This window comes from Lepisma saccharinum, chromosome 12 (genome assembly GCF_977018435.1).
Source record: "Lepisma saccharinum chromosome 12, izLepSacc3.1, whole genome shotgun sequence".
NCBI classification, from domain to species: Eukaryota; Metazoa; Arthropoda; class Insecta; order Zygentoma; family Lepismatidae; genus Lepisma; species Lepisma saccharinum.
In genome coordinates, this window is record NC_139240.1 from 20516605 (window position 1) to 20588693 (window position 72089).

The window sequence follows — 72089 nt, forward strand, 5'->3', positions numbered from 1 at the left end:
TTTTACAGTAGCCTATGATCACTGGCGTGCCCAAGAGGGGGTTGGTGCGGGTCATAACCCCCCCCCCTTTGGCCATGTATTCCTAAAAAATAGGACATCAATATCAGGAAAAGGTGGCAAAATGAACATAGACTACTAAAGAAGTACACGTAACCTCTCCCTTTCGAAAATCCTCGGCACGCCACTGCCTATGATCGTGATTTTAATTTTTCGAAGACGAAGGGAAAATTGGGATGAGAAGGGAAATTTTTTTACCTTCAATAGGGAAATTGTGTTTTGTTTGTGACAACACTGACGCAGTCTGTATGCATCCATAATACTTCTATATTCCTTGTGTATCCATAACCACATGCACCAAGTAAACAAATATACAGCACGTAATGTAATTTTAGATTACATTATGACTGTTGATAATTTACACAAAGTTGGCCCCTTTGGTTTATTTGACTTTTTCCCCCCTTACTAGCAAGTACCATCAATACGATGGGACCAAACCAAACATTTGTTCTTGTGGAGGGATTCCCCGGAATTCCAAAGTGATTCGTCCATCAGTTGTGACCTGCCCGTTGGACCTAACTACAACTTTCACTTCTAAAAATAGCGGGTAAGAGGCAAAGAGAAAAAGTATACTGTCTATTATAGGTTCGTTGCTATTTAGTACGTGTTTAGTACTGTACTTCCAGCGAATGCAGTAAGTGATGGGTACGGAAACTATTTGAGTGGAAATGTAATATTATCGACGATCATGAATTCGAGTGGTAACAGTTTCATAGATCGGAGACACATTAAAATAGAATATTTTGTGTTTCGCATGGGTCGTACTTTCCAATTGTGTATTGCGGAACATAGTTCAAGGCGCCATTATGGGTTTTACACGAAAACAAACTCAATTTGGCAACAGTTTCATAAATCGGAGACACGGTTCTTCAATTTTACACAAGAAACTACTTACGGAAATTAGTTTCTCCAAGGTTTACAACGTTCGTCGAGGTATTTTCTTTCATCGTGGGATGTATTTTGTTACGTTCCCCGGATTATTCTCAATGGAACAACTTACTTTTATTCCTCAACGGCGAGCCTGAGACTTATCAGCCTACTATGAAGCCCTCAGGTTGTGGGAAATTCAGATAAGGATATGCTTACGTAAACCATAATAACTCGCACAGAAAATATATTTAGAAGTCAGTTAATGTTAATATATTACACTTGCACTCGCAATTAAACTCCTTATTAGAAACAAAATTGTATTAAGATCATAATTGTTCTTCACTACACAAATTACCACATTCACATTTCCAAAATCACTTCCATAATTCCTGCAACATCCATAATAATATCTCGCACCTCACAACCCCAATCAAATGTTTTAAGGTTAGTCCATAACTATAACAGACTACCCAATGGAAGAAAACCAATTACATCATAATAGACCATTAACATATTAAACATATCAAACACTTAAAATGATACAATAAGTGGGTGCGTATCAATTTGACCGGGAAATGGCGTATTTTTCAAGAGAAATATCTCACTGACGTAAATTTGCTTTTGCTTTCATTTGCTTGCCTTAGGACAATCAGATGCTGTGTACGTTTGATGACATAAGCCCCTGTCAGTGTTTCAACCCCCCTTTTTTTACTATGCTTGCCTAACATAACCAAACCTAACCTAACCTTATCGGAAATGCTTTGTGGGCTATCCGTGAATGGTTCGTTGGGCTATCGGTCAGCTACCGTGCGTAATGTATAATTTCCACCGGTGACGAACACGATAGTAGGTATTTTTCGGTGCAGAAGGTTGAAACACTGCATACCCACAACATGAGTCAAGATGTGCCTGCCATATTGTGTGTTCCGGAAGCAAAGAAAGGAATAAGATAGTACTCAGAATGTGAAAAATTGGGTAAATATGTGATATAGCTTGGATGGATTTCTTCAAATTTACAGGAGAAAGTACTTACTGAAATGAGTTTCTTTAGCATTCTGGACGTTCTTCCAGGTATTTTCTTTCACGGTAAGTAAAAACTTCGTAGTTCAATGCTGCCGAACAAGAATTAATTACTTTTTATGTAAGAAACTTGCATTGCCTGCCATATTATGCCGTTGTTTCCATTGTGTGCGTGCAGATGGCGAGAGCGTTGAAAGTCATGCGATCTCTGCAGGGTTTCCAAACGTGCCCACGTAAGTTAAAACCTGCAATTTCAGAGTATTTTCAATGCCTTCTTTTTACGAAAATTTCTATTTTTAACTATGTTCGCCGTGCTTCCTTTTTTCGATGAATTTAGGGGTGAAATGAGTGCTAATGGAACCTAACCTAACCTTGTGTGAATGGTTTGTGGGGCTATCCGTGGATGGTTTGTGGGATAGTCCCATGAAGCATTTTTGATAAGGTTAGGTTAGGTTTGGTTACGTTAGGCAAGCATAGTAAAAAAAGGGGGGGTTGAAACACTGACAGGGGCTTAGGTCAACAAACGTATGCATCATCGGATTGTCGTAAGGCAAGCAAATGAAAGCAATGGCAATTTTGCGTCAGTGAGATATTTCTCTTGAAAAATACGTCATTTCCTGGTCAAATATATTCCACAGTGAAAGAAAATACCTTGACGAACGTTGTAAACCTTGGAGAAACTCATTTCCGTAAGTAGATTCTTTTGTAAAATTGAAGAAATGTGTCTCCGATGTATGAAAATGTTACCATTCTGGTAATAAAACAATGCTTGTGGTGCATATATATAACAACGGTGAAATTATTTGCAGGGCATTTTACTTCAAAGTAGAAACATTGAAATGTTGACATATAAATTTGGTATCGTAAAACACAATTCCAGCGCTGGAATGACATTGTATGAACGGCAGATTACATAATTTGGCTCCAGAAAGATCGGATTTCGAGTTTTAGAAACCATTATTTCACAAGAAATTTATTTCATGAAAATGTAACATGCGGTAAGCAAAAGTAATGAATGACGAGAATGGTGAATGATACGTTACATGTATTTTTATAAATAACCGAGACCGTTAGAATCGAATCATTTAAGAAATTGGTGAAGATATAAACATTATTTAATATTGAAAAAAAGAGAACGTTTACCCACTGTACCCCCTCGAGAATTACGTCGATTATTTTTAATCGACAGATTTCAATGTTTTAAGTAATGTAAAAGTTGTTCCAGCAGGTAACAGTTTGTTATATCGGAGACACATTAAAATCGGATATTTTGTGTTTCGGATGGTTCGTACTTACCAATTGTGTATTGCGGAACGTAGTTCAAGGTGCCATTATGCTTTTTACACGAAAACTAACACAATTTTTCACATACAGTGTTTTTTTTTTTTTATTCCTTTCTTCGCTTCTGTAACACACAATATGGCGCACATTTTGACTCACGTTATGCTTATGCAGAGTTTCCAACCTTCTTCACCGAAAAATACCTACTATCGTGTTAGTCACCAGTCGAAATTGTACATTGTGCACGGGTAGCTGACTGATAGCCCCACGAACCATTCATGGAAAGCCCCACAAACCATTCACAGATAGCCCCACAAACCATTATGCATGGTAGCTGATGGATAGCCCCACGAACCATTTCCGATAAGGTTTGGTTAGGCAAGCATAGTGAAAAAAAAGGGGTTGAAAGCACTGACAGGGGCTTACATCATCAAACGTATGCAGCATGCAATTCTAGCGAAAGCAATGGCAATTGTGCGTCAGTGAGATATTTATCTTGAAAAATACATGATTTCCCAGTCAAATATATTCCACGATGAAAGAAAATACCTCGACGAATGTTGGAAAGCTTGGAGAAACTCTTTTCCGTAAGTAGTTTCTTCTGTAAAAATGAAGAAATGTGTCTCCGATATAACGAACTGTTACCCATAACAATCATAACCTAACTATGTAAAATTATAACTGCTGTTCTGGAAAATCATTTTGGGTGCTATATTCACTTGCGTAAAGCCTTCGGGCTATTCTGCTTCACAGTAAAGTAACATGCTAAGGTAACAGATGTACTTTACTTCACAATAACACATTTCCGAGACATAAAATCAACTGAAAACGTTCATAAACAACAAAAATCTTCATAAACCATGAGTGTACCAACTTAAGAAGCTGGAGTGTGGAGTCTAAATTACCTCACCTTTTCCATGTTTTTCTTCGTAGGCTGCTCAGTCTAACTTCAAAATAACCGGTGGTGTCTTTTGAAGCCCAAGTTCCTTTTGTTTTATTGCGATTTCATCATGCTACGGATGCAATTTTTACATGGTGTGATTTCGATGTACATCTGTTAACACATACTGCGGAGTTTTAGTGATTATTTCCGGGTTTGTTCAATATATGCTTTCGTGGTTAGGTTAGGTTTCGTTCCCTTAGCATTAAAATAAAGTCCCTAATTGCATTCTACTAGGGTTCCAATTTACTTTTACTTAATTCCCATGCTTCTACGATGTTTACTGTCGCTTGTCGACGGAGAATATCTTGTTCATGAGAAGTGCGTAAGGTAATTTTCAAGTTTTTTTTTTTTCAACATAAATAACTTTTTTGAGTCCAAACAGTGCTCATTACTTTAAGGAAGATTCAAATTTCGTGTGACAATGATTTCCAAAATTCTACGATAATTAGTCTTTGTGCTGGAGAAATCATAAAACAATCTGAACCGTTACCGTTGTTAGGTTAGTCGAAATGTTTGGTCTCACTCTCAAAATAAATATTTATTTTTGCACTTGTGATGATACTAACCTTAGGCAGATGATGCTTAATGTTTCTTTCTAAATGGTAGAAAATTGAATTCCCAGGTAGGCCTGCGTTCTCAGGGATATTCCACGAAAAGTGGCTACTCCATGTAAATAACAAAATGAGTTAATATGGAAATTATTATTGTTTTTAATTGCATTAAGGTTTAGATGTTTGTGAATGCATATAATTTCCACATTTCACGATAAAATTTGCTACATTTTGAAAGTAGAGGAATTTACAGGATTCTTGGTGTTAAACCTGATGGTAAGAGACCAGTAGGTAGACCAAGACGAAGATAGAGGGATAATGTTGAGATGGACCTAAAGGAAATTGGTAGGGATGGAAAAGAGTATATAGGTCTTGCTCAGGATAGGGACAGATGGACGGCCTGTGTTGCTGCAGCCATGAACGTTCGCGTTTAAGAAGGCTAGAGAGTTAGTTAGTTAGTTACATTTTTAAAGTGTCATACATGTAATGCACTTTTTTAACCCGGTATCTGTTGCGCTTGCTGTAGTCACATCGCAGGTGAGCGCGACGGTCACCCTTGCTTTTCAGGCGTATTTCTCCGTATTTTAATTTTTTAAATTTTATTTTTTGTTCTTGTATTGATCTGTTTATTATAATCCTTCTTATTTATTACATTTTTGTTTCAAAATGTGTTTTTTTGTTTTGTTTTCAAACTGCGTAGTATACATCGTCGAAGCCAACAAGTCTCGGCGTTAACAAAAAGTGCATGTTCCTCTGAGGTAGTTCCAACTGATCTCCAGAAATCTGATATGATATAAAATCGCTGCGACACTTTATGAATTTGTATTAACACGACAAGAACATATAGGTCCAAAAGCTCACTAGAAACAGGATAGACCTATTGACTAAATATTGCACAAATGTAAGGAAAAATATATATAACGTAATCGGTTGCATGTGAGCTCTGCGCTCACTCTGACACTATTTCCAAACAATGGTCTCTCTGCTGTTTACGTCATCTCATAAAAATGTGATCAGGTCGCTCGTGAAACTCTAAAAGTTAACTAGAGAGCACCACAGGCCAATATTTTAAATACTGTTAAAATGGCACTTCACTAAAATTGAAAGTGAGCATAGCACTCACCCACGACCGATCGTGGGTTAGTGCTTTTCGTACATTCAGCTTATGCCACCATACTCAAGTTTTTTTTTTCATTTTTAGCAGACACCACAAAGTACTTCATAATTCTATAAAATCAGTTCATTATGAATATTTTAATCCAGTCTTATGTCTAAAACGTTAAATTTTTGTGTCTAAAATGCCACACATGTAACGCTCTCATGTTTTTCCTATTTGTTCATAAAAATAAAATATTTCATGTCACTTGTTACAAGAAATGTAGCTGTGAAAAATATGTACAAAAATAATTCTCCTCAAAAATCTAATAAATATACTGCAGGTAATGTAAATTTTTGAGTTTGGAAAAGCTATTTTAATTAATTATTTATGTATTCTGTACCTAACAGGCTCTTCAAATGCCATTGAACTGTTGGTAATTTTGTAGATGGTTGCCAATTGCTTACAGAGACAGAACCATGAGGCGCATCATACTCAGTGATGAAGATGGCTCCCTCTTCAACCAGCCATTGATGCCAGAGTTGTACGACATCATAACAAAATGCAAAAGTGAAATAAACAAAATGCTTGCAGATCAGGTTTGCACTTCTTCTCTCTTATACAATCTACCATTTATATTAACCCTTTCCATATGAGCGACATGCATAACCTGACGTTGCACTATACTGTGTATGCTTTTAGAAGGAACATGAGTTCAGCCAATACGCAACCAGTGCTTTGCGCTGCCATACTAACTGCTAGCAGAAAGGAAAAATGGAATACGCAGTGTCCAATGTTCAACTATTTTTTTTATTTATGTAATGCATACTAGGGATGGCCAGATCCGGATCCGGTTGGTTCTTTCGGATCCGGATCCGTTTTGCCATCCACATGCGCTTCTTTCGAAAGTAAGAATGTGTTTATAACATATTGTTACCTGCTAATATACATACTCGTATATATATAATATACATACATACACATGTGTATATATAGTGTGTGTGCACGCGTGCGCAATTTGTAATTAATTAATACACTTACAAGGGGTCAAATGCCCACTTAAATTTGTCCTCATCTTGACATTTGAGTGGGTTTTGCCACGTGAAACCCTTTTTTAGCTGAAACAAAAAAAAAACACGTATTTCTTCCTTTGGGCCAGTTTATACACACACCTGCCAAGTATCATGGAAATCGGAGGGGGGCACAGGGGTCAGATCTTTACTTCAATTTGTTCTCATCTTGACATTTGACGGGGTTTTGCCCCCTAAAGCCGTTTTTTTAGCTGAAACAAAAAAAATGCATATTTCTTCTATTGGGCCCCACTATACACCTGCCAAGTTTCATGGAAATCGGAGGGGGACACTTGGATAACCACACTTGTTAGTCTTACACTTTGTAATTATATAACACTGAATATATTATAATGTTTTATTTTAATTTTTAAAACTGTAACTGTAGAAAAATTGTATAATTTTTGTATAACATTTCTATCTTGTTATAGGTGTTAAAGGTTTCATCCTGGAATGGAATGTCTCACATTTATGTGTGTTTCCATTTTCAATACATTCAAATGAAAAATCACAAAATCACCTCTGATATTTTATGTTAAACAAGTAAGATTATTTTTGTGCACGAGTGTGTTAGCCGATGCGTAGCAAAGTATTTTAGGAACAACACTTGAAAAAAATTATTGTAGGACTAACTAATGAAAAATTTCTTTGTAATCGAAGATCATAATACCTTTTAAGGTGTGGTAATATTATTATGGGATTGAGATACGAAACTCTCGGATCCGGATCCAGATCCGAAACTTTCGGATCCGTTTGGCCATCCCTAATGCATACACAGTATATATGAGTATAGTGAATATTTCTACTCAGGATTATAATATCATATCACTGCAGCATATAAGAACTCAGATTTGCAATGTTGGAGAACGCCCATGACAATGAAGGGTCATTGTGTATATTGAGACGAATTTAACACTTGTTGTTTTACCAAGACACAACAACTCAGCTGTGCTCTCATGGTGGAAACAGAAAAAACAGATGGCAGAAAAAAACAAAACAAAGTGCTCCCCTGTGCTTAGCACCATGCCATGAAGTCATATAAGGGGTGTGGGCGTAACGCCAGACACTTTGGTGATCCAGTTGTGAGTGGGGGTGATGTGATCAGCATCATGCCCCTGACCGCCTTTAGCCCCCAGGGTTTCCCCCAGGCACTCAGTGATTCGACGCTGGGTGGGCGCTGGGCCCGCTTCCAACGTTAGAAAAGTTCCCGGATTTGAACTGGCCGGGGATCGAACCCGGGACCTTTAGCATGGTAGTCAGATGCGTTACCGACCGAGCCACCACGAAAGGGTAATTGTAATTGTCTGGGTGTGTTGAGACGTGTTGCTTTCCAGTGTTTCTTCAAGAAACGATAACTCCTGCTGCAGGCAACGGAAATTTATGGGACTTTTGCAGTCAGGTTCAAAATGTCTTGTTCCATCTTATGGTGAATCTTAAAGTGGCGAATTTTATGAAAACTGCTTGCACGCAAGAAAAATACGCAACACAGCATTTAAGTTGCACACAGCAGTTTCTAACTGTACAACGTTGCACTCTCATAGGCTGGTCACCACGGACAGAATCTGTGTGGCCCTGCCCGGTAACAGCCCGTGATGGCCAGTCCCTACCTACCGACTGCCAGTCATTGTAGATTTTCTATGACTGTGTTATGGTACTCATTTGTAGCCCTCCAATTTCCTCACAATGTAGTATTATTTATAGCAATTATTTTATTTGTTAGGTTTTTATGTTTTGTTTCTCAACGTGATGGCTGACCAAAAGTCCCAGACACAGGCCAAAATCTCAGGAGCCAAATTGCTATGATATCCCCGGGAGAATTTGAACCTGTGTACATCCCAAAGCATATGCCTTAGACTGCACGCCCACTTTGGGGGACACCCATCATAGAAATAAGATGCGCGATGTCACTATAAAATTTTATTGTCGATGAATGACGGGCTACTGTTGCACTGCAAATTGTGTTTACATGTGCACCTCTTTCAAATTCCAACCCATAGATGTCACATTTTCTTCATTGCCGAATTAAACTTCTACTCATGCAGAATTAAGCTGCGCATTATACGGAGCGATCCATTGAAGTGTAGACCTCTTTGTCGGTGTTTGCGGTATCAGCATGCAAGATGCTCGCAACCGTATGTCGCCACTGTAGATTATCTGTGAATCAAGCATGCAAGTTTCCGTAACTAGTTTAAAGACCAATTTATGAAAGAAGGTGCTGAAACTGGCTGCCTTCGTTGTCCACACATTTTTGACACCTCCTCATGAAGTTACCCATAACTCGCTGCAGTTCCCGTGGATTAATGTTGGGAATTTCTTGCAGATGTTACGTTTCAGTTCTTCCAGGGTGTGTTGATTTGACTTGTATATGGCATTTTTTAATCTACCCCAGAGATAAATATCACATGGAACTTATGGACCCAGGAATCTTGTTTCAAATCACCTTTGAACTTCACGTGCCAATTGAGTTAACACATATGTATCATAAATAAATACACGCTGTGCGTTAGAAAACATTTGCTGAGCCATAACACACTTTTGCGGTTGAATACACTAGAAAAAACACAATACGTAAGAAGCACCCTGTCACTTGTCTGTCTCGTCTCTACTTTCAGCTTACGTTAGTAAGTGTCTTAATCAAGATGTATGAAAAATGTGTACACATCGAAGATGACTAGTTTGAACACATCCTTTTATAAATTTTGGAAGTAAATCACTTTTTAAAATAATTACGAAAGCTGTTGTGTTCTTGGTTCATTGACACTCTACGATGCCAACAACAGCCATGGGTGCCTCGCCTGATGATAGCGCAAAAACTGATGTGGCGGTCTACACCTCTATGGATCACATTTTGTTATGTATTGAAAATTTGTTTTCAGCAACTTTTATTACAATGCTTAATGTCTTTTGCTTTGAAAATAATTATTTCAGAGAAAAAAAATCATAAATGTAAGGAAATTTATACAAAATGTAAAGTATTATATATCAGAGAATGTAGTACGTGTTGTAGATTTCAGAAAGAATTGTTAAATAATGACACTCTTAGCAATGTATTTTGTATGATTTTTTTTTAAAAAAACAGCCAGACAACTAGTAAAACTAGGTATTTTCATGCTCATCTGGTTAGGTTAAAAATGCCTTATTTTGTTTCTTTCCTTGGTTGTTTTGTACTGTACTTGTTACCTGTAAGTATATGGTACAGTGTAGGTTCATAACCTCAGCAGCCAAGTATATGAAGTGAATGAGTCATGGTTTTTAATAATATATAAGCAAGAAAAAAAAACTTTTTTTACCATTATTTAATCTCTACATAGTGCAAGATGGGGAATACAACTTCAGTCTTTAGGACATGTACTGTACATGTACCTAAACAATTCATAAAACCAAACATTCATTTGTAAAATTCAAGTACTTGAAAGTTCCCAAAGTACTTTGGGTTCTGCTTGACTAGAGTAATTTGTCAGAATTTTTTTGAGGGAGGGGCCAACCAAACATTCAAAATTATATCAAGTTACTCAATTAACTATTGAGTAAGGGCAAATGAACATTGAAAATTTTATGAACATAATGCCAAATATGAAATTAATATCATGTTATTCCTCTTGTAATTTACAGTACTTGCAAGCATTTAAACACATGTTTTATCTCTTTTCTTTTTTTTTGTAATAAACACATGTCTGATGAAGAGAGTGTGTTTTCTCCCGAATAATTGCATCAAGAAAATGTGTAAATTCTTGTAACAATCGTAAACTACACAAGAAATAATTGTACAATGCATTTAATGTAACATACACATACAAGAATTACAGTGTAACCTCGATTTTACGTTCCCAGATTTTACATTTTCGAGCATTAAGTTTTTTCAGCTTGTTCCCCTGAAAAACATAAAATCGAGGTTCCACTGTATTTTCATGGTAATTTATAAATATTCTTCCTAACCTTCATGAGGAGAGTAGGCTTTTTATTATAGGGTTAGATAAATAAGGGGTGTCCAGTCACCATGGTGCCTGAAAATTTTCACCTGGTGCCGGAATTTTGAAGTTCACATATGGAAATTTTCTTTACCTTTTTTTAAAAGAAAAACTAGAAGTACACCATATGTTTTTTTTCATGTTTGTATTTTTTCTGTATCATGTGTATTATTAAATCAGAATAATAAACATGCCATATCAATTTTTGCACTGTTGATGGGTGAAATTTAAAACCTAGAGCAATATGATAGAGTCTGCCATATATTAGAATGTATTGCATAGTTATTCATGCTGTTACCAGTAGAGCCCTCTTTAGGAAAGCCGCTGCAGTCCAAGAAGTACTTTTAATCCAATCTCATATTAATTAATAAATTAAATGTTTTAGAATCACATTTTGAAATGTGTAATTTTATCTTATTTGGATTCATGGCTTGCATAGCCCATATTAAAATAAGAGATCATGTTTCATAAGGATTATTGTTTAATTCTAGCTCTCATCTCTTACTTAAATTTTTCGTGCATAATCTTTCCATTCTATAATGTTATGTTAATATTTTATTTTTTTCCCTAGTCTGCTGGGTTTTGGATACGGTTCATAGTTACATTCAAGTCCTGTGCTACGAAAGGTGGATACGTTTTCCCAGATGCCCGTCGCAAAGCAAATGCCGACGAGGTTTTCATACGATTAGTGAAAATACTGACAGGAAAAAAGTAAGTACCAGCATGGTAGTAATTTTTAAAATGTATCTTAAGATCTATTGTGTTTCTGCCACATGATGTTTAAACAATGTATAAATGAAAAATAAATATGCTGACCAAGGCAGTAATTTATTTTATTATAAACATAAACTAAACGTAACGTTTCAACCTTCTAGCAAGGTCTTCTTCAGACTCTGTAAGTACAAAAGTTTATGTTTTTAATAAAATAAATTACTGCCTTGGTCAGCATATTTATTTTTTCATAATCATGGAAACAAGGCCTAATGTTTCAGTCTTGATGAAGTGTTCATTCTTTATTTTCCATTTTTCATTGACTGTATTTTGTTTTTACCCTTGTGTATTATACAGGGTGCCTACCAGTCTGCATATCCTTTAAAAGTCAAAGAATTTACTTTTTGTGGAAAAAAAAAAACATTTGTTTTTGTAGCAGTGCACTTGATGTATATTTTTGAACAAAGAAAAGGAGAAGCAAGTAATTTTTAATTTGTTGTGAAGGAACTATGCTTCAGTTTGATATAATCAGTAGTTATGATACAAATTGCATTAAATACTCTAGGACAGTGGTTCTCAAACTGTGGTACGCATAACCCCAGGGGGACACGAAAGACTTGAAGGGGGTATGCGATCAGCTCAGAAGAGAAATGTCGAGAATACCCACACGCAGTAGCGGATGCTGCCTATTTGCGCACTCGCATGTGCACACCTAAATAAATGTTCAATGTAATTGATTTTTATTATATTTATCTATTGAAAGCCATTTCTTCAAAACAGCAAATGTTCCCAGGCCACACAACCGTCCATTTACTTCCTTACGTCAGCTTTTCTATCTTTGTAACTCGCGTCGAATGGGCCAGCATGAACAGTTGAACACAATTGGGAAGTGTACACAGCTGCTCATCGAAATGGCACTGTGTTCGACGGTGTGTAGAGGAAGCAGAAAGGCTCTTATGGCTTGGATCAAGGGCTTTTAGACTCGCTTCGCACAAAGAAATGTGACATACGAGGGGCGATCAGGTTGCTCCGACCCTAACATAGAAGGAATGATGTCACGATTGATTTTTTATTTTGTTATTGTTTAGTGATCCTTAATATGCTTTCAATCTGAATTGCAAGTCTGAGTAGCGTACAGTTTTCTTTTTACAGGGGTTTAACTGAGTGAAGTTGTGTCAAATGTGCCAGAATGGAGAAAACTGAGGTGAGAGCGGTGATCAAATATTTTGTGAAGAAGAAGTGGACGGTATCCAAAATTCATGAGGACTTGGTGGATACATTAGGGGACACTGCTCCTTCATACAGTATGGTGAAGAGATGGTGTCATGAGTTTCATTGTGGGAGAGAGTCGTATGAGGAGGAACATGCAGGTGGAGCACCAAAAACTGTCATGACGACCGAAAACATTATCAAAGTCCACGATATCGTGCTGAAGGATCGTCGAGTCACTGTCCGTCATGTTGCTGAGATGTGTGGCCTGTCATATGGCACTGTGCAACACATAATTACCCAGGAATTGCAAATGAAAAAAAATGCTGCAAGATGGGTCCCTCGAAACCTCACCCCAGATCAGAAGCGCACCCGAGTGCTCATCAGTCAAGAACTTCTTGACAAGTTTCGTGCTGATATAGACGATTTCCTTGCCCGATTTGTAACTATGGATGAAACATGGGTCCATCACTTCGACCCAGAAACAAAATCACAAAACATAGAGTGGAAACACCTACATTCTCCACCAACGAAGAAGTTCTAGGTGCAAACGTCAGCCTAGAAGGTAATGGCCTCAATTTTCTCGGACTGCAAGTGTGTCCTTCTTCTGGACTATCTACAAAGAGGCCAAACCATCACTGGCACATACTACAGTGACCTAATCAAGAAATTACGTGATTCAATCACGAAAAAGAGGCGTGGGATGTTGACTCGCGGTGTGCTTCTTCACCAGGACAATGCACCTGTCCACACCTCATGCATTGCGAGGGCCGCTGCCCAACCCAACCTATTCCCCAGATTTGGCCCCCAGTGATTTCCATTTGTTCAAACATTTGAAGAATGACATTCGTGGGCAAAAATTTTCTGATGATTCTGACGTGATAAGGGCTGTGGACTCATGGTTGGTGGACCAGTCTAAAGAATTTTTTTTGCAAGGTATCCACGCGTTGTAGCACCGATGGGAGAAGTGCATTGGAGTTGCAGGGGAGTATGTTGAAAAATAAAATAAAAATTGAAACCCTATTGCTGCTCTTTCTATGTTAGGGTCAGAGCAACCTGATCGCCCCTCGTAGTAGCTACGGACATGCGCTGTTCCCTCTTCGTCATGTAGTGTTGCAATCTTTCCACTCCTTGCTGTGTGAGGGAATTCAGAACAACCCATGCATCATTGCAAATTGAGGAATTTTTTCCTCAGCAAGGGAAATTTTGATCTCACCTCACGTGGTTCTGAGCAAAGCATTGAAATCCGAATGAGGGGAGGGTGGGAAAGTACTGGGAGAGGGCATGGCATGGCGTGTAGTGACGAGCGTATTCAACCATGCAAGGCTTCATGCGATGAGTGGAATACGTTGATACAGGTGCAGTGCTGGAGAAATAGTTTTATAAAATGTCAGCGGTTTGAATTTAAAACATTCACAATGTCGCACAATGTTGTAGGAATTGGTGCATTTATACACTCTGACTTCAATTTGGAAGTTCAATGAAAATTTCAAATAATCAGAGATAAATCTTTTATTTTTGTCACAGAACAGTCAATCCAATTCTTTATTCAGTGCATACGAGAATCTATAACTTGTACTATTATGTCACTGATTTGAGATAATTTTTGTGAAGGTGCTGGCAAGAACTAGTTGCATTTGATTAGGGTTTCAAGGATCCTCATTACAATGACTAAAGTGACTAAGTACATTAAAAATGGTAATTAACTGAAGTGTAGGATGAAATGTTTATGTGGCATTAAACTTGGGTTTCTGATGGGATATATTTACATTGAAGATAGATAATATACATTATTAAAACATGGCAATTACACAAAATTCTGGCAATATTATTATCCTTTACAAACCATAGCAGTTTATCGGTGTAGCGTTGAGAGTGATTTTATCAGGTCGTCGAATGCTGAATTTTCTACAGGTCACGAAAGAGACCAAACAACACATCTTCTCTCGTGATCGATTAAAAAAATTACTAGGGTATTTTGATTTTGTAATAAACCTTATTTTTTAAAATTTTCATGAAATACAGTATAACTCTGCTATCATCTCATTATTAGGGAAAGGTGCATCATAACTTGCATTGCAAATGTGATCAGCAGAAACGGGCAGGAATAATTGAGTGGGAATAACAACACTCCTTCTGGATGCGAGATCAAGGTGAACACCCATAGACCCAGACCACGAGCCGCCACTGCCCACACGACAACGTTCTTGCTGCAGGTGTGCAGGCTTCACTGTTTCATACTTCATATCTTTAACACTCAACAGGAAAAGAAGATTAATTTTGTCACTGACACTCTCATCTTTGTCTCATGTTTTTTTAAAATAAAATACTCGTTCGAAATCTATAATAGACTAAATTTGGAGCCAAATCTCCACTTTAATGTTTAAGTGCACAACCAGACATCAAGGAACTCTGCTAGCACATCCTTCTCGCTAGAAACTCGGAGAATTTACAATAAAAATTCCAAAATTGTGCTTCACAGTTTGTTTACGAACTTATTTTTGTTCTTTACCCTTTTATCAACAACTCTGGGGAAAATATATGAAAATTAAAGTTTTTTTATGTACTTCTTATCATACAAGTATTTCACATGTTTTTTTATTTTTTTTAACTAATCATAAAGATTGAAAGCATAGGAACATCCAATAAAATATTAAACATAGGATTCTCATGTTTATTTGTTTATCATCTTTCCACATACAACCAGAATGCCATTTTGCTCTATTTCACATACATGCGTCGAACACAGCAAAAATGTCCCACCAATCAGGCAGCCAAAAAATTTCCCCAAGACTCATTATTCGGAGAAAACCTATGGGGGGGAGGGGTACATTAGACGTTTAATTATGACTGGGCTAGGATTTTGATGACCTTTAAATTGCCAAAAAATGCATTTATGACCTAATACATGCAAGAAAATTCCCTATAAACTTAGAAAAATGACCTAAAAATTCTGAAAAATTTAAAACAAATATATAAACTACCAAGAGAAGTTCAAATTACTAATTAACGTTACAGTATCTATCACATGTTAATTGTGTATGGTAGTAGAAGTAAGAAAGTTCATTTTTTGTCATCTTTTACACTTTAAGTACCGAGTTGCAGTACACAACGAAAATCATATGAAAATTTTCAAAAGTGATTAATTGTCGGTTTTCGGACAAGAGAGCCTTGTGCACGGAAAAAATTCTCTCGACTTCCCTTTCAATTCCATAGATTGCAAATTGCTTCCCTGACAAAATGTCCCAATACAGAGCACAAAACTTTGTACCCCTTGTTTTTTTAACAATAATCCATCTGGCAACAATATATCTACTGATAGAGGAGGAAATTACATTGTTGAGCTGAATTGTTACACAACAGCTTGTATCAACAATACTGCACAGAATTTCTTTGTTTTTTCAAACACAGTCATTCAGAACTGCGCTGAAGGCAATAAGACGAGAGTCGTAAACCTCTCTCCTTCAAGGGGTTACATTTGCATGTAAAATGCCCCTTCTTTCACCAAAATGTAGAAAAATGCATAAAATGACTTTTAAAAGGCCGAAAAATGACTTAAATGGTTTAAAAAATTGGTCCAATCTTGATGAAATTTAACTATGGTGCAGGCACAAATATTTTAGAAACAAATCTTAATATTCAGATTTTTAAAATTTGTCAAAAAACCGTTATCATCAATTTTGTGAAACAACTTTTTCTTAGTATTGGGTAGTCCTACAAATACAATGTCTTGCTCACACGGGCTCATTACAGGCGAGGGTGGAAGTGGACCCACCCCTCTTCCTTTCCTTTGACGTCTAAAATGGGGCAACCAGTTCAGGTTATATTCTTGAAAACGAACAAAAACCATATAATAAGTTAAAAAAAAAAAGTGACCCTTCCCCCTTTTCCCAGCTCATTCTCTGCCACTGGTGTGCACAGCAATGTTGATAATTGCAGAATTCAGGTCTTTTTTTTATGCTGTTGTCTGCATAGGAAATATTAACCGTATTATTGTCTGTTGCATGGTAAAGCGTAAAGCAAGGTCATTTCTTTCATGTTTACACTGCTGTTAAAAGTTCCATCTTCGTCAGTTGCGTTATCTTTAAAATGCTGGGATTTTTCTCTTCCGCCACCTGTTGCTCGAACTTCCAGCCAGTCTCCTTGTTTTTAGGATGCAGCTGGCACCTGTGTTTTGTCTAGTGTCTGCAAAGCACTTGCTTGCCGATAACAGCAATGACTCATCCAGGAGGACAGGAAAAGTTGTTGTTTTGAATCTCGCAAAGCTGTTTTGATTTGACGATAACGAAATTCGATCTCCAGAATGGAAAACAAGACTTAAAATAACTTCATGTTCTGCACCTTCTAATAAGCAAAACTGTAAATTTAATACGCATTCGCTTTTCTTCAGAACCATTGTAAAAAAAAAGTGCTCAATATAATAATTGTCGCTGAGACTCATTAAAAAGACATTATTCAAGGGGAAAACTTTTGGAGTAGTGGGGGTTTGACATCGAGAATACTCCTAAATCCAACATTAAATCATCGATTAACGATCTACCATTTTGATATGTGAAAATGCGCAGTTTCATAAAGCTTGTTTTCAGTTCATTTTATGCTGATGGGCTATTCTGGACTAAATATGCAGTTTAAAGTGAAATTCAATTCCAAACCCGAATGATTATTGACTGGGACTGTTTAATGACGTGTCCTAGAATATGCATTGGGTGAAAACAGATCGCAAGTTGCGCGTTTCCTTTTTCACACTGGTTTATAATGCAAGTCAAGGAAGGAGTTTGGACTGCTCCCTTGAAAGGGGTAGGGGGGAAGGTGAATGAAGTTGGTTGAAGCAAAGAAAACGTGACTTTTTTTTACGATGTATTTTACACAGCTGAACCAGAACGAAAATTATAGCTCCTTTTTTTTTTTTTTGTCTGGTGCCTAAAATGCTTCCGCCCAGAGAATGGACTTGGGAAATTCTATTTTTGTCTTTTCTGTCGCAAGTCAGGGAGGGTCACGTGAGCCGCTGAACCAATCGGCTTTGATCAGTTGCCTTGGTGAGGGGAAGTTCTCGTGGTATTCTGCGTTGCCAAGTGTATGCCTGACAGCAAAAGTTCGGGGTTAGTGTATGGTTTGTTTGTGCTTTTTTTTTGTATCTGTGATTTTTATACTGAATTACATGTATCGCAAATACATGAGCGAAATCGGAAGAAAAAAAAAACGTTGTCGGGCATGGTATTCCTCTGCGTGGCCAGGCTCGTGAATTAGTATGTGCAGTGCGAGATTATTTTGAAAAAGAAAGAGAAAATAATGGCCCTTTGCTTCCCTTTAAAAAAGTGATTGGGAGAACAGCAGCGGCTCTGGGAATTAGCAGAACTTCCGTGATGTCCATCGGGAAGGAAAAATCCTGCTTAATGGAGACAGACGTGGCAGCCACAATGTCCACTCCACGTGAGAAACGACCACGGGACAAACCTGTCATCAAACTGGACATGTTTCAGGAGGACGCAATCCGGCAGCATATTTATCGGTATTACGCCAGGAAAGAGCGCCCTACCCTTGGGAAACTAGTGAAATCGTTAAGAGAGGAGGAGTTGTTCAGTGGTGGTAAAACTTCATTGGGGGTGGTGCTGGATAACTTAGGGTTTCGCTGGGGGAAGTTTCGCTGGGGGAAGTACACCGGACGAACTATTTTGATGGAGAGGGAAGACATCGTTGCCTCCCGATGTCGTTTCTTGAGGGCAGTGCGAAATATAAATTTCGAAGACATTGTGTGGGTGGATGAAACCTGGGTTAACGCAGGTCATTCGACCCAGCGAGGGTGGACTGACAACACCACGAAAGGCACGATGCCAGCTCCTACAGGAAAAGAGGAAAGACTGATTTTGTGTCATGGTGGCACTTGCGAGGGGTTCATTCCAAATTCTACATTATTGTTTAGATCTAAGAAATCGGGCGATTATCACGAAGACATGGACCACGCTCGGTTTTTCAAGTGGTTTGAGGAATTGCTCATCCCTAACTTAGCAAGGCCGTGTGTCATTGTGATGGATAATGCTCTGTACCATACGGTGCAAATAGATAAACCCCCAACAATGGCCACAAAAAAAAAAAAAAAAAATCAGTGGCTTTTGCACCATGACATCCCGGCTTCCCACGAATTGAAGAAAGCGGAACTGATCGAGCTTGTTAACATAAACAAGCCATGGTTCCCGCAATATTACGTGGATGAACTTGTGAAAAGAAGTGGTCACCAAGTGTTAAGACTGCCACCCTATCATTGCCACTTTAATGCGATCAAACTCATTTGGGCGCAAGTAAAGGGACATGTGGCCAGAAAAAACAAAACTTTTAAAATCAATGAGGTGACAATTCTCACACAGGAAGCTCTTGTCAATGTGTCCGCAGATGACTGGAAGAAAGCCGTCCAACATACCAGAAAAGTAATAAATGACGCGTGGTTAAAGGAAGGGCTTCTTGAGGAAAATGTGGACAAACTTATAATAAGTCTTGGCGGAGACGAAGATGAAGATGAGGAATCTGATCAATACAATTTCGTCGAAATGATGGAAGACTGTGGAGTATTTCCCCTTGAGAACAAATAAGGTACGTTTCATATTTTCATAGTGATTGATATTTCTATGTGTGTGTTTTTGTTTGATTTATAAGAAATATGAAGCTATTAACGCCTTCTCCTTTGGAAAAGGATTTTGAGCAAAATTTACATTCTTTACTACTTTTGTTAAATAATACTACATAAATGAAATATTCGATTATGAAGAACGTGTAATATCTCGAGTGTTATAACGTATTTTTTATGCTTTTAGTTGAAACTTTTGAATTTCTCAAAATTTCGGGAGGGAACTGCAGCCCCATGAGACCCCCCCCCCTTCCCTGACCCGGCCACCCATTCTATATTGCGTAAATTCTGAATTCAACCTAAATTTAAGGATGTTACTAAACATGCTGTAGTTACTCTTGTGGGGATATCAGTAAAACACAATGTTCGTTCACGTCCAATCAATTTACAATTCACTATTTGGTATCGCTGTGTAGACAACAATGAAATTAATATAAACTATAAAGGATGAATGTTGAGTAATCGGAACTCGATGTGCAATTTTAACTGGGGAGCGAAACGAAATATGCCACCACAAGTAACTGGAGCCTAAACCTTGATTGCAGTGAGATATAATTCATACGAACAGTATCCACAATACCCTAGAAAGAATTCTGACCTTCCAGAATAATTTCGAGTTTTCAGCTCGTCGTCCCCCCCCCCCCCCTGCACTTTTCACGAGAGAGTCCACCCCCAAAAAGGCCAAGCACGGCGAAGCCGGTTGCGGCTGTGTAGCAAGCGAATGCGTGGGTCTCCGCCTCCCTGCCTCTGCCTGAAATGCGAGCGAGCGAAGGGTGCATGTTGACAGGAAAAGATGTCCTGTACGACTGGACAAAAAAAATCAGAGTCTCAGACGTTTGGCAACACCGCTTTTCCCTCCTTCCCACTAGCACAACTGAAGACGAAAAGTCAGGGTTTCCTCAAGTCCAAACTCTAGCCGGAGGGATTTTAGAAAGGTTGTGTTGTTTCTCCAGAGAGATCTTACCAGTTAATCTTGTAACAGACAATGCTCCATTAGACCCGTATAAAATCCAACATTCATTCTGCCCAATTATCTCCAGACTTTTGCTGGCGCGTGTGTGACTGGTGTCAAAATTCTTGGAGTTTCGGTTGCAATAAGAGAGAGATGTGTTTTCCTTTCCATAGGTCTCGCTGCAAACGGGTTTCTCATGAACTAGAATTGTAAGAATTTCCTGGAAAGCAACGACTGTGCACAATTGAAAGAAAGTAACATTATTTTAAATTCTTTTTTGTGAAAACATTTTCATGTTCTATTTTCCTTCTCACAACACGCATCCTGTGCATAACAGGTTGTATAACTACCAGGATAAATGGTGTTACCATCTCCTAGGCATCTTTGCGTCCGTTTCAGCTCCGTTTAAGCTGAAAATTGGTTCAAATTCCAATAACAACCCCTTCGAAATAATGGCCCTTTTCCCGGGAATTGTGAAAGGTTGTTGAATCGAGAGTTGACTGTATTAATATTCTTTTTTGAGATAATGATCACGAAAGAAATCATAAGACTACTATTTACAATCAATGCTTTTATTTGCATTTTTTGTACACAATCCACAGATGTAATTATTTCTCTATAATTTGCACAGTAAATAAGACTAATTTTTGCAATAAATAGCAGCTTGAGTTAAAATAAAAGCATTGAATGGGAATCGAACCCATAACCTTCAGCATGTGAAACTGACATGTTACCACAGTGCAACTTGGCAATCGGACAATGTCTTTTCCTCTTGAGGGACTTTTGGAAAGCTTCGAATCTTGAAGTGCTTTTTCTCGGAAATACTTGGTTAGTGCATGCTAGTATCTATCAATACACAAAGTCTTGTCCTAAACTCAATTTCCCAAGCCGTACCTTCTTGTAAGTGCAGGATTGGCTACTGATCTAAAAGATAATTAAAAAAGTACTAGTCAGGTTACAGTACAGAGCACACACAAGGCATGCCACATACATTGCTGTTATTTAGTGTCACTTTTCTTCTAGTTTTGACTAAGTGTGACGATATGGATGAGTGACGATTAGATTAAATTGGTAGGGATGGTACTGATTAATCGGTACTCTATTGGTATCAGCCGATTTAGGCATTCCGGTGTATTGGTTTATCTGTAAATAAATTACCAATTATTTTTCCGATCTGATATGTCTATAAATATCTTATAATTTAGTGCAAAATTCTGCCATTTTGTTAAAATTTTTATTGATAATCTCCATGCCCCACTTTTTAAAAATTGAATGTCTACATATGCAACTCCTTTTGTACTGCACTCACCTCAAAACACACATTTATTAAGGAGGTTAGTGATCCATTCAGGTTCTTTAAGGATAATTTGTAATTTTATATCGGTACTTTATCGGTATCAGCCCATCCCTAGAAATTGGTGTAGGAATGTTCAGGCTAGAACTGAAACCCAGAAACTTTGGTGGCGAGGTCGAAAGCCAACCACTTAATGTACTCGACCACCAAGCTGCCAACATGCTGCTTACATTGCTAACAATCGCCACATTGAAGAAGGCACATGATTGTTGTATTTAAATGTCAGAGGCAAAAAAAATATAGCATCATAATATAATAGTGATGCTCCTTTGTTTCTTTCGCAGAATATCTGAAATCTGGAAGATAATTGAAGATATCAAAGTCTTCTACCACTACAATTATCTTGTCACAGAAGTTGGTGTACCAGGTAGGTAATATAATAATATATAATTAAATTATTATAAAGTAATTCACACACCCATCATATCAGGCCTCTCCTATGATTTAGTGGTATTTCCGTCACCTTGTAAACCTGGTTTGATCTTTGGTGGAGGCAGTGGTTCAAATTCCACTTTGAAACAGTAAATCCAGTCCCGATCTCAGCATAAAGTGAGCTTGAAATAAGCAAACCTCATAATGTTCCTTGAAGTATGCAAGAAATAATCAATACAGCTGTCATCATGCTGTAGAGGGTAGTGTCATATTCTAACAGTTCCAATTTGTAAAATTATTTTTCAGTCTTGCAAATTAGCAACCTTTAAATAATGGGCGCGACATGCACAAAGCTTGTATTTTTTTAAAATATATTTAGCATATCTTTTCGAACACGTTTGGCTACTGCAACACTGCATTTAACACTGGCTGGGCCATATATGTCTAGCATCACATTACTATAATATACCTCATATCTTCAACCTTTTTATTTAAGTATTGTGTTACACAATTATTATTTTTTTATAATGGTTAACTTTAAGCGATTGTCTACATAGGGAGAGAAGTGAAGTCCCATAGAAATTATATGGCAGACTGTGTACAGGTCAAATTAACATCAGGTATCATCTGTTATTTACAAAACAACCTCAAGGGTGCAACACTGATCAAGTGAGCATAATTTTTTAAATATGGCACCTCCTTTACACGCTTGCACCAGCGAAGAGCAGTGGTTTCTGCCCTATAGAAGCCTAAAACTTATAAATATTCTCTGTCAACTGAAAATTCAATATGATTACCATGCTAGCAAGTTTATGTTAGTGTAGGGAGACGTACGACAATGGCTTCAGTTTGCAAGCAAATTGGTGAAAAGACCTTCGCAATGGGTCATAAGTAGGGGCCGGGATTTTATGTTATAACATATTTTTCAATTGGCTTCGGATCTATTATTGGGGTGACATCTTTATATATCTGATTAAAATCAGCTGAAATAGACAAACTTGACAAAGTATATTTTGACATATTTCACCAATTTTGCGGTTTTTACAACATATTTCTTTAATTAATTTTGTTGTAATAAGACATATTTCTGTATAATTTCGTAATTCTCTCACACATAATCGGTTATTTCATAATTTTTTCTTCGTAGCACAACGGATAGTTCATATTGTCGATGGCAGGATGTGGAAATTACGGAGGAAGAAAGGTGCCGTCTTTTCTTAGTACAGAACAATATAATACCCCATTTTTTTTATCCCGCTGACAATTGATAGCTATGCAAACATTATTGATGCAAAATGTTCTCTCTCATTGTTGCATGAGAAGTAAAGAAGTTTCGTTCTCATTTCTTTGCCTTTTTTGCTTTTTACAAAAATCAGTAAAAAGTAAAAATAACTTCAGGTACGTTACAGCTCCTACTCTACAATATCAGGTATGGGAGAAATTCGAGAGTACTGTTGTGCACCTTTTTGGCTTTACTGGGAATATTTCTGCATTTGTCTGACATATTTGTAATTTTTCATGACATATTTTCCAATTTATATGACATAATTACATACATATTTTACAGTTTTATAGGACATAAAGTCTCGGCCCCTAGTCATAAGTGACTCCCAAAGATTCTTCTTCCTTAGATTTACAGGCACTAACTCAAGATCAGTGGATCAGCAATGGATATATACTAAAATTTAGCAAACTTGTGCAATTCTACATGTGTAAATCTACTAGATGAAAAAACAAAAACAAATTAAGGTTTTCATTTGACTGTCCCTCGTATATTTTTGAATTTCTCTCTTTGCTTTGGTACATTGTGGGACCTGCAGAGGCTTTCAGAAGAATTTTTACATAATTTATGTCTTGTAACTGTGGTTGATGGCAAGAGGGATTTCAAAATTTCACTTCCCATAAGAGCCTTATTTCCTCTGTACCCGTCTAAAAACAGTTTCAACTCTATGGTAAATTTGCTTTTCTAGCCAAGTTTTTTTTTTATTCATCACAGTGCATTGGAAAATCTTCAGGTTATAGAGGTTTGCTATGAGTGAATGTTCATCTGTAAACTTTAGACAGTTAAATGTTAAGTTTCTCCACATATTTATTTTCAGTTCTGCATTAATCTCAAACATCATGTACAGTGGAACCTCGATTTTACGTTTCTCAGGGTACCAACCTAAAAACAAACAACTTAAAATGAAGGAAAATGTAAAATCGAGGGAAATTTTGTAACATTTTGCTGTGTTGGGACCATCATGTATGAATGTATGATGCAGAAAAATGTATAATGCAGGAACATACGATTCCACTGTATTTGCTCTTAGAAACCAAATTTGAAAAAAATAATGTTAGCTGTGGTAATTTGTAAAGTTTTTGCTTTATTATTTTTATTATTTCAGCGGCATTCATGTGGCTGTCCCCACAGCATGCACCATCTTTGGCCAATCTCTTTGGAAAGGCAGAAAACGTTCCTGGGGTATTGTATTAAAGATTACAAATTTTTTCTTTTACCAATTTACAGAATAATAATTGTGATTCAGTTCATAATAAACAGGCTTGATTTTCAAGATTACATGTGATGTTCTTTTGTACAGATCTAGCAAAATATGCAGGTGTGGCCAGAACTGAAACCTGCTTTGTTATACCCAAACTCCGGATTCAAGTCCTGAACAAGTCTACATTTTTTTGCTAGGTATTTCTTTCTGTTACAAATTCTTCATTCATATCACTTATGCACATACACAGTATTTGCAGTGTGATGCAAGAAATGTTTAATGTGTACAAAGCTCTCCTACTGTTTTTGACCTTTTTTTGCGTTAATTTTGGTATTTTCAAAAAAGGTTGCAGTTTGCTTATCGAAGGCAAACCTTGAATGTAAACATCATATTATTGATACTTTAGTTAACTATATGAATTTTCAAAAATGAAAACTTAGATTCATTTGCAAAATTGAGCAGATTTGTTTTATATTCAAATACAGGGTGGCTTACTTACTTATCCAGCACTACAGTTCTGGACGAACCTTGGCCTCCCCAATTATAACTTTCCATTCTTTTCTATTCTTTGCAGTGTTTCTCCAATTTCTAACTCCTCGGATTTTCAGATCACTCTCCAGTACAGGGAGGCTACTTCCAGAGAATTCCTTGAATTCTGCATGAATTTTTCTGTGTAGATGTGAAAAATTGCAATAATTTAAAATCCAAATGTCGTTGAATTTATGCATATTTGCCCTGAAGCAAGTTTTCCACACTTTAGCTTTTATTTTTGTCGAGGAGGGGAAAAAAACTGCGTGGAAAATGAATCAGAATTCTCTAAATCAGTTAACTTCATTAGTGTCCTTTGCAGAACAATCTATCTGACAGACGGAAGATTATTGCAAGATAAGATATCTTGAAGTTGATTAGTCAAGTTTGAGTTTGAAATTATTGTACAATGAACATTTGTGTATCCTGTAAAATTTGTAACTTGTGTTTGTAGATGTATTTCGAGCCTGTGTGTGAAATAGCACAAGTTTGTAGATGTATTTCGAGCCTGTGTGTGAATTAGCAAATGTAAACTCCGCGACTTAAATTAAATATTTTAAATACATGTATCGTTCAATTGAATTTAATTAGAATTTTTGGTTACATTGTGATCACACAGACCCTGTATTTTGTTAATATATTTGTTGTGTGTATGTGCGTGAGTGGTGAGAGGTGGTAATATACAGGGTGATTCAGAATTCCTAATACACACAGAGGTTGTAGAGGGGACTTAGTAGATCAAGTTTTGATAAGGAATCATGTCCGGAAACATACTGTTTTGGTACTACACAGGTGACAAGATCACATAATTTCACATCTCCCGTTTCACGGTAGGCAATCCATATTGACGGAGGGCAACGTCTTCAGTCACCTGATGTCATGTGTGCTGCTTCCAACATACTCTGTTTACAATCTGTTTACACAGTACATGTGGTTCCAACATGATGGTGCATCAGCACACTTTTCCCATGACGTCTGACAACATCTCAATCAAACATACGGAGACAGGTGGATACGTCACGGTGGACGAACTCCTTGGCCAGCACAATCGCCAGATGTAACTCTTCTTGACTTTTTCGTATGGGGCCACATGAATCTTGTGTATGCAACTCCTGTAGTGACTGAGGAAGACCTGGTTGCACAGGTTCTGGCTGCAGCAGACATGATTCAGCACACACTAGGTATTTTTGAGCGTATGTATGCAAACATCCTTCGGAGGTACGCTGTTTGCAACGAACTTCAGGGTCGCCACATCGAGCAGCTCTTGTAGCGATGCAGGTAAAGCGGGAGATGTGATATTATGTGGTTATCTGTGTAGTAATAAAATGGTACGTTTCCAGACATGGGTGCCTTATCAAAACTTTGTCTACTAGGTCCCCTCTACAAACCCTAGAAGTGTGTAATAGGAATTCTGAATCACTCTGTATAAGGTTGAAATTGAGAAAATGTATGCTTGCATCCTTGAATTTTTGGAAAGTTCACCTTGAAAACCGGGAGTTATGCTTGAATTTTATCATGGTCTTAGATTGGCTACCCTGAAATAGAAAGTAGTCCATGATTTGCATATTGAAGAAAAAAAGGCACGAACTTAAAAGTAGCAGAATCGTAAAATCATGATTGGGTCGGTAGCTCAGTTAATAGAGTTAGTGTGATACTTAAAAAAAATCCAGTGAGGGAATATTCCAATCATTGAGGTATTAAAAATTAGCAACCAAAGGTGTGGGACTCAGAAACTAGAGTTGGAAAATATCCTCGTCCTCCCCTTTAAATGTCACCTGCTGGTTAGAACAATGTCACGCTATGCCATGAGACTTTGGTTTCTCCCCTGGTTGAGCCTGCATTTTTAATTTGAATTTCTTACATCTCTTGGGTGTGACAAAATGCCAGATATGAAATTTAGGTCCAAATATTTTTCTAAGTATTTTATTTTCAAATACTAAAATACTTTATTTTCAAATTACTGTTTTGTATAATTTAACTTTTAGTTTCTTAGATGTTGTGGGAGAAGATAAAAGTTTATGAAGAGAAAAGTAACATGCATTTCCAGAATTAAGTATGCTTTTTATTACCTCTTTAATATAATTTTCTCATTTGTCACTTAGGGCCATGTAGAATACTAATATCATTTTCATTTGTCACTTAGGACCATGTGGAATACCAATTAGTTTGTAAAATTTAAATTTTCTTCTTCCTTTAACTTTCGTTATTGAGATGTAAAATGTATAAATTTCACCCCCCCCCTCCCCCACAAAAGAGAAAGATGTTTCATATCTCTACATGGCAATTAGTTCTCGAGCTATAATTCTTGGTCCTTCATGCTAAGTTCGAAAAGTACGCACCTGGAATATGTCTGTTCAGAAAGGCTATGCAGGCAGGAGAGGCTCTCGTATGCTAAAGATTAAACTTTAGCTTACAATTTTTACCTGTCTCAGTTAATTTTACATGTCCTGTTTTTACATCACAAAGAATTGGTCACTATTTTCCTAAGTGTTTCATTGTCCAAAATTTATTTTTTTTCCTTAGTAATGAGGAAGATATTAGCTTCTGTCAAATCTCGTCGGCACATCATTTTTTATTATTGATTAATTTGTATAATTTATATTATGCATAATATTGAACATGTTGTTCTATTATGTATGCTGTTAGTACAATGTTCATTTCTGGATTGTGTATCCACAAAAAACATTCCGTGATTTTAAACGACCACAAAATTTTAATTATATATATTATAAAATTTATACAGATACCATTCAAAAGAACAGTTCAAAGAATTTTAGCGGATGTGTAAATTGTTGGCGTTAACTACAACAATAGTGTGGCATAACAATAAATGAATGAAAAAAAGGGGAAAAATTAGCCAAAAGTAGCAGAAAACACATTTTAGGATGTAAGAGAAAAAAAAGTACAAACCTAAACATCCAGTAAACATCAACAGTAACACCATTTGCTTCTAACAACAATGCCATTTACAATAACACATTAACAATCGAAAGATCTTTCGGTGTGTTCTCTCTTGTCCACCATTACATTTCTTCTTATTATTATTTGAAGTTTCTTTGCAACACTCATTCATATAGCATTGTACAGTGAGTATTACCGTGCAAATTGTCCATGACTTTTCATTAATTTTTCTCTTAAATCCTAAAATGTGTTTTTCTGCTACTTTTGGCTATTTTTTTTTCCCTTTTTTCATTCTTTTATTGTTATGCCACGCTATTGTTGTAGTGAACGCCAACAATTACACATCTGCTAAAATTCTTTGAGCTGTTCTTTCCAATGGTATCGGTATAAATTTCGTAATATACATAATTAAAATTTTGTGGTAGTTTAAAATCATGGAATGTTTTTGTGGACATGCTGTATATTTATTTATTGCATGATGAAAAACTGTAAAATCTCATTCACTTTTTCATCCTCCTGCAGAAAATAGACAATTTCCCGCTGATCACAAGATTTGCAGGCTCTCTGATCGAGTGCTACCAACACTGGAAGAGATCCCCTGAGATGAAGCTGGAAGACATGCAGTGGACCCCTCCAGCCACGTGGACGAACTCCAAGGAGGAGGCTACGGGTGACTTTGAAGCGTTCTTGTTGGAAAAGTGGGGGAAGAAGCTTCCGACTGTTCTCGGAATGGAACCAGCCAACATAAAATGGCTGAATGCAGACAGTAAGGTACAGTGTCCTTCCAAGTCATATACCATAACTGTCATGGTTCAAGAAACGGTTAAAAATACTACTACTTGGCAGTCCAAAACTATGCAGACATTCAAATAAAAGTTGAATGACATACTCTTCTGCAATACTAACTTTGTAGGTTTGTAATAGGTAGAGGCATGCATATTTTGATTTTGACGAAAATACGAAATGCGAAATAACACAATCTGATGTTAATTTTTCATCTTTCTGAAAGGTGTGAGGTGCATTTTCCTACCCTGTTTTGTCACGAAATGATGCAAAATAGACTCTTAAACACGAAATTTACCATTTATATACCGACTGGACACTTTCTGAAGTCTGAAGTATCCTGTGAGCAATTCACGGAAAATTGATTAATTCTGCTGTAAATATTTGAGAATCCAAAATGGACCCCTTTATACAGGAATAAACTTAATATTCTGCTAGTGATTTAATGTGCTATTAGAAGTTGCAGTTTTTATTTAAAAACTGATTTAAATCAAATTTAGGATTATATTCACATTTTTTAGAATCAAAATGTCATTTTATATGGCGCTTTTTCACCACTAATAACAGCAAAATTTAATTTTATTTACCATTTTTGAACCCGAAATTGACTGTTTTTGTACCAAAATTTTGCTTTTTTTATTTACCAAAAATATGTGCCTCTAGTAATAGGGCATATGAAGATGACGGCCACCATCTTGAATTCAAATTCAAAATTTTAAATTGAAACCATACCTTGTAACAACTCAGTTGAATAGGAAATTTTCTCACTAGTTTCAATGGTATGCTTTTTGTTGCTCTAACACAAACTGTGACAAAGTTATTAACGTTTCTCTGTTATTGTCACCCCAATCAAGGCTAGTCATGATCCCAAGTTCACTCACGTTTAAATGATATGTTCAATATGCTGGAATTGTTAAACAGAGTCTCTATCCCCATTCGTGCAAACCCTGTTTAAGGTGTCTCCAGTCCAGTAATGCTGACACATGGGTCAATGATTTGTTGCTTAACCCCTTCCTTGGTCACTGTAGCTTATTCTGGGTTGAGTGTAATGTTACGCCCGCAAACATCTCTGACTGAAGTAACCTGTGTTGAACGGAATAATACGCCTTTTGTTGGTGAAACATAAGTTTTGCTATTGAAGAAACAACAACCTTTTATTTAGTCACGATTTTCAGTGCCGACAAAGAAGTAGTAGTAGTTCAGAGGAAAGTAAACTGTTTTTGTGTTATGCTGACAAAGTGCAAATATGAGTTCGTTTGTGTGCCGCGTTTAGTCAGTTGCTTTATGTACTTTTTTTTTTTTTTTTTTATGAGTTTCTAATAGTATTGTCAAACAGGACTGCGAAATATTTTTTCCCTCACCCCTTATACCTATTGAAGATATTGCAATGAAACTTGGCGTACACATTACGTATAAAAAAAAAAAAGGTAAAGTGTTCCCCTGTGCATAGCACCACGCCATGAAGGCGTATAGGGGGTGTGGGGGTAACGCCCCACACTTTCTTGATCCGGTCGTGAGTGGGGGTGATGTGATCAGCATCACGCCCCTGACCGCCTTTACCCCCCAGGGTTTCCCCCAGGTACCCATGTTATTCGACGCTGGGTAGGCGCCGGGGCCGCTTCCACCGTTAGAAAAGTTCCCGGATTTGAACCGGCCGGGGATCGAACCCGGGACCTTGAGCATGGTAGTCAGACGCGTTACCGACTGAGCCACCGCGGCCACTTACATTACGTATAGACCATAGTATTTTTCAAGGTAGATTATAATCTGGTACCTATATCCAGGGCGAGTCCAGAGGGCCCCAAAGTTACCAAAAGGAATTTTTCGGAGGGAAATTTTCCGAATTATCCCCAATTAGTATCTAATAGTATTGTCAAACGGGATTGCGAAATATTTTTTCCCTCATCCCTATTGAAGATATTGCAATGAAACTTGGCAGATGCATTACGTATAGTCCATAGTATTTTTCAAGATAGATTATAAACGAGTACCTATATCCTGGGCCGGTCCAGAGGGCCCCAAATTTGCAAAAGGGGATTTTTCGGAGAGATTTACTGAATTGTCCCCGATTTCCCTTTCCTCATACTTGATGTACACATGTGCATGGTACCAGTTGCAAGCCTTTTCTATTCTGAAGAGAAAGACGTATGTACCATGATACTCGGATGAATTGTGCTGAAGCAGTAGCTACTTAAACATATTACAACGCAAACTCAGAGAAAAAAAAATCTCAGAACGGGAAACCATTTAGTCAGAAAATTCCACAGGAAAGGGGTTAAGATGTTCCACATATCGAATTTTCACTTCACTGAATACATGATTGCCTTGACATGTCCTCACAGGTAGAAATCTAGCAGATTGAGGTCTGGGGAACAGTGTGGCCACTCCAAAGCACCTCACCAACCAAGTGTTGGGAAAATTCATATCCAAGTACTGGCAAACACAATTACCATAATGAGGAGGAGCGCTGTCATACTGGTAAAAACAGGGAATAACCCTTCCTCAGACAACAGATGGCAAGACATCCCAGTGGCAGATCAAGAAATTAATGTTGGGAGGGCAAATTTCAGAGTTGGGTACTTCACCGAACCTCAGGAGGCAACTATGCTCTATGGATTAGCTCTTTTAAGGCTTGGCTGGCATTTGAATAGGCAATTTTTTTTCAAATTTTCCTCTCCATTCGAAAAACCTCTTGGATATTTTCCTCTTGGAAAATTTGAAAAAAATTGCCCATTCGCATGCCAAAGGTCTAGCTGAGCCTTAAGGGGTCTAGGATGGAGTAGAGGTTTATTATTGTACATTGTTATCCATTGGCGTAGTACCATATTTCTTGGAATTCCAGGTGCACCTTTTAATTGGGTCTTTGATCTTAGGTGCACCTTGGATTCGATGGCGTATTGATCAGAGTATGTGTGCATAAACAGGGGTAGAGAAATGCAGGATGCCTGAAAATTTTCACCTGCTGCAATTTTCAAATTCAGTGCTAAAGAATGTTTTTTTTAAAAATATATATTTCAAGTTCGCTTAGGGAAATTTCCATTACCTTCTCTTTTTTTAAAAAAATAATGAGCACAGCATGTGTTTTTTAATGTTTGTGTGTAATCAGGGGCCGCGGTGGCTCAGTCGGTAATGCGTCTGACTACCATGCTAAAGGTCCCGGGTTCATTCCCCGGCCGGTTCAAATCCGGGAACATTTCTAAGGTTGGAAGCGGCCCCGGCACCCACCCAGCATCGAATGACATTGGTACGGGGGGGAAACCCTGGGGGGTAAAGGTGGTCAGGGGCATGATGCTGATCACATCACCCCCACTCACGACCGGATCTAGAAAGTGTGGGACGTTACTCCCACACCCCCTATACGCCTTCATGGTGTGGTGCTAAGCACAGGGGAACCCTTTACTTTTTTTTGTTTTTTTTGTGTGTTTTCTGTATCACGTGTAACATTACACAATTATTACGAGGCGTATTCGAAAAGTAAGTACCTAATGGGTGTAAGAAAGAAAGTAAAATAGTGTTGTACCTTTTCTTATTTGCATTGCATTCTACAGACCTTAAACTACTTTTCTACGTAGTTTCCACCATTTTTCAAGCATTTGTCATAGCTTGGAACTAGTTTTTGTATCCCATCGCCATAGAATGTGATGAAAGCCATCCATGCACTCCTGCTTCAACGTCATCATCCTCTTCGAAACACTGACCACAATTTTCGATTCCAGACGATCTGTCACAATTTCGTAGAGGACTGTTTTCTTGAAATTTGTGGAAAATCCATTGAAAGCGACGATATTGTGAAGCATCTTGTTTTCACGAATTTCCTCGTCGACCGCACGCACCAAATCCTCGGTCACAACAGATGGCCGACCGCTCCTTGGCTCATCGTGAATTGTCTCACGACCTTCTTTAAACATAAAAAATAAAGACCTCTCACAGTTGACGGTGGATGTCTACCGGTTTCATGTTTCTTGCATTGAGAAAACGAATCACAGACCGGACTTCACAGTTGGCGGGCCGATTGATTTTCTTGAACATTTCAAACCTTCATAAACCTAGGAAGAAAAAGCATGACCTGCTCCCACGACTTTTAATCCAATCCAATTAACAAACTAAATGTTTTAAGATCATATTTCAAAATGTGTAGCTTTATCTTAGTTGGATTCATGACTTTCTTAAATCACATTTGCAAATAAAGAAAAAGAGCTGACTCCTGAAAGGGGCTGGCACCTGAATTCTAACCCTGTAGGTAAATATACCATGGTATTAGTGTAATATAGAATGAAGTATTTGCAAATTTCAGTAATCAAGTTTTCTCCTGTTGTTTCCGTGATTTTTTCTTGTGCGGCTGTTCCTGTAAATAGGTGCTCAGTGAGCCAGATTTTGCAATGTGCGCATCAAACGGACATTAAAAATGGAAAGACAGAAGCATCACTTAAACATAAAGTTATTTTTCGTACTGAGGAATTTGGAAACTGTGAATCTGGTCAACCATTTACCATATGTGAAGTGTCATTGGAGACGTCAATGACAGCAATCTATCGCCATCAGCCGCTATCTTATACATGGGAAGATGTGTACAGTCTCCTGCCGTGAAAGCTTCCTTCCACTCCTGGATGATCTGGGAGCTAATTCTTCAATGGTAGGAGCATATCTGCCAGCCAATTACATTGTAAATTCTCTCTTCTTGGCCTTCCTTGCACCAGTACATGGCGGTTCTGTGTTTGATTATTTGGTCTTCGTTTGTGATGATGGTATTTTTGTTACATATGTTGTATATTTTAGGTAGTCTTCTCAGATTGGTCCATCGAAAGAACCTATCGCGTTGTAGATTATGAATATGTATGGGTTTATAAGCGACATGGGGAGTCTGAATGTGTTCGAACCTATTGCTACCAAATTATTTATTACAGGCTCAGCTTTTGAAGTTACGTAATCCATGTCATCGTTGCATTTCTCGTAATTTCACACCTAGATATTTAGCTACCTTTACTCTTCTAAAAATTTGCTCTAAGTTTTAACTGTGGGTGTTTATTAGCATTCAGCTTACCCTTTAAGATTATAAAGTCGGTCTTGTGGGTGGCAATCGTTAATTTTGCCATATCACACAAGTCCTAGAGAGAGTTTATCACAATTTTGGTCTATCTTTCCAACTCTGTTCTTGAATTACCTTGCATAACAATTATTACGTGGTCTGCAAAGTCTATTGTGCTTTTGATCTCCGAAATATTTCCTAATTTTTTTAGAGATGGCTCCATGTTTAGATTCCACAATTCGGGACCTAGAGTGGATCCTTGCGTTGTTGATTTTGAGGCCGTGAAGTTAGACATCTTATATGGTTCATGGGCAATCTATGTCGCAAGGTCCTGAAAAGATGGGGCCAACTAACGGTGGTACAGGTAGATGTCAGTTCAAAGCCTCACAACGCCGTCAACGTCTCTACCATCTGTGAGGGCCTCCTTTTACAGTTGGAAGAGGGATGCAAGGTCATTTGTACCTTACAGCCTTGTGCCGGAGAACCAACTGTAATCGACTTAATATATCGATTGCAAATACACTCGATATACTTAAATGTCGATTGCATCTGTGTATAACAAGATCTCGTTTTCATGTCCACAGCGATCTCTTGTAATACACCATTCTTCCTTTTGAGTCTGCAAATACTGACATGTTTAAATCTACGGTAATAAAAATCTCACAAATGGCTTGAAATATCTATCGCTCAACTATAACCTACAAGCTTAAGGAATTACTTCGCAGACCCAAAAGGAAGAACCGTTAGTGGTCTTATATTATATACCTACTGTCTGCATACCTACATACACACTGGCTATCAAGACTTACTTCATTACACACCTACATTTGCCTGAAGTGACATGGGAAAAGAATCTCAGGAATTACTGTTATTACTGTAATTTTACTGTGGCAAGCTGGCCAAGTTCACCCCAGCATAACAACAGTGGATGCTGAGTAAACGTAGGACCTTCCCGACCCAGCAATATTCCAGAGCAGATGAACTTGTACTAGCTCGGAAAACCTTATGCACTATCACACCTAGTATAGGGCCGACAACGCAGAGGCAGGCCCATTGTGCTAGATGGACCTTCCATGAGGTCTCCTACCAAATGGTAGGGAAAAAACCTTATCAGGAGAGATCCTACAGTTTTTCCTGCCATCCAAAAACAAGAATCCATGAGATATAGGGTGAAAAGTGCTTTTAATTTTAAAAAAGAAAACTGCCTTGGTTAACAACTGTAGTGTGTTTAATATGGAAAGAAGGCATAATCATGTTACAGCAAGAATCCCAAGTTACTTCAGGAAAATCCTGTGTGTTATATTTTGTTAGCACATAATATAACACACAGGATTAACTAGTAGATAAAATAGCAGATAAAGAGAATAAGTAGCATTCATTCTGTAATCTAATCTATCAAGCTGTATGCAACAGTGGTGATGGGATTCTATAAATTCACTAGGCACCATCTAACTGAAATCTGATTGGCAGGCTTTGGCACACTAAGACCTGTTGGCCACAGGGTTTATCTATTTTATAGAGAAACACCTGTGAACATATATAGCATTAATAAGGGTCCCTGGTTTGAATGCCAGCCTGGGAAAGAGTGTTCTCTGTGACTGTCCAATCATTTTCATCTTCGCAAGTAGTGAAAAGTGGCAGAAAAGCAAACAAAGTAAAATAATTGAAATCAATGTGGCATTAATAACATAAACATGCCGGTTCGATCGATGATGATGTTAAGTGGCAGACTTTCGATCTTGCCACAGGAGTTCCCGCCCGTGTTCTAATCTAGATCTGGGCATGAGTGTCCTTGTAAGTGTCCCTTGTTTAATTTAATCAAATCACATCATCACTAAATTCGCATCGTCGCTATTAACCAGAAAAACGACTGAAAATAATAAAATCAAAAACTTACGTACTATCCCGCAGCTGCCAGCATCTCTCCACTTTTGAATTGAATGGAAATCCGGTATTAAGAACTTTTACCTTAAGTAAAAGTAGTATAGAATTATTATTCATGTCAGGCCAACAGTTTTTGGATGTAGTTTCATAGTTACGTAGCTATTGTAATGAGCTTCAATAATGAACAATAACTGTTGCATGTTAAACATTGTTGTGTTGGGTCACATTTACTTAACAAAATAATGTAGAATGTAAAAGAAGTAGTAGTTTCGAACTTAAAGGAAGTAAATATTGAAGCTGAACGTGAAGTTAGTAAATTTCTGGACTTAACTAACTTTAATTTTTTTTAATATAGCCATTTTGACATCGTTGCTCTTTACCTGTATGAGTTTATTTTGAATTTCAGAATGTGGATAATAATTGTGAATCTCATTTTATTGTGTACGTCTGAAATGTTCTTGTGCTCATTGGTCATATTTGGAAAGAAATTTCACCAAATACGTGAAGTTTCCTTAATGTTCTGTTGTTTCTGCTGTGTATAATGTTTCTCGAACCGCTAAGTTGTGAGATGTCAAAAATTGTGTTTATGCTTATCAACTTTTGTAAGAGGACATTTCATTGTTGTTGTGTGGCTTCCTGAATATTCTAAACTCAAGACTGCTACCACCCAGTTTATTTTAAATACTAAATAGTTGATGTATTTATTCAAATTGTAATGTTTCACTAGAATTTATAACTGGTTAAAAACATAATGTTGTAGTTTTATCGCCCCCAAAAAGTAGCTCTTTCCATCTATTTAAAATAAACAACATTATATTGTATTAAGTTAAGTTTAACACTAGTTACACACAAAGCTACAATATGTTATCCATCTATTTTTCTCACCTCTATTTATTACATTTTTTTTAAAAAAAAAATAAGCTGTTGTAAAGAATTAACATCTCACGGAGTTACCTCTTTATGTACAGTTTATTTACACTTCTACCCTTCGCCGTATGTACATCCTTTCATTACAAATCCAATATCAACTGCTCCCTGTTGCCTTTTGCCCCCAAACACAGAGAATTGCACTTCTCAGGACTTCACTCTACGAGCGCACTATTTACCATACGTTAGCCCTATCGCGCAAGAGTCCCTATGCCGTCCTCTCATCAGTGCAGTACATCTTATTTGAGCTACGAGCGCACTATTTAGCATAGAGCTAACCTGCCCCCGCTGTTTATCATGCAGAGGTCCCTGAAGATACGGCACTCACTCTTTGTGTATTTCTATGCATCCATAAAAACTGCCTCACTACATCGGGCCTTGTATCGAAGTATCTGCGAGCCAGCAAGTGGCTGCGTAACTGAGAACCTGGGATTCTGAGATATGAGAGAAACCGTAACAAGTCGGAACCGGTATTTATACCTCCGACAAACGACCCGCCCCCCAATCACCGGGCCACTGTCCTATTATTGTTACTTTTCAAACGGGGAAGCCGTTGAAGGATCCCAACTGTTGGCTTCCCCGACTACCGGGAAAAAAGCAACCTAGGCCAGAGCATTTACAAAGAAGTAAATTCGTACATTTACACTTTCCAATTTCCAATTGTGTGCGTAAAAGCCACACAGCAAAGCCAGGAGGCCCGGGGCACTTGCCCAATTTGCCCACCCTTGGCTATGCCTCTGTTGTTATCATAATTCCTCTCATTGTCACGGGTAAACTGAAGGTCAGATAGGAGTAAAAAGAATAAACAAAGAAATAAAAATGCTTTCTCTGCAGTGGCTCAGGTATGATTCTCTTTTAAGGCACTTTGAAGACTCGTTCGGATCCAAATTTAAACTATAGACCCATTTCCGATCAGTCTTATCATGAGCATACAGTGGACTTCTCAAGCCTGTTAAACATGGTGATAAAAATACAGAACAAATGAGTCTTGATTATTATTAGGCATCTTGTGTCTATATCCAAAACATGGCAGTTGGAAGGTGTGATCGCCCCATTTGCCCTTCTGGGGATGCATGCCTGAGGCATCCTCTTCCAGCATTCGATGATGCACCGGGCCCATTAAGGTCCCATTGAGGAGTCCCCCCACACCACACCACACCACACCACACCACACCACACCACACCACACCACACCATCACATTTTTGTGAATGCCTGCAGATGCATCATACCAATGCAGGTTACTGTCCTACCAATATCGGACTTTCTGCTTGTTCACCTTGCCGATAAGTGAAGAGCACTTCGAAGGTGATACGGAGATTTTGCCGTATTTGCTGTATGACCCATTTGGAAAATTCCACACGGCAATCAGGATAGTCTTCTTTTAGGCAGTGGCTAAGTTGCAGCTTATAGAGATGCCACTTATGCACACTCAAAATCCGCATAGATGACATGTGGCTACCATTTTCCTGGGCTACATAATGAGTGCTTTGTTTCGGACTCATGCAGAATGCAGCCAACATTGCTGTGGATGCTGCTTTATCAAAATGCATGGCCTGCCTGATTTTGGTTTATCATCAACAGTCCCGATTTCCCAAAATTTGGCAAGTATCTTAACGACTGTACAATGGTGATTAGGATTTATTTTTTAAAGAATTTAACTTTTTTTACCTCATGTCAAGACATCCCTTCTCTTGCATTTATTTCCATGTAGAATTTGTTGAAGTATTCACACTTGTCTTTGTCATTTCCAGAAGTGTGAACTCTCCAGGAAAGAAAGCAGACCGTTCAGGCCTCATGAATACAGAGATGGTATCCCTGAGCTCATGCACGTCCCCATGGAGGATTACGACACTTACAAACTGAGAAAAGGTGTGTTAGCAACATATATGCTTGTGTAAACTTGATTATTTGTATTGTTTTGTCTTGAAAGTGCAAAGCTGTTAAGGTTTCGTGTACTTTCACCTGTATTTTGTAATTTCATGAGTATTTTAATAATGTTATTCTTGAATATTTTGAACAACATTTAATTGCTACTATTTTCAATCACCAGTATCATTATCAGTGATCAGTAAGAGTTTTGGCATCGATGTGATTATCAGTTGATGTTACTGTTTTCTTTGCTGGAAGTAAAGGGAAATGTTATCTTCCCAGCTATGAGAATTTACACAAAGCATCAATCCCCTCCCCCCTTCCACCTAACAATTTCCATTTCATTCCCTGATAATATTGCCTTTTTTTGTACTTTTTGTGAAATTTCACTCTTAGTTTTAGTAAAGAGTTTGCGCTAGAGGACATTCATTCATTCATTACTTAACAAGAACTAAAACTATATTGTCTTGGAGGATTAAATCTGCATACATATGAAAAGCTGAGGCTGTAAAGGGGCACTCGGCACACAGAAGGACGAGCACAGGACAACACAACCCGCAAAGGATTATCTTGGCCAGGGGTCCAGGCAGCAGAGCTTTGTTGTCCTGCAATAAGCAATTACCGGATTGTACTACACAGAACTGAGTTTGACTTTGGGTGCCTTACCAGAAGGTCACCCTTACTCCACTAAATATGGTTGTTGCCTGTTGTAATTATTCACTCATAGTATTGTTAGGTAATGTTGTGTAATGCTATTTACCGTTTTTGCAGGCATATAAAATGCACTTTTTCCCTTTAAAAATATGTCTGAAAAACAGTGTGTGTCTTGTACGCCAATACTGAGTTTTCGATTACCTTCTTTTCTGGAAATTCTCTCTGTTCTCAATGAGATGGTTTCTTCCTTGTGGTGTGTGATGAAGAAGATTAAAATGTATTCTTTCCTAGTTAGATTAGGTGTTATTTGTTGAAAGTAGACATACATATTGCTTTATATTTGAAATACTGTGAATTAATTATAAATTTAGTTATAATTTGATGCATGTGAAATGTAAGAAATTAGAAATAGAAAACCCGTTGGAATCTCTGCTGGAAATCTTAATTGTTCCTTCAACTTTTGTTTTTAAGATATGCTTGGCGTTTCTCTTCAAGAGGAGCCCAAGAAGCCATCGAACACTCCTTGCGAGTTGGAAGAGACCACGCCAGTCAAGAAGAAGAGCTCCGTTGTTATCGAGTCGGAAGCTGACAGAGCTGACTTAAAGGAGAAAGGTTGGTTGGTATTTTGTATTGATTAAGTTGTAAGACTTTGTATTTTCATCTCCCAGCTAATGCATCTTGTAATATTGATCAATTGATCTGGTTTATTTTACTTCACTTTTCTGCCACTTTTGACTAATCGCGAAGATGAGGATGATGCAGAGAAACTCGCAAAGAACACCCATTCCAGGCTGGGATCGAAACCTGTGACTCCGAGCATTTGTAACACCCATGTAATGTGGATCTTTGTGAAGGTAAATAATGGGTAAGAACTGATTTGGCTTCTGGTATATGGATGAGTTAAAATAATTGATTGTAAAGTTAACCCATAGGCATGTGGGGTACACCTGTCCCCAAACCCTTGAAGTATCATTAAGGTATGGAATACATCGTACTGCATATGTGTGCTGAATGTTCTATCTTCTAAGATCAGTTGTAATCTTCTGATCCACTTTATAAGTGACATAATACATATAAATTTAACATCAGACGCATTCTCCCCCATACGTCTAAATACATAACAACTAAAGCAGTGTAATGTTCACTGTCATCCCTCCTTCTGTATAACATCTGAATCTACAGTGTACCTTGTCATTCTCGCTTTCCTATTTTTCTTGTTAGGTATTTAGTCCCCCAAGGATGTGACTGATGTTAACTTTATATTATTGCATGGCTTAGAAGTGCAACAGAACAACACAACTAATTCATGTTAGGGGAATAAACAATGTGGTTAATAATATAAGACTTAAACAAGTTACTAAAGATATGTCCGTGAAACTTACTTGTTGAAAGCATCAAATTCCCAAGTGGATGGTGGCAGAGACCACTGAAATTAATAGAACATTTACAAGTAAGTTTCACGGATATATCTTTAGTAACTCGTTTAAGGACACAAGTTTAAGTCTTATAACACAACTAAGTTTAGAACAAAGACAAAGAAAGAACCTTCAGCTACACAAGAGTGTCCATGTGCAGTATAATTCACAGTGTTGCAATCTTGCACTCTATTCAGCTGCCATGTCATATTGCCTTCACCATAATTTCAGTCTCTGATACACTATGTATTCGTGCCAGAATGGCCGAGGCATTCAACAAAACAGTATTTGATATTGCAAAAACCCTACCTAACTTCGAGAGATACGTACTTACTAAAACTGTGTGTGTACAAATCTGTTCTATGCAGATTATCTGTTGCATCCAAAACAGATTTTGTATGATTTGAAATCCATTATCCACATTTTGTAGCCATCCCTAGTAATTCCATCTCTGCAACATCTGGACTTCACCCCCAACAGGCTCCCTTACTAAGAATGTCTTCAAAGACAGCAGACAAGTATGCCTCAACTTTCACCCAGTACTTTGAAAGACCCCCAGACAACAAGCACAAATGCAGATCTGCTGCACAATCTTCAACCAGCAATGCAATGAGCTTTAACTGCACAGCACAGCAAACGACTCATCCTGGCATTAAAAACCCACCAGTGCCACCAGGTGGAGGAAATTGGAACTACCTCCAACTGGAAGTAAACAATGCAGGAATGTGCTACCATCCTTGTCGTAGATGTGTTAATCCTCTAATGCTGGATGTGACATATATTCTAGATTTTCGTGAGGTCGCTCGCTAATGCCCGTATGTGACATATATGTCAGATTGTGCATTTTCGACTACTGTGATTCAGGTAATGTTCGAAGATACATGTTTTCAGTGCTATGTGAGCTTTGAACTATTTCACTAGTAATTAGTAAAGTTGAATTTGATTCTGGCTAGTTTTTTTGGGTTGGGGAAGGGAGGGGGGGTAAATTTCCTGCTGAAAACAAGCACAGCTGTTACACAAGAATAACATTTTTTCTCCAAAAGTATCAGCAGCAAGTACACAATTTTTGCCACTAGAATTAAACAAACACTTATCAGGCAATATGCAGGTACCATTTTGACAGTGGTGTGCCCAGAATTTTGAAAGGAGGGGGTTACATATCCTTTTTTCGTGATCAGTACTCATTTTGCCATCTTTTTCTACCTTTGGCATTCTTTTTTGTAGGAATACTGTGCCAAAAGGGGGGGGGGGAGGAGGGGTATAAATCCCACCAACCCCTTTTTTGCAACCCTCATATCCTGGTATTGCCTATGGGAGGGTCTCCCAAATTTCAAATTTTGTAGAAAAAGAAAAGTTTTTTTTTAGTTTTTTCAAGTTGATGAAGGGAGATTTTTTTTACCGTAGGCTTACAGCCTAATCTGTATTAAACAAAACGAGCTAAAATTTCTGAGATATAATTTAAAGGAAAAAACCTTGCGGAATTTTTAATTTCCCATTGAAAACATGCCTGGCGTTAGACACACTGAAAATCAGCCCCAAGATTTAAGGGTTAATGAAGGCAGTGGTCTTTCAAAATTAATGGGACATTCAATAAAAACTGCAATGTGTATATATGAAACATTACGTAATCAATACACTATGTATTGAGTCAAGTATCTTTTAACACTATATGCTGGATGAAAAATAATACTAAAAAAAAAAAAAGAGATCCAAACCACTATGTGCATCCACTGAGTAACTACACAAACAGCCCCAGATTTACTGGACAATGATTTTCATGAGAGTGATGAGTTTAGCATATTTCCAAAATTAACCATTATGTCATAGTAGTTATATCATTATGTAGTCATATCGCTATTTGCATGTATGTAAATGTTGCTACATTATAAATATCGCATGTTGTTGTGCTTCTCCTCAGGCATTCTCCAAATGTGTGCAAACTGTCGCCTGGTGGAGCCGTTCCCTCGGACCTTCAAGAGATGCAAAAAATGCACGACTGATGGCTTCGAGCCCAAGTACTACTGCAGTGTGGAGTGTCAAGGTATCATGTTTTGTTTGCATCTTAGTTATTGTTTGAAGTTGAACCAATAACCATCTTGAGTTGAATTGTTGGCTCTCGTCATCTTACCCCCAAGAGTTTCTTCCAGGTACCCACTTTGTAGGATGCTGGGTGGGTGTTGGAGCCTCTTGAACAGGTGGAAAAATTCCTGGTTCTCCCCACTGGGGATCGAACCCGGGTCTCTCGCATGGTAGTCAGATGGCCTAACAAGTGAGCTACCGTGCTTCTTACCAAGTGAGCTACCGTGCCTCTTACGGTTCTTCAGTAAAAGTTATAATTGATTTGTTTTATTTTACTTCAATTTTCTACTTCTTTTATCTAATTGTGACGAGAATGGGTAATGATATGATGACATTTATGAACGGACACTCACAAAAAACACATGCATGCCCAGGCCAGGATTCAAACCTTGGACCCCTGGTATTGTAGAACTCCACCACGGAGGTCGGCATATTACATTGCATAATTAATATACAGAAGTTTTAGTTTATCATATGTTCAAACAAGAGGTATTATATTTTATGTAATCCAATTGGTATTAGCATAGAATTAATTAAATTGTCCTTTGTTTAAAAAAAAAATGCAGGATATCTAGAGTTGCCCTGGGCCACTACACAGGGCCTCGTGGTTTAAGGAGCCTTTCACTTCCAAACTGTATTTTTAGTGTCATTGAATACCGTATTTACTCTTGTATAATGCACATTTTTTTCCAAAATTTTTGCCCCCAAAAACTGTGGTATGTATTATGCACGGAATAATTCAGACAGCCAACATGAAACCGTACGGGGTCGCTCCTTGATTTTCGAACACTTGCATTGATTTTTCATGTTTACGGAACGCTATCATGTTATCATGTTATATATCATAAAACTTGAATCCTGCAGTTTCTGAATATGGAAACAGTATTCTATACAAGATAATGACACTAATGTGAAATGTGGTTGAAATAAATTCATCAAAACCCTGAAGAAACGTTATGATTTTTATGGTACTTTGGATGAAAGAAAACATAAGGAAAAAGATAATAAAAATTAAAATGTATAACTGGCCAAATAATATGACATACATGGAGTGTGCAAATTCCTTAATGGAAGAAATCTTGTGCTACTAACTGCTATTTGGAAGGTCCTGAATGTGCCTCGTGTAAATGTTACATTAGTCACGGAAAGAAAAAGTATATATTTTGAAAAGGAAGGAATGAGCAATTGAATAGGTATGACGTCATTCACTCTTGATCAGCATAGCAACAGCTTTATAACCTACAACTAAGAAAGCCATTTCTTGAAACTGGATTGTTGTGTGCATTATATATGAGATATAATTTTTTGTCACTTTTACCCATCAAAAACCAGGGTGCGCATTATATACGCACGCGCACTATACACGCGTAAATATGGTAGTTCATTCACTCATTTCATATGCAAGCTCAATCCCATTTGAATAGAAGGAAGAAAATACAATGAAAGTTTAATTTGTGATACTGTTTCATTTGTAATCAACACCCATACTACAGAAGGAGGAAACAAGTTCAAAAGGGGACTGAAAGACATGGCAACAATGAAATGCACATTAATGAAAGTGTCCACCTTAACATGTTTGCTGCCACCTAAAAAATGGCATACTTTTGTCGGGCTGATTAAGGTTCTTATGTAATTTTGCTTATTTGTGCCCTAAATGGATTGATTTATATAAAATACACTGTAAAATTGCAATTTTCATGTAAATTTTACAATGGTGCACATTCGAGTCACAGACATATAGTTTGAATTTTTGTTACTCTGTGCCACATGACGCGCAAATACATCATGTTTTATAGACATAAATAATTTTTATTTTCGCACAGCATGCAATATTTTCACAATATTATTTTTTTCTTTATTTTGCATGTTCCTCCTAATAAGACAAATTATTATATTACAAGGTATTAGACTAGTATTATTATTATACACATGTATTACATACATACATACATATTTATTATATAACGCATTATAATATATTAAAGTGGCTATATTGGTACATAGTTGGTTCAATACTTTGTTAGATTTTAATTTACTTTATTTTACTTTGCTTTTTTGCCACTTTTGGCTAATCGCGAAGATGAGGATGAATGATGATGTGATGAATTGAAGGGACGCTCACAAACACCCAGGCTGGGATTCGAACCCGGGACCCCTAGCATCGTAGCATGCTGTGATAACCACTCTGCCACGTAGGCCGGCAATACTTTGTTAGATGTTGATGTAACATGGCAGAATCACTTGTAAAAACAATGTTACATTTATAGGTTTTCTTGTGAAAGTCAAGTGATAAATTTTGAAAGTTCCCATACATTTACATCGCTTGTGGTAAAGAGCAAAACAAGGTTCAGTGCGAAGGCCTGGCTCTCCTCGACATTCGAAACAACAGAATGCAGCATATTTTCTCTATTGGTACAGGAAATGAAAATTGTAATGTTTCAGACTAGCAATGTTACCAAGAATAAAAAGATAAAGCAATTTCTTTGCTGTCAAATGATGCCTCAATGCATGACAAAGGAACTAGCATGTCATTCGATGCAACAATACTAAGAGAGATGCACACAACAGAAACCAAGCTAATTCTTATTTCAAACAATCTGATACTGTCCAGGTATTAGTGCATGACTACTAGACTTTGCCGTCACAGCCAGAAGAAGAGAAACCATAGACAGATGTATTCTGTGTATAGCTTTTCTGTATCCTGTTTCATTGTACATGAATGTTTGACACATGTCCAGTTTTGAATTTAAAATGTTTGTTCACCATCCGGTTGTTTATCGTGTGGAACTTATATTAACCTACATTACCATGTCAATCACTCGAAGCTATCACAATCCTTCATCAATCTGCTATGAAAAACTTAAAAGACTGCTGTACAGTGTTACTGATGGGCAAGCATTCAAAGAAGGAAATACATGTGACGCACATGTGTGTCAAAGGCACACATCTAGAACCCCACGTGACGCATATATCAGTCACTGGCAGCAGACGTGTTAACACTGTATATAACAGCTAAAAGCACACACGGCTGGTGCTTCCAGTTGAGCTTCTGAGGAAGTTTGCAGCCGAAATTTGCACAAAATTGACCAGTTGAAGGTTTCATTTTATTTTTATTTAGTGTTGCTTTCAGCCACCTTTGGCAAATCACAACTATGATGGTGAGTGGTGTTATGATCGAATTGATGATGCAACACTTACAAAGAATACCCATGCTGGGATTCAAATCCAAGACCCCTGGCTTCGTAGCATTCTATGCTAGCAATCGAAAGTACATTACATAATATTTTAATAGTGCAGGCATTGCTTGTATTGCCTGTGTTATATCTTTTCCACCGTCATTTATTATAAAAATAGCTGAATTTTTAAAATCCAGTCTTGTTCTGAACAGCCTGTAATGTGCAGTATACTGCAGAACTATCTTACATTTTCCCTGTGAAAGCTAAAGAAACATATTGAAAATGATTACTTATCAGCCGTAGAACCTGATACAGAACGTAGTGGGCTGTGACCTTGAAAATTATCAGCATATGTTTGCAGTAGAGAAACACACAAGGGTGTGCATACAACTCAATTTCCTTCTTGAGAATCTTGCAATGAATGCTTTCACTTTCATGAAGTGCTGAAGAAAACTATTTTGTTCCTTTTTATTTTATTTAACTAATAAAGAGTTCAGTTGAAAGTTATTAGTAGAGGCCGGAAGTTTGGCAAAATGCCTCTTTTTATCTACTGTATATATTGATAAACTTTTTCCAGATATACATTTTTTATATTGTTTCAAATGTTTTAGAAGTCTTCATTTTGCCTATTTTGCCTATTTGGGACCCCACTGCCTATTTTTAATTATAATGCCTTTTTTTTGCCTTTTTCAATGAAATTTAACAATTTCTTTTAAAAAAATGTGTAGGATAAATTATTTTTCTCCCAAAAAATGTTGTTGGCATTTATTTTTCTTCCGTTTATTATGTGAATAATTTTCGCCTTATTAAAGTAATATTGAACTCAGGTATGTTTCAACATTGCTGAAGGAGAAAAGTGTGAGAAAAATGTATTTCATGCTGATTTAGGATATTGCCTTTCCGTTAACATTTCTTTGTGCATGATTGACTGATGAATACCTGTTTCAGAACACCTGCACTATTACGTCATCACGTCCAGCGTCCGTGTCCGGAGGTTATTGACAAGAAACAGCACTAATGCCCAAGGGCCTTTGCATGGATTCCAAAATCAAGTTCTCTATCTTTAGTTTAGTTCTGAACTTTGGAGGGAAAGGAACGTGTAGTTGTCATCATGCCGAAATTTAGTGTGCCATTAAGTGGTAAGTTACATGGTTACGTGCGTGAATTTGGTGAAAGCACATTTTCGACAGACGGTACTATTCTTCTCTGCAAGATATGTGAAAAAACAATCAACCATGAGAAAAAATACTTTATATCTCAGCATGTGTCAACAGCATAACATAAATCTGCAGCTGCTAAAATGATCGGACAAAAAAAGATATCCCTAATTTCAACAGTGGGCACTTCATCCAACAGGCAATCTCAGTTTTCTCTTGATCTGTGCAAAGCTTTCATGGAAGCAGGAATACCTTTCTGAAAATTATAACTCCATTAAGCCTTGTTTCCATGATTATGAAAAACTAAATATGCTGACCAAGGCAGTAATTTATTTTATTAAAAAACATAAACTAACGTAACGTTTCAACCTTCTAGCAAGGTCTTCTTCAGACTCTGCATCAAGTACAAAAGTAACCAGTTACAACAAGAAGGGTAATATATATACACAAACATTACTCCCTCCAGACTATTTAGAAAGTTGTTTGGAACTTTCTAGCAGATGACTTTCACTTTCCAACTTTACTTTCACCTAAAAGGCTAAACACTTCCATATAGAATGTGGTTGGACTTTTTAATCTCACGCTCTTTTCCCTTCATTTTTCTTCCTTCTCCTCTCCTCTTTTTCTCTTGTCCTTTCCAGTCTTTCCAACATCTTCTTCCATTCTTTGTTTAACTTCAGTCCCCCATTCCAGTTCATTGTGTCTTCTTCGCCTTTCTTCTCTATTTCCTTGGCTTCCTTCCATTTTCTTACTAGCATTCTTCTCCCTTCCTATCTGCTTAGCCTCATCCCACTCTATGTCATGTCCTGTTTCTCTCGTGTGTTTAAATATTGCATTTCTCTCTCTCTTAAGTCGTACATCATCCCTATGTTGTTTCAACCTGTCTTTCAGCCTTTTTTTCGTTTCTCCTATGTACACACTCTGACATTCTTTACATTTTACTTCGTAGATAATCCCTTCTTCTTCCTCTTCTCTGTTTTCCTTTTTCTTGTTTGCATTCCTCGCTATTCCTAAGATGCTTCTTCCTCCCTTCCTGTAAGTTTTAATTCCTGCTTTCCTAAGCACTTTGCATATCTTTTCTGTGGTCTTCCCCATACTCCTTATTCCAAACCTTCTCTCCTCTTTTTCTTTCTCTTCCAATTCTCCCCTGCCCGTTTTCTTACTTCTTCTGTTTATGTCCAGTCTATCCTGCTTCTCATAGCCATTCTTTTCCAGCTGTTTCCATAGGCTATTTATTTTGCCTTCTTTTTCACATTCTTTCATGCATATTTTCTTGATTCTGTCCTCCATATTCTTTATAAAATTTATTTTTGTCACCTCACTTACATCACTTCTTTTGTGGCAGAATACCCCTGCTGCACACTTCTTCTGATGCCAAGCGGTTTCAATTTCTTGTCCTCTTTTCCTTTTCATCAATATATCTAGATAGCTTAACTTGTCTTCTTCTTCTATTTCAAGTTCCAATAATATCCCTCTTGTCGTGTATTCACACGCAGAGGTTAATTGTTTCGCACACGTAGGTACTTCACAGTATAAAGATAGAAACGAGGATACAAAATAACGATTTAATACTGAACTTACAATAACCATTTCTAAGATGGCTGAACTCCCAATTTTATCAATAACAACTTTACAAACAATTGAATATCGATTCAGATATTATGCACACTTAACATTCCCCCTCTTCCTTATTTGACTTAGTTATATTTCAGTCTATCAGGCGGTTTTCTCTGTCGAGAGGACCTCCTACACTGATTCTGCTGTTGTTGCTGATGTTGGCTGCAGGAATCATCCAAGTACGATGTAGATGGTTTGTCATTTGGCGTAGAAGCTTCTGGCGCCACAGAACCACTGTCATTACTTCCACTTTTTCCTGTAACGAATAAGTCTTTATCTCAGAAAACTGATCCGCCGTCTTGACCTGTATCTGGTCCATGAATTCGTTCATCATTATCCTCCTCCTTCTTCTGACTTCCAAAATGATACCTATTTTTCTTGTCTTGCATCCATTTTAACTGATCTTCATGCACGACCCGGTTTCTACCTTCAACATTCACCAGCCATGTAACTTTGCTTTTCCGTGCTATAATTTTTCCCTTGACATACCTCATAGCATTCCTTTTGTCCTTAAATGGTAGCATAACCCATACAAAATCGCCTCTTTGGTTCACCTTTTCATCTGCTTCTGCTTTATCCCTTTCGCAGTTTTGATCTATTATTTCTTCCATTTGGGCATCAAATTTATTCCTGAGAATGTAGGAAAATATAATTTGCTGTGGCGTTTTGTCACCTGATGCGTTATATTCGCTTCTCAAAGCTACCAATACTCTCTGCAACAATTCTTCAACGTTGACATGCGTATTCTTGTTCAATTGCTCCCGTACAGCACAGTCTAGCTTTGTCTTCACTGTCTGCACGTAGCGCTCGACCTGACCTTTGCTTTCAGGATGGTACGCAGGAGAGTGGTACAAATTGACGTGACGTTCATCACAGAATGTTTTAAATTCTGAAGATGAGAATGGGGGACCATTATCTACCACAATACACTTTGGTAGCCCAAAAATAGCAAAATGTTTAAGTAGATAACGCTTTACTTCTTTAAATGAACTAGACGAAACTCTATCACAATCTACCCATTTGCTGTAGGCATCTACTATTATAATATAAGTAATACTTCTATACACAAAAAAATCCATATGCATCCTTTCCCACGGATGTCTGCATTCAGTCCATGCACTATAGTTCTTAGCACTTGTATTTGGTTTGACTGCTGCACAAACTTCACATTTATTTACATACTCTTCAATAGCCTTATCTATTCCTGGCCACCAATATCTCTCTCTGAGCATTACTTTCATTTTTACAATACCACAATGATCTTCATGGGCTCTCTGAATAATGTAATTTCGCACTCCTTTGGGAACAACCAGTCTCCGACCCCAATACAGTAACTCATCCGTAATGCATAATTCTGCCTGTCTTCTCTTGTACGCCAACAGTTCCTTCAATTCATCTCCTTTGAACCCTTTCACATCTTGTGGCCATCCATTCTTGCAATAAGATTTCGTTAACTTAAGAATTTCATCTCGTTTCAAATACGTCAAAATCGCCTGCTTTGCATTCGGCGTAAGCGTAACCTGGTACACAAATTCTTCTTGCCTAGGATCATCATCATGTACGTCAGGAAGTGGCAACCTTGATAACATGTCTGCAAGTTCAACCTTTTTAGTACATATTAGTTTATATGTGAAAGAAGCCAAAAATAAGCACCACCTTTGAATGCGTGGCGACGCCATAATAGGAATTGGTTTTTCCATAGCTAACAATTGCTTAGCTGGCATTGAATCTGTCCATATTTCAAACGATCTACCTTGTACGTATTTTTGGAATTTCCTCACTGCATATACGATACATAAAGCTTCCTTTTCATGCATAGGATACTTAACCTCATGCTTATTTAACGTACATGAAATACATTCAATCGTACGCAATTCCCCTTGTACTTTATGGCATAATTGCGAACCTAATCCATTTTGAGATGCGTCACACTGTATAATAACTTCTTTATTCTGGTCGTATGGAACAAGGACCTTGGTATTTTGCAAAGCCAGTTTAGCTGCCTCAAATTGCCGCTGACAATTATTTGTCCATTGCCACCGCACATTTTTCTTCAATAAATTGTAAAGATCCGACAAGATAACTGACAGATTAGGCACACATCTTCTGTAAAAATTAATACCTCCAAGGAAAGCCTTTAATTGTTTGGTGTTGCAAGGCTTTGGACATTGTATCAATGCATGCAGCTTCTTTTCAGAAGGATGTATTCCTTCTTTACTTAAAGTATATCCTAAATAATCAATTTTGTTTTTGAAGAATGAACACTTGTTCCAATTAACCTTAACATTGTACTCATTCAAACGGTTTAAAACTTCAAGTGTTCTGGATACTGCTTGTTCTAAACCCTTGCTAACAATAAGTAAGTCATCTTGGTATGGAATGACAAAATCTAATCCCTGAAGTATGCCTTCAATCGTTCTTTGAAAGATTTGTGATGCGATCCGTACACCAAATGGCAATCTAGTATGTTGTACCAATCCCCATGGGGTATTCATTACTAGTAACTGTTTGGCTTGATCATCAAGTTTTATTTGATGGTAAGCACTTCTGAGATCCAAGGTCACAAATACATCACATCCATTAACTTTTGGAAACACTTCGTCTATCCTGGGCAATGGATAAGTTACATTTTCAACATATTTATTCACAGTGTTCTTGAAATCGCAGCAGAGCCTCAAATTACCATCATTCTTACACACAACGACCATTGGACTCGCCCAATCACTTGAGTCAATCTTTTCTAGAATGCATTGCTCAATCAATTTGTCTAATTCAGACTTAACTTTCTCACGTAAACCATATGGAACATTATAAAATTTCTTAAAAATTGGTGTAATGCCTTGTTTCATTGGAATCGTGGCGGTAAAATGTTTAATTGGCTGCGACAAATCATTATCGAATAACTCTTTATTTTCGAGCCTAATAAATTTTATTAATCCTTGCACATCACAAGATGCAATCAGATTTTCACACTTAACCATCTGTGATTTAATCAAGGTTTGCCCGTGCACAATTTTCAACTTGTCAGCTGTTAACATAGGCGAAGCATTAGTCGTATCCTTCGACTTAAGCAAAGTTTGCCCTTGAACAAATTTCAACTTGTCAGATGTTAACATAGACGAAACACGAGTCTTGTCTTCATACACTTCCAACGATGGCCTCAGTTGAGATAAATTAATGTGACAATCAGGTAATAAATGCTTAATCCATTGTCTTCCCATGAGTGGATATTTTAAATCACATGCGACTACATACAAGTCTAGTAGTTTATCTACATGTTCATAACGAACTCTTACAGCAACCTTTCCTACTAACGGCAAAGTCATATTGCTAGCACATCGTAAAACACAGTCAGCTTCCAGATATTGCAAACCATGCAGTTGACTGTCACAAAATGTTTTACTTGCAATCGAAACTTGTGAACCTGTATCTATTTCAAAGTTCAACATAGAATCATTAATATTGAGAGCAATTACATATTCAGACGAAGAAACAAACTTACTAGTAGCTTTATCGCAATGAGCTATTTTCATAGGCAATGAAGAATGGACAGATTTAAGATATGGTTGCGACGAAACTGAACTTTCATTACAGTGAGACAAACTATACTCAATCGATCTTTCTTGCATAAATTTACTTTCTCCATTTACTTCCATAGTAATCATTCCAACCCTTAATTCATTTACATCTAACACTTCACTGTCCATATCATCCGAAGAAACAGGTTCAACAGCCTGTACAGCGTTCGCCTTGTACTTGCTATAAGGTTTAGTACTATTAGTTTCTTTATTGCGCTGTAACTTGAAACACTGGGAAACATCGTGACCGAATTTCTTACAGTATCTGCAATGCCTGAAATATTGTTGCTTTCTTTCCCGTTCATTTTTACTTCCCTCATTATCCGATTGATTTTGTCTGAACCTAAGATTGGATCCACTTGACACAGTATTTTGGAATTTCCAGCTATCCTGTTTTGGATTAGAATTGGCACCGGAGTTCAAACGCGTATCGCCCTTGCACTTATTTACCTTTGCGCGGTTAGTGTTAACAAAATTTACATTAGACTGGACGTAATACTCCTTCATATCTGCTTCTAATTTTTCCATCTGCTTAGCTACCTCAAAAGCTTTGTGAAATTCCATTACATTGTCACTAATGAGTTTCTTACGAATAGTGTAAGATCTGATTCCGCTAATTAGTGAATCAAATAAAGCAATGGAAAGAAACTCACCATAACCACACTGCTCTCCGATCTTTCGTAATCTCCTTACAAAATCTTCTATTTGTTCGTCTTCTTCTTGTACACATTTTCTAAGCTTTAACCTTTGTACAATATAGTTGCTTGATGGACTATAATAAGATTTTAATCTTTGTGCAATTTCCTGATAGGATTTATCATGAGGCAATGTAGGTGCAAATAATTCACGCAGAACTTCATATGGCTTGTTTCCAATGACAGATATTAATCTAGGAACTTTCTTGTCCTCTGGAATAGCTTGTGTTTGACAATAATTATCAAAGCGCTCCAAATACGCTACTATCGATCCATCTTGGGGATCATATTTATCAAAACCAGCTACTAAAGCCATTATACATTTACGCTATAACACAAGGCTTAGAAGTGAAATATACTTATCCTCGATTTCTAACTAAGTCCTCGTCGCCATGTATAAATCTCTGTCGTGTATTCACACGCAGAGGTTAATTGTTTCGCACACGTAGGTACTTCACAGTATAAAGATAGAAACGAGGATACAAAATAACGATTTAATACTGAACTTACAATAACCATTTCTAAGATGGCTGAACTCCCAATTTTATCAATAACAACTTTACAAACAATTGAATATCGATTCAGATATTATGCACACTTAACACCTCTGTTTTGGCATATGGAAGGGAACGAAGAGGCAGCTTGACATTTTTGCCAAAGAAATTCAAGATGAAGAAAGAGGGATATTATTGGAACTTGAAATAGAAGAAGAAGACAAGTTAAGCTATCTAGATATATTGATGAAAAGGAAAAGAGGACAAGAAATTGAAATCGCTTGGCATCAGAAGAAGTGTGCAGCAGGGGTATTCTGCCACAAAAGAAGTGATGTAAGTGAGGTGACAAAAATAAATTTTATAAAGAATATGGAGGACAGAATCAAGAAAATATGCATGAAAGAATGTGAAAAAGAAGGCAAAATAAATAGCCTATGGAAACAGCTGGAAAAGAATGGCTATGAGAAGCAGGATAGACTGGACATAAACAGAAGAAGTAAGAAAACGGGCAGGGGAGAATTGGAAGAGAAAGAAAAAGAGGAGAGAAGGTTTGGAATAAGGAGTATGGGGAAGACCACAGAAAAGATATGCAAAGTGCTTAGGAAAGCAGGAATTAAAACTTACAGGAAGGGAGGAAGAAGCATGTTAGGAATAGCGAGGAATGCTAACAAGAAAAAGGAAAACAGAGAAGAGGAAGAAGAAGGGATTATCTACGAAGTAAAATGTAAAGAATGTCAGAGTGTGTACATAGGAGAAACGAAAAAAAAGGCTGAAAGACAGATTGAAACAACATAGGGATGATGTACGACTTAAGAGAGAGAGAAATGCAATATTTAAACACACGAGAGAAACAGGACATGACATAGAGTGGGATGAGGCTAAGCAGATAGGAAGGGAGAAGAGAATGCTAGTAAGAAAATGGAAGGAAGCCAAGGAAATAGAGAAGAAAGGCGAAGAAGACACATTGAACTGGAATGGGGGACTGAAGTTAAACAAATAATGGAAGAAGATGTTGGAAAGAGTGGAAAGGACAAGAGAAAAAGAGGAGAGGAGAAGGAAGAAAAATGAAGGGAAAAGAGCGTGAGATTAAAAAGTCCAACCACATTCTATATGGAAGTGTTTAGCCTTTTAGGTGAAAGTAAAGTTGGAAAGTGAAAGTCATCTGCTAGAAAGTTCCAAACAACTTTCTAAATAGTCTGGAAGGAGTAATGTTTGTGTATATATATTACCCTTCTTGTTGTATCTGGTTACTTTTGTACTTGATACAGAGTCTGAAGAAGACCTTGCTAGAAGGTTGAAACGTTACGTTAGTTTATGTTTTTTAATAAAATAAATTACTGCCTTGGTCAGCATATTTAGTTTTTCACTTTCTGGAAAGTGGAAAACAAGTCACTGAGGAAATTCCTGGAGAAATACACTAAAGAAACGGTGCCGTCGGAATCTACGCTGCGGAAAACATATTTAAGCATCTGCTACGAAGAAGCTCTGCAAAGAATTCGTGCTGAAGTTGATGGAAAAAAGATCTGGACTTCAATAGATGAAACTACTGACGCTATGGGACGCTACATACCCAACGTCATCATAGGAACTATGGAACCAACATGCAGAGAATCCTCGTCATTTCTTCTCACGTCAGAACAACTAGAGAGAGCCAATGGTTTGTCAATAGCTCAGTTATTCTCAAATTCCCTACTTCTGCTCTGGCCAGATGGTGTACATCATGATGACGTGTTACTTTTTATCAGTGATGCAGCTCCCTATATGAAGAAGGCTGCCATAGCATTGAAAATTCTCTTCCCAAACATGCTTCATATCACATGTATAGCCCACGCAATGCACAGAATCGCCGAAGAAGTTAGAGTGTTGCACCCAGAAGTGGACAGGTTGATTTCAAACACAAAGAAGATATTTCTGAAATCTTCCTCTCGAACCCGAAAATTTCAGGAAGTTGCACCTGAGCTTAGTTTACCTCCGCAACCAGTCTTGACGAGATGGGGAACCTGGATATCAGCAGCTATATATTATGCTAACAACCTTGAAAAAATCAGTGAGGTGATCGATGCTCTTCCAGAAAATGAAGCGGCTTCGATTCGTGAAGTGAAAAAACTCCTCTGCTATTCAGGACTCAAGAATGAACTGTCGTTTATTTTTGCACATTATGGTGCATTGGCAAAGACAATTACAAAGCTAGAAAAAAGAGGCGAAACTCTTATAGCATCCATGAAAATCTTCGAGGAATCTATGCAGCAGATGATGGAAGTGCCAGGAGAAAAGGGGTCAGCTGTTGCGGAAAAGTGCAAACGGGTAGCGAGTGCAAATGAGGACCTGAAACAATTAAAAACAATTTGTGATATTCTAAAAGGTGAAAATGCTGTTACCGAAATGAGTCCAGCTACATTAGCTTGTTTTATGTATGCTCCAATAACTTCTGTCGAAGTAGAAAGATCATTTTCTATTATGAAAAACATTCTCTCCGACAGACGACTATCAATGAATGTTGAGAACTTAAAAAAACACCTTGTAGTTATGTGCAATCAAGACGGAGAAAATTGAAATGCTCTTCCCAATGTAGATTTTAACATTTTGCCAGAGATTATAGATAAAAGTAAGCGACTTCCAAATGTGCCTTTTTTTGTTTATTTTGCCTTTTTTTCATTTTTAGTGCCTATTTTCCACATTATAAGTGCCTTTTTGCCTGCCTATTTAACGAAAATAAATGCCTGAACTTCCGGGCTCTAGTTATTAGTAAAACAAGTTTCTGCACCTAAAATAAAAAAAAAATAAAACAAGAGAGAATATTACTTACGTGAAATTTAAAAGATTTCGTAATTCCGCGTTGCACAATTTAATGGTTCAATCCTATTAATTTCGAAGATCCCCGCTTCAAACGCCGTACCCTTTTGTGAATGAAGACAGTGGATCTTCGAAATTAATAGGATTGAACCATTAAATTGTGCAACGCGGAATTACGAAATCTTTTAAATTTCACGTAAGTAATTTTAAACCGCGTTTACCGCAACCACCATGAAGAGAGAATATGTTGAAGAACTGGAGTACAGCCTTCCATCGGGAACACTGACAGTCAATACGGTGTTGTCCCACCCTTAGCCTTGATGACAGCCTTCACTCTCACAGGCATACTTTCAATCAGGTGGTGGAATGTTTTCTGGGGGAATGGCAGAGTGCCAAAATGAGAAGTGGTATCGATGTGGGTTGGTGTGGTCTAGCAAGAAGTCGGCATTTCAAAACATCCCAGAGATGTTCCGTAGGATTCAGGATGCTGTTCAGGCCAGTCTAACCACTCCCCCCACGAGCCCTGCCGTATTGACGGGTGCTCGGTCATGTTGAGAGATAATGGTCATCCCCGAACTGGTCTTCGATGGAAGGCAACATGAAAGCAGTTATAATGTCAACATAAGCTTGTGCCATGACTGCCCCTACAGGAGAAACATGACCACACTGTAACCCCTCCACACCTGAATTTTACTTTTGGCACTATACAGGCTGGTAGATGTTGTTCACCAGGCATTTGCCACACCTCCCACACCCATCAGGTTGCCACATTGTGTACCGTAATTCATCACTCCAACACTGTTCTATGGTCCAGTTTCAACGCTCCTTGCATGACGTAAGATGGCATTTGGCATTTACCTGTGTGATGTTTGGCTTATAGGCAGCTGCTCGTCCATGGAAACCAAGATGCTGCATCTCACGCTGAACAGTCATGGTGCTTTGAGTAGATCCTGTTGCAGTTCAGAATTACTGTGTTTTGGTGGCGATGGATGATTGACAATCACGCTGTACGACCCTCTTCAACACTCGACAGTTTCTGGAGGTCAGCATGCTTTTGGGTTGTACACGACCCTTCACGTTTCCACTTTGCTATAACATCAGAAACAGTCGACCTAGGGATGTTTAGGAGGGTGGAAATCTCGTGCACAGACAGTCCCATGCGGTAGATGGCAGTACTGTGTCGCCCTCTATGATAAACGTTTCGCGGTGTGTCGGGATACTTTTGATTACATACGAGGGGCGTTCAAGTCAATCGGGGACTTATTTTTTCTCAAGGTTTAAATAGACGCCTAGGCTGGAGGTTTTGTATGCAGTAGGAACTGGCAACTGTGTGCTGTTACTGGTAGGTGGCGCTTATTTCCCGCGCTTCTGCATAGACCGTTATTCAAGATGGCGGACAACAGTGTGGACGTCTACATGTAACAGCGTGTTGTGATGAAGTTTTTTAGTGAACGAGGACAGAAAACCTGCTGAAATTTACAGAAGACTTCAGGCTCAGTACGGTGATGAGACACTCTGTTGCAGTAAGACATTTGAATGGTGTAAGCGCTTCAAAGATGGCCGTATCTTTATTACTGACGATCCCGGTCGTGGTGGATCACAGCCCACGCCAGTTATTCCTGGGAACATTCAGCACGTGGAGCAGCTGATCCTGGACAATCGTCGCATAACCTGTCGTGAAATTGCAAGTATCAATACTATACTATCAACAGTGAGTATTACTGCAGTGTTCTGCGTGATGTGCATAAGAGTTTATGGAAGAAACATCCGGGTTTCATCACAAAGGGTGTTCTCTTTTTGCAAGACAATGCACGACAGCATACCTCTCAACGCACATTCCAAACATTCCAGGAAATCGGCTGGGAGATATTACCACACATCCCTATAGTCCTGACTTAGCGCCAAGTGATTTTCACCTGTTTGGACCCCTGATGGAATTCCTTGGAGGAAAACATTTCAACACTGATGATGAAGTGAAGAATGCTGTCCTACAATGGTTCCGCCGTAATGATAAATATTTCTATGCCGAAGCATTCCAGTCGTTAGTTAAATGCTGGGATAAGTGTATAACTGTAGCAGGAGGTTATGTGGAAAAATAAATCCAGTTACCACACTTTGAAATTTGTTCTTCTATTTTTTTTAAAAAAAAGTCCCCGATTGACTTGAACGACCCTCGTAGAATAGCTATTATGATTTATGACCTTTCATATGAATCACATTGTAATGCACGAATAACACATAAAATAGTCAAATTATTTATGACCAGGGAACAGATTTATATGTAGTAAAAATGTGCTAATATGTAAATACATATTTAGTTTTTTTCATGAAAATATGGAGAAAAATATTTACTTAAAAATGTAAAAATGTATCTTTTTAATAATATATGACATTACACGAGCTACATAAAATACAGTCTTGACATTGTAACTATTATCATGACTGTCTTGAAGAGAAACCAGAAGTGAATGATCGACTTTGGACTCTCTTCCAATGTTGAAAAAATAACGTTTGTAACAACCAAGAGCCGATGCTTCAGCCCTCATTCTCTATTGTTGACAACAATTGTATATAAACAGGAATTTCAAGTCTTTTACAATAGCAGGAGCAAACAGTTGGGAGGTGTAAAATTGAATAGGAAAAAAACAATATTGTTCGGATGACAGAAAACTTGTAGGCTATAAAAAAGGTCGTAAACTTCCGTTTATCTTTGAGGACTTTCTCGATTGCTTCGGACTTTGTCAGTTATCCGCAAGAAATTCATCCAAACTCTTTCGGTTGCACGGGGACATGTAGTTATTGTGTGAATATGGAGTATATATTGAGAAAAATTTTCTGAGATATGGAAATAATATGTAAAAATAACTAAAATATGAGCCAAAACCTAATATATGTACAAACATGTAAAATAAATATTGAACTCAAAGAATATGCAAAACGTAACTGATTTCAGCTTCATACATAAATACGTATTTACATGTAAATCCGTTCCCTGTTTATGACCTAATTTTACATATTGTGATGAATAGAATGTATTGACTGATTGTATAGAAATGCCATGCTAAAGAGTTTCATGACAATTTTTATTTTTTATGTTCCAGAAAACAACTGGAGGATAAGTCACTGCGAAGAACATAAGAAGGCCAAAAAGGAGAAGAAAAATTGATTTTATGACAACGGTTCATTTATTTGTGATATTATAGAGGCATATTGTATTATTTTACTATATAATTATTTTTGTGCATAGAACACAAACAGTATGAAACTGAAATAGTTCCATAATGTGTGTTTTAAATGATATTTTGTAGTCATTATTTTTATATTTTATTTGTGCTTTGATATTTTAAACAGAGGAAGCTGATAGAATTCATGAAAAATTATGGTAGCAACTATACCGTGTTTGTTACAACTTGTTCCGCTTCCCCACGCTAGCAGAAACCACGTGGCATTGCCGCTGCAGTTCACGTGAACTCTGTGTTGGGGGAAGCCGAAACCAGGCTGTGAATAAAATACATGGAAATGCACAAATACACAATGTACACAATTCCCCTTCCTGAATGTTCCAGCTAAGATGACACAAGCAAATATCACCAGAATAAATTCCATCTTTGATACTTTAAACAGCACACTAATCAGCACCATGCTTAGAAAACAAGCTTCTTCAACAAGACACAAACAAAACACGTGAGTTAGACCGCAACGTGACAACAACATCTACGTAAGAGCCTCTCTTCTGCCTTCCATTCACTCCTCGCTGTCCAGCAGCCAACTTTTTCCTCGTTTCTCATTGGCACCGAAACTGTTGCGCCATCGCTAGCGTGGGAAATGGGACAGGTTCGAACAAATGCGGTATAATTGGCATGTGACTTGTTTGTAGGATGTCAATTGTATTCTATTTCAAGAGCATTTTTTAAAGTTTCAATAAGGTTGCTTGCTTCCGTCAACATAACCAAAGCTCGTATGTGATAGTGTAAACATGTGAGCATAAAACCAATACCATTTTTAATTATTTCTTTATTTTTTTAATAATATTTTCTCCTTAAGATGACCATAAATGCACAAGGAGTGGTTGTAATTATGATCGGCATTAAATTAGCCAACGAGAATGTGAAAAACACACGGAGCCACTTGCAGCTATGTTGGATCATAGAATAAATAAGTCAATTGTCTTATTCTTTTTAATGTCAGTATTTTGCCTTGTGTGAAAACATAACTAGTTGCTAAGAGAAACTTTGGATATGTACAGTCATGGAAAGAAGTACTTCCCCCATAGAGTCTTATTAGAGAAGTATTTCTTTTCCATGACTACAAGAAATCCTGATGTTCCTGTTTCGTTTCTCGTGATTTTGTACAAGTAGTTACCAGCTAAATTACCAGCTAAAGGTCTTTCTCTTTGAGCCTTATCTGCATCTGTGATTTGTGAAGCATTTATATTTACAGTGCATTAATAATTTGTTTTACTATACTAATTTGTGTATTTTATTGCATATACAATTTTATGAAAAGTTAGGAATATTGAAGATATATAATTATTGGCTGTGAACACTGCATTCCAAGGGAAATAAGTTTATCATGAAATACTGTTCTATATATGTTCATAGTATTATTATATTTCATTGTTGATAATAGATGTCACCATGTGTTCAGTAATATTGATAAAAGTAAACAGTCTTTAGCGTTGCAAGTATTTTTAAGTTTCTTTGCCCTATATTTAGAAACATAATTATTTTCAAAGTGAAGATGCTGTTATGTACAGAAATATTAGTGAAAATTGTGCCTTAAACAGTGTTTAATAAATGCATTTTAATTTTAAAAAAGTACCTTTGTATTCACAATTATAATCACTTCAGAAACAAATTGTTTACAGACTTCTGAAGGGATTGTAAACTGTCCAGGAGCGTAAAAGACTAAAGAAATAAGTTCTGTGCATTATATGTAATTATTGCAATATATAAAATATTTGAATTTTCTAATGATTTGTTTAGCATATATGCTGTTTGTAAACTACAGAAATAATATTAATACATTGTCATTGATCAGGTATTATCAATGCAATGTAAGATAATCATGTGAAGAGAAAAATAAATTTTTATTTCATAAATTGAATCTGGATTTATTGATTTTGGAATTACTTAATTGATGAGGGAAGAGCAAAATGCATTTTCTTGGTCTAATTTTTGTAATGTCAATTATTCATTTCAACTTGTTAGTAAGTTTTGGGTGTGAGTCCTGGCCTGAGAATTCGTTTGTGTCCGATCTTTTCCTCAGGTACTTTGCATGTGGAGAGCATATTCTCATGGATCTAACATGGGTAGTATTAGAGTTGGAAGTGTTCAGAAAAAAGAAATGTTTCTTTTGTTTTTCCCCCAACTGTTCCAAAACAATGAAACTACAGTGTGTCTCATAAGTCACTCCCTATTTGCAAGTAGTGTCATTGGACATTCTGTTCATTGAAGTTTTCTGTGACATCGCAGAAGATGGTCAACATAGAGGATAGCCAACAATGTTGCCATCCTTATTGATATGTTCACAAGGAGTCCACAAAAATCCATGTGTTGAGGGTCTCATAAAAGTGGTCCCTTGCATTATGCAACTGAAAGATCTCTCTTATAAGCTATAAGTGTCACGTTATATTCAGCAATTGTTTCATAACGATTGTGACAGCAATTTACCAGGATTTCATATAGAAAGTTTTGTTAATAGGTGCAAATATCAATATTGGGTGGTGACAATCTACACATTTGTTTTGAGAAGGCAAACAAACAAACAAACAATATGGTGCAATTATTACATTTTCCACAGTTGTATCTCTTCAGATATGAAAATGTGTCGAAAATGTTTGAGATTGTGCGGAGTTCTGAATTATGTCGAACAAAACCTCAAGGACTGGATTCCATAACAACACTAATTGGAATGGAATTGGTTAGCAAATGAAGAAGTTATAAACATTTAAAAATAGAGACCAACTTATCAGCCACCCTGTACATTTGTATACATTGACTGACTCAATTTTTCTTGTTCTGCAGCTTTAATTTATCTCTGTAATGTAAAAAGACTCATTTATAAATGTAAAATACAACTTACAACATGTAATTCATAGCTAGACATGAGCAACAGAGTTGCAGAAAGCGGGCATTATGCACTGTGCGTCATCAGTATCCGGGCAAAGTTCAAGTTGAAGTTTCCGCTAAATTTGACTTCAGCAGTTGGTTGTTAGCAAGTCGAGAGACCAGTAAAATGTGCAGAATGCCAAAATGGCTACGTTAGTGGTGTTGAGTGCTGAATACAATCGGAGAGTGGCGATTATTGAAAGTGTTTGCACTGGAAGATATCCGACTGAAAGCATAGGCTCTTCGTGTACCTGAGATGAACCCTGGATGACACCGTGCACAAGTACGGGACCTCGTAGAAGTTCGAGGAGGGTTCTGCTAACCTTGTGAGAAAAATTCATTTGAAGGAAAAAATGGCAAGGACCCCGGTAGTTGTCCAAAGAACTCATTTTGGGAGATTTAGGAAATTAGGAAATTGGCAGTCACCTTTGGGGCTGACTGAGGCCTCCAATACAACCAGGATACCATACATATTCCAGCAGGATGGTGCACCGGCTCGCATGAGCAAGTTACTGCAAAACTGGCTCTCCAACAATGTAAACATGTTTTGATCCAAGGCATTCTGGCCTCCGAATAGCCCAGATTTAAACCTTCTGGACTATTATGTTTGGAGCATTAATGAAAGGGTTACTAACAAGTCCAGCCATCCCCAACATCTCTCCACACTGCTATTGAGGCGGCATTTGCTGATTTGGATGGATAGCAGTTAAAGAGAACATCCTAGCAGTTCAACCAGAGAATTGAGGTAGTGATTGATACGACTCATTGAATAAACGACTCAAGGGAGGATCCCTTCAGTGACATAAAAGCCTATTTGGTAAGTGAAAGGTTTTTGGAAATAAACATCTTGTTTTATCTGGATTTTGCTGATGCACCCAGTGTGTGCATAGTATATACACATTCACACAATAAGTAGTTTTGTATATTTTTTGAAAATAGAATCTAATAGTATGATATAATTTTCATTGTTTTATTTTGACACAAACGTGCTCATAAAGCAATACAATTTACAAAATAGTGCTACATCGTTTAACAGGCGTACCAATGTACATGCACTGATGCCGTATCATCTTGAACTGTATCTAAAATTGAAAATTATATTCTATATTTTAAAGTCTTCATGACTGAAGTTCAGAAAACTTAAAAATTATTTTAAAACCCGTTTACATTTGTGTTCAGCAAAAAATATTTGTTTCTTGTTTTTAAAATGTATCATGTGTATGGTCACTCCGCCTGGTTGCTGGGCAAGTTGCGATTTATTTTGGCTATGTAATGTGGCTACCTAGGGCTTGGTAGCCCTAAAACTGATACAGAAACTGAAATAGATTGGCAACAAATGACCAACAAACATGGTTTTTAACAAACTGGATTTTTATCATAAGCCCACTTCATACTCAGCCAGGCTGATTGGGTTGGGACTGGACCTGCAGTTTAAAATGGGATCCGAACTACTGTGCCTCCATTGAGAATTGAACCTGGGACCCCTTGATTACAGCCAGTATTATTTTGTGCCATCAGGAGACTCATTCTTATATATACAGTAAACCTTCTCAATAACGGACAGGTCTGGGGTAAAAATAAATATCCGTTATTAAGAAGTGTCCGCTATTCAGAGAAAAGTGTAGGATGTTACACAATAGGATAAGCATATTACAGTACATATGTACTTTATAAACATAATTTTTTTTTCCTACATTCAAGGAACAAAAAAAATACTGTACTACATACGGTGAATTTTTTTAATTTACTAAAGGATCCCTACATACATTACAAATTTCAAGAAAGAAAATACAGTACACATAGTGTAATCCTTTGTTAAATGACTGCATTCAAAATGACACACTTCTCAAGATAACCACAAAGAATACTGTCTACTGTCTGCACTTTTAGAAAGAAATACGTTCGGTGTAACATGAAACAATGCGTGCTAGTTCCAAATACTGGCCATTGTTGTGTCAAATTCCAGGAATTGCGACCATTTTCTTTCAGGCTGTCCGTTATTAAGAAGTTTTATTTGCGTTGGGGAGGTAGTTTTCAGTGTCTGCGTCCGTTATTGAGAAGTAATATTGCCATTAAACCCCATGTATTTCTGCTGGGGAATTTAAAAATATCCGTAATTTAGAGGTGTCCGCTATTAGGAGGTGTCCGTTAGGAGATTGATTGATTGATTTGATGTTTTAAGTCCACTTTATGCACAGTAAGGCTAAATGGCATGTATGCCATTCTGGTACCAAGTCCTATTCACCATTCAGTTCTATGGCCTTGCGCCATCACGGAACCAGGGCATGCATGCCATTCCGGTACCAGGTCCTATCTCGTTCTCGTTCTCATATCATGACAGCCTCAACAACGCTTTCATCATCTTCAAACCTTGTTCCACACATTGCATCTTTCATTGGGCCAAACAGGTAGAAATTTGATGAGGGAAGATCAGTGAATCAGAAGTACAGACCAACCAAGTTTAGCGTTGGTCTCCGTTATCCTCAGGCTTGTGTGTGGGCAGACATTGTCATGGAGGATGATGTTTCCGGGATCCCTGTTAGGCAGCACTTGCCAGAGTTGCTCCTGGAGTTTGTGGAGGGTGGTCGTGTAATTGGTGGAGTTAAATCATCGCACCCCAGGGCAGCACATCTACAAGAACAACATGCCCAGGTTAGTGGCTGTGGATGAATGCCCAAATCACAGTAAATCATACAGCTTTGCTTCTTCCCGTTTTGGCATTTTGATTTTGCTTAGCCCATCTCCTATCGAGTGCAGTAGTTTCCTAGACAGATTGTCTACGTTTGCCAAATTTTTGTTTCCCGCCACTAAAAATATGACAGCGCCCTGTTTGTAACCGGTGTTTTATTTTAGCCATTTTAACCGACTGATAAAACAGTAGTGCCTGTCGGACGACCATGACACTATATACATGTAAGTGCAAGATATCAAACTGCTGAATGCAATTCTTTGGTTGATATCTTGCTTCTGGAGTGAGAAATAAAGGAGGGGAATTACTTTTTGAGCTCTGGATCCAGATCCAGATCTGGATCCAGATCTGAGAGTTTTGTATCTCAATCCCATTATAATATTACCACACCTTAAAAGGTATTATGATCTTCGATTACAAAGAAATTTTTCATTAGTTAGTCCTACAAGATTTTTTTTTTTTCAAGTGTTGTTCCTAAAATACTTTGCTACGCATCGGCTAACACACTCGTGCACAAAAATAATCTTACTTGTCAGAGGTGATTTTATAAATGCCATTGAAACGAATATGTATTCACTCGAATGTATTGGAAATGGAAACACACATAAATGTCAGACATTCCATTCCAGGATGAAACCTTTAACACATTTAACAAGATAGAAATGTTATACAAAAATTATACAATTGTTCTACAGTTACAGTTCTACAAATTAAAATATAACATTATAATATATGCAGTGTTATATAATTACAAAGTATAAGACTAACAAGGGAGGTTATCTAAGTGTCCCCCTCCGATTTCCATGAAACTTGGCATGTGTATAGAGGAGCCCAAAGGAAGAAATACGTGTTTTTTTGTTTCAGCTAAAGAACGGTTTTAGGGGCAAAACCCCCTCAAATGTTAAGATGAGGGCAAATTGAAGCAAGGATCTGACCCCTGTGTCCCCCTCCGATTTCCATAAAATTTGACAGGTGTATAGAGGGGCCCTATGCCCCCTCTTTCTTCCTATGCCATATTTACGTGGTTTCAGGGTCAGATCCCCAAGTTTCATAGAAATCGGAGGGGGAGACTTAGATAACCTCCCTTGTAAGTGTATTAATTACAAATCGCGCACGCCCCCCCCCCCACACACACACACTATATACATACATACATACATACATATACATATATATATATATATATATATATATATATATATATATATATATATATATATATATATATATATATATTAGCAGGTAACAATATGTTATAAACACATTCTTACTTTCCAAAGAAGCGCTCATGTGGGATGGCAAAACGGATCTGGATCTGAAAAATTTTAGGATCCGGAACCAACCAGATCCGGATTTCGGATCCGCCAGGATCCGGATCTGGCCATCCATAGTGTACGTGTGTGTGTGTGTGTGTGTGTGTATCAGTAAGTAAGTTTAATGATAATTCCTTGAATACAGAATAAGCAGTTTGGTTTACAACGATGAAAAACTACTTCTGAATTACAAGTTCTTCTGGAGGTGGAGAGTTGAGGAGTTCACTTTGCTCAGGAGGTACGTGAACATGATTGTTCTTGGATGAAACAAGTGATGCATTACTTCCAGTATCTTGGTTGGTGGAGCTCAAATTGTCTCTTCTACTTGAAGCATGCATGTCAACAGTTGTCTCTTCTGCCTTCTCATCCATCATTAATTCTGTGACAGAAACAATGGATATTCGGGACTCCGGTGGCGTTTGAGAGTTGTCCGCTGGCAACTGCTGACTGCTAGACAACTGCGGGGTTGCAGGAGTTGATAAATGATCATCTCCAGTGTCTAAACGTTCAAGTTCTTCCAAGTCTGCATTCAGTTCCTTGTCCCCATAATGCTTGGACACACTTTGTTGCTTTCGAGCCCTATACCTTTTTATGCAGATGTATGCAATGATGCCAGCCACTATGAGGATGACTATTATACATGGCACAGAGACACTTGCTGCTAGAGAGAATGTGTAGTCCTCTGCTGCTGATTTGTAGTAAGAATCTTTCGCCGGCTGAATGTTTGCGGATCTTCGTGAGGACATTGTTGTATGATGCTTCCTTCTTTTGGAACTCAATATTATGTAATGTACAACCCTTGTTCAATTCATCCTTATGTTTGTGGTGTCTGAAAGAAATTGTTTTCAATGAGAAGCGAGGATTGTTAAAATTCGTTTTTGAGATCAAGATTTAACAATAACTAGAGACATTATTGACAGAAACACGAAATGTTAATGTTTAATATTTTTGAAAGATGTGACGTCATGAAATAATGCAAAATTAACTGTAAAATAAAAAAATATAAAAAGCAGCGAAATTTTGAATTTATTTACTGACACAACACGGAATTTTCCTGTGAGTTATGGAAATAAAGGAAGATAGAGTAATTCTGCTGTAAATCTTTGAAAAGTAAAAATGGATTCCTTTACACAGGAATAAAATTAATACCCTGATAACTAGATAAATGTACTATTAGAAGGAAAATCTTTATTTTCTGTAATAAATTTAGTTTTTAAAATCAAATTTAGGGTTACATTCACCATTTTAACACTGAAATTAAATTTTATGTACTGCTTTTGATCCCGAAGTGTTCTCAGTTATTGTACTGAAATCTTGTTCTTTCATTCACCATAAATATGTATCTCTGACATTAACATACATGGTTGGGTGAAGTTACATTCCCCTCCGTTCAACATTTTAACTCTGCTCTTCTTGTGACGTAACTTTACCTGAAAGTGCCATCGCAAACATTGTCTGGGTCTATCAGTTCTTTTCTTTATTATCTAGAGCAGGAAGAAACAACAATACTATACTCTGTCTCTGGACTCTGTGGAGCAAGACCATACATAACAGAATAGAAGGGTAGAAAGTGAGTTGGTGGAGCAAAGGGCTGGTAGCTGCACTCACTTCCCATCTCACAAGTTCATTAGTCAAGCCCTCTCGAGTCACTATATACACAGAGACATGTTTTCGTTCACTTGCTCCAGATATTCCAGAAATAGAGTGTACATCAAGTGCTTTTTATATCCATTCTCATTTAACCAATTCTTTTTGTTTTTTAAAGATATTTATTTATTTATTTCATCATATGTGCTATTCTTTGGCTACAAAATCATGTTTAAAGGAATTTTATTGTCAAGCAAGATGCAAACTAAGGTTGAAAGTTACACTTTTGTAGTGTGGGATGAACTATTATTGATTTATCAGCACACTGTTTGTGTAATGATAATGATATACGGTGTGGCCGACACAACAATCTTTTATTTAAACATTGTGAATTCCTGAAAAAAAAACTTAATTATATCCTGTAGGTTTGCAAACATGCATCACTAGTTCAGGGTTGCCACTGCGATTATTTGCCACACAGTATATTAAACTACTACCAGTGATTTATGTAATCGGTAATATACTAGCAGAGATGCCACCTGAAGATCTGGTCTGCAATTCTCCCAAATTTTTCGTGCAGCCTCCGTGACAGAGTGGTTAGCACAGAATTCTATGATGCAAGGTTCGAATCTCGGTCAACATATGAGTGTTCTTTGTGAGTGTCCCTTCATCAATTTCATCATATTGTCACTGATTCTAATCGTCGCTATTAGCCAAAAGTGGCAGAAAAGCAACACTAAATAACAAATCAAATGAAACCAAATTTTCAGTGACATGGAAGACATTTTACTTTAATTTTTTTTTTTGAAAATTATTCATTTAGAAAACTTTGAATGCAGGTCACAATCAGTTTAATCTTTTTAGTTATTGTACTTGATTGGAAAATTTAAATATAAATGTAATGTATGTACAGGGTGACCCAAAAGTCCCGCACCATATACTGGATTACAATATTTGTTCACAGTTGCGGCGATTGGGTTCCAGAACTAGGGGACCAAGGTACCAAAACTGGGGGAGCAAAGACAGCTTTTTTCCTCTCGTATATAAGGTTTAACATAGTGCGGGGCAAAGATAGCAAAAAGCGGGGGGCAACACCCCCCTAATCGCTGCCACTGTTTGTTCAGTGTGTTGGCTATCATTGTCAAAACACAACTGTAGGCGGTCACCCAGCACTCGCAGGATCTGGGTCGACCAAGCCAGGCGAAATAGCATGGCACTAGGAAGCAATTTGCTCACACAGATGCTGTTTGTCCCTGATGCCAACAGATGTGCGCTACTGGTTATTGATCCATGTCCCCCCGCCTCCCCTCTGTGGCAGTAGTCTTCACGTCAACATATAAGAATAACTTCTACCTGCTCTTCAGTAGTCAATATGGTTCACCTACAAGAAGAAATATCAAACATATCACATTTCTCGCCTATGCTGCGGGACTTTTGGGCCACCAGGAATATCAAAAACTGCTACTATATATTAAAGAAAACTTAATATGTCATAGAAATTGTATATGTATGTGGTTAATATTTATGTAATGAATAAAAATATTCCTACATAGAAAACAATATATAATTTACAAGACAGCTTTTTATATGTCAATGACAGTGTGGTTTTCTCTGTCCCCATTGCAAATAGAATTAGGGTACTTACTTAGAAATACTGAAAATCCCATACAACACAAATCTCCAAGGGACATCCATAGGATATCTACAATCTCCAAATCAGAGCCATGGATAATGTGGATATTCCATGTACGTCCCATGGATATCAGTCCTGGATATCACGCCGATTAGAAGAACTTGACCCTTCCTCAACAGGTTCTTGCCACACGGACACGGAATTTACTTTTTATGGGCGGACCTCGTTATTGATAATCATAATTAAAGATGTAGCTGTCCAATCTTTTCCCATAGCAGCTAAATACGAGCGGCTAGGGACAACATTAGCACCTTGGGAAATACATGCTAACAGCACCAAACCTGACCTGTCTAACCTATCCACGTATGCATATAATATCTTAAATAAACAAAATATAACTTGCCAAATGAATTTACATGCTTATTTATACTATTATAAGCCTACGTGGATAGGTTAGGCAGGCCAGGTTTGGTGATGTTATCATGTATTTCCCAAGGTGCTAATGCTGTCCCTAGCCGCTCCTCAGCTAAATACCCGTAATTCAGTTATTTCCCAAGGATGGCGCAAGAAGCAAGTGCATGTGACGTCAAAGTAATACATCCAGGAACTTTAGTGGAAATTTATTCACTATCGTAACACATATACTCTATCCTGGGAATCTCTTGAGCAAGATCGCGCAAAACGGAATATAAGGGGAGTAACCGAGTGGGCAAGCGAAGCAGAACATGCTGCTACAAATGGCCGGTAGCTGCTGTAACTTTTCCCCCTCCACGCAATCCCTGTTACGCGTTCATTGGTCGAGCCTTCTCGGGTCACCACTATACTCTGTCCCGAAAATGTGTGGAGCAAGACCGCGCATAATGGTAGAGAAGAGGAGACTGCGAGTTGGCGGAGCGAAGCAGCGTGCGCTTCTGCAAATTGTACTTGCGCAGAGACTTGTTTTCGTTCTCTCGCTCCAGAGATTTCCGGGATAGAGTATAGCTATCCAATATTTCTTCAAGGAGGCTGAATGACAATAAATTGTTTCCCAATTATTGCGGAAGAAGGAACTGAAATATAAGATTAATTGTGTTTAAAACATTCTTTTAAAAGAGAAGGGGAGAAAGGAGAAAAAGCAATATCAATATAAATGAAGGGATAAAAATAAATTTAGAAAGGGCGAGGACGCGGAAACGAGAAAAATGAATGGAGAGAATTTCACGTAATAACATTTTCGTCAATATCCTTACATGAGAATTTCAGCCGCTCTTAAATAGATGTCACCATGTATACCAGCTCAATTCTTCGAATCAGCATTTTTTTTTATCTTTTCAAGTTCTAAATGTATATTTAGTCTAGGAATAAGAGCAAACAGGTGAGCCTGTGTATGCAGGGTCAGTGGCAGATAAATGAGGTGGATGTTTAAACCTGCTGAATTGGCGTCACGATACTAGGCTGTGCTCTTACGTTCCATATTTTTGGCATTTGATTAACACAGTTATGAAAGTACAATTTTTTGCTTTCCCAATAGAGGACATATTTAGAGAGGGGTCCAGGGGGTTCGGAGCCCCTCCTAAAGACTTACAAAGTACAAACATTAAATAATAAAATATTGACATTATAAGATAATTAAAATTAAATAATGAAAATATGCTTGTTTAATCAAGGGTTATTTACTTCAGCCGAACTTATTGGAAGGCAAGGATTATATTGGGATCGTACGACTTTGAATGACAGTACCAAGGAAGATTTATGCAAGACTTATTACTACTTACAATAGCACGCATAAACTATTACCAAGAACTTTACTTTCCGTCAACTAGATCTAACATCCTTTCTTGATATTAAATACATATTCAACTTTTATCTATTTGACATTAATTTCCTTGTCAAGGCAGTTGATTTTTTTACAAAGTTTGCTCATGAGGGAAGCGGAACAATTTTTCTCCTGAGATTTCGGCCTGTGTATGGGACCGGTGGCCACACACCATCGTGAGGAATTTGGGGAGCTACGAATGAGAAGCGTAACCTGTCATATAAAACCTACAACGACGACTGAGGGTTCGTCGTGCTGACCACACGTCACCCTGTAACTGGCGAGGCGTACGGTCATCGGGAGATGCGGCGATGACTTAGGAAAATAATAAAAGTACTGCATTTTAAATATTTTAGAGAAGAAGTAAAAAATAAGCCATAATGTTCTCATATTTGTGCGAAATAAGCCATGCGACACCATGAAAGTGCTAGAAATACGCAAGGGATTCGCTACGTTTAGCGCATCCGAATGAGAGCCTATTCATGTGTATATATTATATAAATTAAATTTTAAAATTTGGTTAGAGGCCCCACGCACATTGTAAGCCCCAGGCCCCTCATCGACCTAGTACTGACCATCTCGCGTTACGTTTCCTATTGAAGTCAATGGTCTTCGCCTGCCCAGGTCATCGCACAAAATGTGCGAATCTCTCTACCTGCTCGGAAGACACCCAACGACCGCTTGAAGGTCTGGCCATAAAAAAAGGTAACTGTCCTAAACATGGGAGCTGAAAAAAGGTAGTGAGTGGGCCGAAGCGGCGTTTCCGGTTCGTGAATATTTGGAACCTTTTCACTCCGTCTCGACAGAAACGGCAATGTGCCCTTCCGG

The 72089-nt window shown here is 37.6% G+C and overlaps 1 protein-coding gene across 1 annotated transcript; it reads left to right on the forward strand.

Annotated features, from left to right (window-relative positions):
• Positions 1-340: 340 nt before the first annotated feature.
• Positions 341-59564, forward strand: LOC145996401 (uncharacterized). The gene is made up of 10 exons (XM_083132849.1): positions 341-604; positions 6229-6417; positions 11428-11567; positions 21986-22068; positions 24461-24537; positions 28508-28756; positions 38359-38476; positions 39602-39742; positions 42464-42586; positions 59236-59564. Exons 2-10 carry the CDS (start codon positions 6298-6300, stop codon positions 59298-59300), a joined length of 1116 nt encoding a protein of 371 aa, XP_082988975.1. The 5' UTR covers positions 341-604; positions 6229-6297; the 3' UTR covers positions 59301-59564.
• Positions 59565-72089: the final 12525 nt, after the last annotated feature.

Coding starts and splice junctions, on each gene's coding strand:
- LOC145996401 (XM_083132849.1), top strand. CDS start 6,298: ATGAGGCGCATCATACTCAGTGATGAAGATGGCTCCCTCTTCAACCAG. Junction 24,538..28,507: donor AGGCAGAAAACGTTCCTGGG/GTATTGTATTAA, acceptor ATCCTCCTGCAG/AAAATAGACAATTTCCCGCT. Junction 39,743..42,463: donor AGCTGACTTAAAGGAGAAAG/GTTGGTTGGTAT, acceptor GCTTCTCCTCAG/GCATTCTCCAAATGTGTGCA.